Below are 60,948 nucleotides of genomic sequence, written 5' to 3'. Positions count from 1 at the left end.
GACAAAACAAGCCATTATAACTAATGAAAGGTATATGGGAATATATTTATAATAAAGTAATATTTTATTAATTTTAAATTTTCTTAATTCCCGGAGAACCCCTTTAAGAACTTCTAGATTGTTGGCACTGTGGGACCTGAAGTGAGATTTTAACTGTGGTTCTCAGCTGGTCAACACTTATATTTAATACAACAGTGGCCACACAAACTTTTGGACACTTTAGAAACTGAGACAGTTGCAGAAAAAGATTTAAGTTCTGGCAAATTCTCAATATTATACAAACAGCGAGTGCGTCTCCCTGGTATCTAGGATAAAGTGATACAGTAAGTATTCACTGCACTTAATGCTTTCAAATTAGCATTATTTTGATTTTAAGACCACAAATATTACAAGACACCTCTCAGGAACGTATCCGTTCAATGGTCCCCATATACAGTATTGTTTCGGACTATAAGATGCACCTGACCAAAAGATGCCCTCCAGGTTTAGACCACAGGAAATTAGAAAATAAATATTTTCTACTTATTAAAACTTCCCTGCTAGTTTAACAAAGAGAAGCGGTCCATGTCACCAACATTGGGGTCTAGTGTAAAGGGGGGTTTCATAGTTTTGGTCAGCTTCTGTTAATCCTAGGGTGTCATCTTTTGAGCATTAAAACAAATGGCAATGGTGCGTGTGGCCACAGGATAGGAGTATAACCCTCACAAGTTACAGTGTACAGTACAATACAGTATCCACTGTGTAGCCCTGGTCTGACTCCTCCCACTGGTGATATCATCAAAAGGTCGTTTAACTACACTAAGGGCTCATGCACATTAACTGTATGCCCTCCGAGACATACAGTCCGTGAGCGGGCCATATGTCCCGAAGCGGCATACATCGTGCGCACGGGAGCGCACAGCATCATAGGTTACTATGACGCTGTGCGCATCGGGCTGCCAGCGGAACTATTGTCCTGCACTCATATGATATTATTTGTGTGGCCCGATGCACACAGCATCATAGTAACCTATGATGCTGTGCGCTCTCGTGCGCACGATGTATGGCCCGGACCGTATGTCTTGGAGGGCATATGGTCGTGCGCAAGAGCCCTAAGTCAGGGCTTTCCTCTCCTTCTCGACTGCCTGGAGACCTGTTTCTCACAGTCGTCTCCATATTATCTCACCCTTCTCTCCTGCATGCACCGATCCTACATATTGGTGCTCTATTGGATCATTAAGGAAGCAGTCAGGGAGGTCTGGCAATGCTGGAGGACCCTGACTGTTAACTATGTGAGTCTTATAGTCCAAAAAATACTGTAATACTATGTTATCATACATGTGTAGGTGCCAGCAACTTCTCCAGTAGAATGGCATATGTTCCAGCAACCAGCCTTAGTATCATACCGAACTCTCTGGTTATCATTATTAAGTTTCATCATTTTGCTGGCAAGAACAGCAGTGTGTGCTGCAGCTGTGCACAGAGCCTTACAGGACCTGCCGAATGTCCTGACATGTCCGTTTTAGTAAATACTAATATGTGCCATAAAAAACAATTATGTGGAAATATAACAATTGAACTCTGCATTGTGCTGTTCTTCTGTTACTTCTCCGGGAAATCTATGAATAAACTGCCAACTGGGTGTTACTATTTTGCCTGTTTAAAGGCGTCTGTCCCTACAGTCTCATTATGTCAGCACTGATTGGACAGTGTGAGCGTGTTCAGTGACACCCCTCAAACTGGTAACACCTAGTTGTCAATTTGCGGTCCATGGACCCATTACAGTCAATAAGTTCACAAAAAATGCAGATGGCAGACAGAGAATACCCTTACTTTGTAGATCTGCGGTTTGTGGACCACGAAACGATAAGGTTCGTGTGCATGAGGCCTTAACTTTATGATAAATTCTCCATTTGTGTTGCCCTTACTGAAAATGTAATTATTTTAATTATAATAATTCCTATTAGATTACAAAAAAGGTTACCCCACAAAGCTTTTTTTTTTTGCAGCTGTAGAAGACCATTGGTCAACTAATTTCTTATGTCCAGCAATTCATAGCCCTACCAGTAGGGGGAACTAAAGACAAACACGTGAGGATGAGTATATGGCAATGACAAGAGGCATTGTAACAACACGCATTTGATCACAACTTATGAGGCTGAAACATAAAAAAGCTGTAAATAAATGATAACTGTGAAGTGTAATAACCACCCTGTGGTCCTTCAAGGAAGCACATAGTTCGGGTGAAGACAGGGACGCTGACATACTACTGAGAGACTGCAACTCCCAACATGTGCAGTAAATAAAGTCCTTCACAGTCTGGTACCTGAAGTATAGGACTTGTTCAATCAGGACATCCAGTCTAGCACAAGCACAGATATTCTATGGCTTGCAGAGACATCCAGGGCACAAGACATTTAATCATTTTTCCTTCTTAATCTCTTCCTTTCCTTCTTTGCTGCTCCTGGGAGCTCGAGGAGTGGTCATGGCCAGCAGCTTGCCAACAATCAAGAAGAAAACAGCCACCACATGGATGGCAAAATAAATGGAGTGCCAATAGCGGACCGTGTCAGAGAAGGTGAGCAGGACAAAACCCATGCACATGTAGTCATAGGACCTCATTTTAAGGAACCAGTGCACCCAGTCGAACACTAGCTTGCCAGAATCAGACAGGCGACGTCTCAGGCCAACGTCCATGGAGGTCTCTGATGCCAGGCACAAGGGTATGGTCAGGAAACTCAGGTAATACCCAGGATGAATCCCGTGCCAGTAAGCGCTGACTAACATGGTCCAGGCACTCCTGTTAATGGGACAAAAGATAAAATTAGCCTTTGCTAACAGAAGTCATTTGTGTAAAGTCGTTTTTTGGGGTCTTCTATTGATGACATGTGCTCAGGACAGGTCATCAATATCTGATTGTTTGGGGTCTGACACTAACCACCCCCGATGATCAGCTGCCTCCCTGCACCTTACCAAGTGCTGCACCATCCGCTGGATAGCGGCTGTGCTTGGTATTACAGCTCAACTCCATTCACTTGAATGGGACTGAGATGCACCTGGGCCATGTGACAATGCACGTGACATCACTGGACTTAGGAAGCGCCCAAGGTGCTTACTGGAGCGCTGCAGCGTCTTCAAACAGCTGAGCAGTGGGGATGCGGGATGTCCGACCCTGCTGACCAGATATTGATTACCTGTCCTGTTCACCGGGAAAACCTATTTAGTTTATAGAGTTACTTTTCAGTAGATAAAGTGTTCACATCAAAAGAGCGCCGATCACTCAGATGATGGACACGAAGGGTGCCTAACAGACGCCACTGACCATAAAGGAGGCTGTCCGGTTTCCTTCATGCGACCCAGCATTTTACTGGACAAAATATCACAGCATGCTGCTCTTTTTTGTTCCACATTTTTTATGTGTACGCAGCCTTATAACGTACTTATTTCAGTTCGATTTTCGCCAAACAATCCTCCTTAAAATATCAGATAGAAGTATTTCACCAGGACATGGACTTGTTTGTTATATGCCCTTTATCTAGAAAACTGGGATAGGCAGATAACGAAAAGGTAAAGGGAGAAATTCTCACTTTAACTGCTCGTCCCTGGGCTCAATGGACTCATTTAAACATTGTGCATGTGTCAATTATCAGAATGTATGTACATGATGAATCTTCTTGTGAAAAGAGCAAGAAAAGCTGGGCGAGCTGTAATGTACGTGATACTACTTTCTCATATTCAGATATACAGGAGAGAAAGGGCTGAACAGAGATTTTAATGAGGAACTGTCAGCTCTCCTGGCATGTCCATTTCAGCAACTTGAAGCCTCTAGAAGCAGTGAATGTTTGATCGCTTTGACCTGTTACACTGACAGGAAAACCATTAAAGGGGCTGTCCGGGTTCAGAGCTGAACCTGGACATTCTTACATTTTCACCCAGGCAGCCCCCCTGACTTGAGCATCGGAGCAGTTCATGCTCCGATGCTCTCCTTTGCCCTGTGCTAAAATGCGCAAGGGCAAAAGCATTTTTTTTTAGATCCGGTGATGTACCGGGCTCTCCATGGGGCTGCCAGGAAGCCCGGGATTTAGTGCTGCTCTAGCCAGGTAAAACGGCTAGGGCAGCGCTAAAGCTCGCCCATCAGAGCCGATGACATCACCGAACACACTGCCAGGCGGAAGCTTCTGCCCAGCAGTGTGTTATGATAAACAAAAGAGCCTGTGCCCTGTGCGATTTAGCGCAGGGCAAGGGAGCGTATCGGAGCATGAGATGCTCCTATGCTAGCCTCAGGGGGGCTGCCTGGGTGAAAACTAGGGGTATGTCCGGGTTCAGCTCTGAACCCGGACAACTCCTTTAATATGCAGATGCCTCTGGCAGGCCGAGGGGCCCCAAGAGCACCCCATGATAGTGTTGCAGGGTACTGACAGAAGGAGAAGGATCCCTTAGATACCTTGTTCCCTACTGACCATGGCATCTAAGGGTTTAAAGGTGATTTTAGTTAACTTGTTGAAGTAGAATATCAGCTGTATATTACAGCCAGCACCCACTGGTGATGGCATGACACAGCTCCTTGGCATACTGTTAGGTCTTATGGTGGTAAAAACACCACAGTTAGTACTGGTATGCCTATCTGTGGGACAGGGTTAAAAGCCAAGAACTTGTTTTCAATTTAACCAGTTTAGTGTTCTGTACAGTGGAAATCATTTAATAAAAAAAACGTCATCCTAACTGCATGTCAAAACAGTGCCGTGTGCGAGCACCCTAAGGAACGCAGCAAAATAACACAGATATGGTGCCCTAAACTGATGGCTTAGTGATGGCTCCTTTTCCTGCCATAGTTGACAGCAGGACAATCTAGTGCAATGAACTTACCCAAACACAAGGGACTTTAAGGGTGAATTCTTGTATATGTACTGTGCCAGCCACCACTGCACACTCATGTTCCAGCAGCGCATCCCGTCTTTCACCTTCACACAGAAATCTGCTCCATAGCAGTCAATGTTCTTGATGGTCTCATAGTCATACTCGACGTTCACCTTTGTTCCATCAGCGTCTCTATACGGGTAACATATTGTTGTATAGTTAGGGGGTCATTTACTATCCATAAATACGCCTATATTAGGCTCATTTCTGGTGCAGATTGCGGCTCAAAGATTAGTTGCTCCGCAATCTGTGACTTTTTGGGAAAGACCTGTCTCATTCAATCATTTTAGAAAATGGTCTAAATGTAAGCCAGCAAGGAAGTTGGCTTACATTTAGACTGGCGTTTGATACGCCAAAGTTATGTAGAGGCCGGCGCCTCTTCATAAACTTCAGCAGATCCACCGCCAGCTATAGGGTTTTTAAGACCAGCGTCTAAAACGCCTGTCTTAATAAATGACCCCCTTAGTGTTGAACAAGAGTGCCATGAATTGCACTGGAAGCTTACCTCTCTAGTAGCGCATATTCTACGGTTGGTCCCGCACCAGAGCGAGACTTGGCTGCAACAGGGTAGGCACCAAAGGCGGCAGAGATACAACCACACTCTGCAAATATCCAGGCCACATAAAAGCGCATGCGGAACACAAAGAAGATGGGGACCATGTAGAAGAGGCGATACAGGAAGGAGCACTCGTAGAACTCATCTTTCTTCACGTATTCCAGAGGGAAGTAGTGTGAAACCATGAGAAACAGAACACCAAACACAGGGGCCGGCTTCAACCGCATCAACATGGGCTTCCAGGTCGGAATATCTTGAGAACCAATTTGGTGCAGCCAGTCATGGTAGGTCTTAAATCTGTAGAAGGGGCCTAGAGAACAGATAACACAGTCTACTCACAACATGATCACTGCATTGTTAGACTGCAGGTTTCATGGTTCCAATGCAATTCCTTAACAGTTTTATGGGTTTTGTTTTTATGACATTCCCTATGTGGTAAAACTGACCTGTGCCCTTCAATCTTTGGGTCAGTACGATTACAGCAATACTAGATTTATATAGTTTTTCTTGTGTTTTAGTACTGAGGAAAAAAATGTAACTTTGAAAAATAATTTTTTTTCCCGTTTTTTTTTTTTTTACATTCATCATACAGGATAAATACATTGATATTTAATACTTCTGGCATTTTGGGATGCTGAGATAAGTACGATGTTTATGTTTTTTTTATTGTTTATTCTTATTTTAATACTGGGGAAAGGATCCTTTTTTTTTTTTTTTTTTTTTTTTTTAACTTTTTTAAAAATTCTTTCTAACAGACTAGAATATGCAATCTTCAGGTCTCTTATCTTACATTGCAGTGTATTAGTACTGCATTGTAAGCCTAGTGTGCTGTTATCCTGAGTCCTGCCACCTTCAGGCCTCCATAGGAATTACAGGTCTAACACGTGGCTCCCCAGATCGCCGCTTGGGGGAGACGTTCCAGGCCCAGAAGCACAACGCTTCCAAGTTTTCAGCCTTCAGATGCCGTGGTCACATTTGACCAATGGCTTTTGAAGGGTTTTTCTGGCATCTGTGTTATCGCCAATTGCAGACATTAGCCCCGGGCATTTGCTGTTTCAAATCTGGCATCTATAGGACGGCTGCACTCGCAGGCAGGTGCCATATTTGAACAGACTATTTTACCGCACATGTACTGCGTTGGGTCATCTGTGGGTTAAAGGAAAAACTAAAATTTTGCATGAACATATTCAGATCCTTTTCTAGGACTTGAAATGTAGCTCTGGAGGGCCTCCCATTTCTCTCGATCATGTTTGAGTAGTTTCTACATCTTGATTGGAGTCACCTGAGGTAAATTCAGTTTATTGGACAAGATTTGGAAATAAACAGTCCTGTCTATATAAGATCTCACAGCTGATAATGCATATCAGAGTAAAGATTAGGCCATGAGGAGGGAAGAACTGCCTATAGAGTTTAGAAACAAGATTGTGTGAAGGCCAGATCTGAATGTTACCAAGAGCACAGTACCCTCCATAATTCTTACGGTACTTTCACACTTGCGTTAAACTTTTCTGGTATTGAGTTCCGTCAGTAGGGGCTCAATACCGGAAAAAACTGATCAGTTTTATCCTAATGCATTCTGAATGGAGAGCAGTCTGTTCAGGATGTCTTCAGTTCAGGACCGGAACATTTTTTGGACGGAGAAAATACTGCAGCATGTTGCAGTATTTTCCCCGTCCAAAATTCCGGAACACTTGCCGGAATGCCGGATTCCGGCAAAACAGATCCAGTTTTCCGATCTGCGCATGCGCAGACCTTTAAAAATGCGATAAAGATCAATACCAGATCAGTTTTTCCGGATGACAACCGGAGAGACGGATCCGGTATTGCACTGCATTTGTGAGACAGATCCACATCCGGATCAGTCTACAAATGGTATCCATTTGCATACAGACTGCCTGCCGGAATCCAACAACGCAAGTGTGAAAGTACCCTTTAATGGAAAACATACTTAAATGGAACTCTTTCTAGAGCTGGCTGCCCCTCTAAACTAAGTAATCAGGGAGAAAAGGGCCTTGGTAAGAGAGGTGACCAAGAACCCAATGGTCACACGGGCTGAGCTCCAAAGATCCTGTGTGCAGATGGTAGAAATTTCCAGAAGGTCAACCATCACTGCAGCACTCCACCATTCTGGAGTTTATGACAGTGACCAGAAAGAAGCCTCTCCTCAGTAAAAGACACAGGGAAGCCCATCTGGAGTTTACAAAAAAAAGCACCTAAAGTACTCAGACTGTGGGAAACAAGACTTTCTTGTCTGATGAAACGAAGATTGAACTTTCTAGCCTCAATTCTAAGAATCACTCACGTCTGTAAATAACAGTAACAGCTCATCACCTGCCCAATACCATCCCTACAGTGAAGCATGGTGGTGGCAGCATCATGTTGTGGGGTGGGGTGGGTTTTCAGTGGCTGGGACAGGAAGACTGATCAGGGTAGAGGGAAAGCTGCATGGAGCAAAGTATTGAGATACTCTTAATAAAAACCTGGCCCAGAGTACCATTGTTCTCAGACATGGCCCAAGCTTCACCTTCCAACAAGACAATGAGACTAAGCACACAGCCAAGACAACACAGGAGTAGCTTAGGGACAACTCTGTGAAAGTCACTGAGCTGCCAAGCCAGAGCTCTGACTTAAACCCAAACGAACATCTCTGGAGAGACCAGAAAATGGCTGTCCACCGACAGTCCCCATCCAACCTGACAGAGTTTAAGAGGATCTGCAGAGAAGAATGGCCGAAAATTTCCAATCCAGGTGTGCAAACCTTGTGGCATCATACACAAGAAGACTGGAGGCTGTAATCACTGCCAAAGGTGTTTCACCCAAGTACTGAGTAAAGGGTCTGAATACCTATGTCAATGCAATATCCGTTTTTCCTTTTCAATAAATTAGCAAAGATTTTAAACATTCTGTTTCCACTTTCCTATTATGGGGTACTGGGTGCAGAATGATGCTGAAAAACTTTTTTTTTTTAACACAAGGCAGCAACATAAAGTGTTAAAAAAGAGAAAGGCATTGCATGCCACGCTCAGCTATACCCCTTTAACAAGATGTATGCACTACTGTGACCCGCTGCACTGACACTATAACTGTGACTACATCTGATCCCTTCAAGTCTTACCAGTCATGAGTCCGATGTAGCAATAACTGTACAAGAAAACCTCTATCAGACTTGGGATCTTGGGAATCATGTTGACAGATGACTGACTGGAAAAGGATGCCACTTCTTGTTTCTTGACTCTGTTAAATTCTTGCACCTCATTTGCAAAGCTCACAAGCTGGAAAATAAAAAACACAAGCAAAAAGTCAGGTTAACCCCTTCAGGACCCTGACATTTTTCACCTTAAGGACCAGGCAATTTTTTGCAAATCTGACATGTGTCACTTTATGTGGGGATAACTTTAAAAACGCTTTTACTTATCCAAGCCATTCTGAGTTTGTTTTCTTGTCACATATTGTATTTCATGACAGTGGTAGATTTGAGTCAAAATACATTTTTATTAATAAAAAAAAATCCATTTTCAAAATTTCAATTTCTCTGCTTTTAAAACAGATACCTCCTAGTTACCGTATTTTTTGCCCCCATAAGACGCACTCCCCCCCCCCCCCCCAAAAAAAAGTGGGGGGAAAGTGCCCCTGCGTCTTATGCGGCGAATGCGGGCAATTTGCATCACAGACTGCAATGTATTAGTGAGGAGGGACTGTAGTAGGCGGAGAGAGCAGCGGGGCAGTGCAGGCTCCTCAGTATGTACTGTATTATATGTAGTGTTAATCATCATATCTAAACTGAATAATGATGTGCTCCCCCTGCGTACCGTACTTACCGATACATGTCACGCTCCTGTAGTAAGCACTAGCAGCTAGCAGGCAGGCCGGGCGGCCGTAACTCACTGAGGTCACGTGTCCTGCTCCGCCTACTTTATGAATGAAACAGGCGGAGCAGGCATGTAGATATGATTATTAACACTAGATATGATTATTAACACTACGTATAATACAGTACATACTGAGCGGCAGGGCCAGAGTACAGTGCCTGCACTGCCCCGCCGCTCTCGCTGCCTACTACAGCCCCTTCCTAGGAATCTGTGGATGAGATAATGATGGGAGGAGGGGGAGGGGGAGGGTCTGTGGATGGCATTATGATGGGGGATATGTGGCTGGGACTGTTATGGGGGGGGGGGGGGGGAATCTGTGGATGACACATATAGCAGTGTCATCTACAGATCCAACACCCCATAACAGTGCCATCCACAGATCCCCCCCATCAAAATGCCATCCACAGATCCCCCCCACCATCATAATGCCATCCACAGACTCCCCCCATCATAATGCCATCCACAGCTACCCCATAACAGTGCCATCCACAGATCCCCCACATAACAGTGCCATCCACAAATCCCCCATAATAGTGTCATGCACAGTCCGCCATTAGTTCAAACCCACCAAAAGTACACCTTTTAGTCAAAAATATATATTTTTTTCTTATTTTCCTCCTCAAAAACCTAGGTGCGTCTTATGGGCCGGTGCGTCTTATAGGGCGAAAAATACGGTACCGTATTACTTTACATTTTTCCATGTCCACTTCATGTTTAGATCATTTTGTAAATTACATTTTCTTTTTTTGGGACATTAGAAGGCTTAGAAGTTTAGAAGCAAATCTTGAAATTTTTCAGAAAATTTCCAAAATCCAATTTTTAAGGACCAGTTCAGGTCTGAAGTCACTTTGTGGGGATTACATTATAGAAACCACCTATAAATGGCCCCATTTTAGAAACTACACCCTTAAGGTATTAAAAACAGATTTTACAAACTTTAACCCTTTAGGTGTTCCACAAGAATTAAAGGAAAATGTAGATGAAATTTCAGAATTTAACTTTTTGGCAGATGTTCCATTTTAATCCATTTTTTTCCGCTAACAAAAGCAAGGGTTAACAGCCAAACAAAACTCAATATTTATTACCCTGATTCATTAGTTTACAGAAACACCCCATATGTGGTCGTAAACTGCTGCACAGGCACACGGCAGGGCGCAGAAGGAAAGGAATGCCATATGGTTTTTGGAAGGCAGATTTCACTGGGATAATTTTAAGTTGCGATGTCACATTTGAAGACCCTCTGATGCACATCTAGAGTAGAAACTCCAAAAAAAGACCCCATTTTGGAAACTACGGGATAAGGTGGCAGTTTTGTTGGTACTATTTTAGGGTACAAATGATTTTTGGTTGCTCTATATTACACTTTTTGTGAGGCAAGGTAACAAAAAATAGCAGTTTTTGGCACCGTTTTCATTTTTTGTTATTTACAATGTTAATATAACAGTTTAGATCATGTGGTATTTTTATAGAACAGGTTGTTACAGACGCAACAATACAAAATATGACATCATTTTACATAATAAAGCATTTTTTTTTAGGATTTATTTTTTTGGGGCGACTGTCTTATGTAGGTGCTCATTTTTTTCAGTATGAGGTGACGGTTTGATTGGTACTATTTTGGGGTGCATATGACTTTTTGATCGCTTAGTATTACACTTTTTGTGACAAAAAATTGCTTTTGACACACTTTTTTTTACGGTGTTCACCTGAGGGCTTACGTCAAGTGATATTTTTATACAGCAGGTTCTTATGGACATGGCGTTACCTAATATGTATACCGGTACTTTTTATTTTATTTAAGTTTTACACAATAATATTTTTGAAACAAAAAAAATAAAAAATCATGTTTAGTGTCTCCATAGTCTGAGAGCCATATGTTTTTTTATTTTGTATGCGATTGTCTTAGGTAGGGTATAATTTTTGCGGGATGAAATGACTGTTTGATTGGCACTATTTTGAGGTGCATATGACATTTTGATCGCTTTCTATTACACTTTTTGTGATGTAAGGTGACCCAAAAAAATTGCTTTTTTGACACAGTTCTTTTTTTTTACGGTGTTCACCTGAGGGGTTAGGTCATGTCGTATTTTTTTAAAGCAGGTTGTAACGGACGCGGCAATACCCAATAGGTCTATTTTTTTTACATTTAACACAAAAGCATTTTTTAAACCAAAAATAAATAAATCATGTTTTAGTGTCTCCATAGTCTGAGAGCCATAGTTTTTTTTTCATTTTTGGGGCGATTGTCTTAGGTAGGGGTTAATTTTTTGCGGGTGACTTTTTTTTTAGGTGAAGGTTAAATTGGTACTATTTTGGGGGGCATACGCCTTTTTGATCGCTTGGTGTTGCACTTTTAGTGATGTAAGGTGACAAAAAAATAGTTTTTTAAGCATTTTAGTTTTTTTTTACGGTGTTCATCTGAGGGGTTAGGACATGTGATATTTTTATAAAGCCGGTCGATACGGACGCTGCAATACCTAATATGTCTAAAATATTTTTTTTACTTGAAACTTAATTTATTTAACTTCTTTTTTTAACTTTATTTTTTGTCCCACTCTGGGACTTCAACTTTGGGGGTTCTGATCCCCTTTACAATGCATTACAATACTTCTGTATTGTAATACATTGGCTGTAAGTGTATTACACAGTGTAATACACTTACAGCTTCTTGCCTGGACTGGATCTCACAGGCTGTCACGGAAGGCAGCCACGCTGCTGTGACAGGGACCTGATGGCCACCCTGCACCCGGCAGGAACCCGCACATGCCGCGGCAGTGTGAGGGTTAATGCGCCGGCATCTGTGTTTTCACAAAACTTTTGATTTTCCCACAGACTGTGACAGTTTGTGAAGGGCATGAATAATTTTGGACTGGACACTTTTTGCCCAAATGTAAATAAAAGCTGAGAAATGTTCCCCCCCCCCCCCCAATAATGCCTCTTATACATAGTCTTATTATCTTTTGGGAGACACCCATGTCATTTCCTGTCCAAAAATTACTTGCTGGTTGAATAAGAAGTAACTTTAAGTCAAAATTTGCCAGGGGTATGAATAATTATGGGCAGCACTGTAGGTATGACCCATACCCGTCTCATTGAACAACGTCTGTCATTTAAGTGCAATTATATTATAGACTTGTAGGGATTTTTGACAAAGACTAACTTAACTGGAAGGAAAAAGCTCTGGCCTATGCAAGCTTGCACAGACCCGACCACCAGATAGGACGGAGATTTTTCCTTTAGTAGTGTGCAAGAACGACCACCTTTGATGGATTGCAGGGGGGTCATAACCATGGAAACGAGCAGTGTACAATGTGATGGAAAATGAATCCAGTCAGCAAAGGAAGCAATATGGGTAACAATACATTAGTAAGTGCCTTGTATTAACTTCCTCTACATGATAAATAATAAATAGTTGTGCGAAACTCCCTTTAACTTCCTTCCATCTGCAATATCTAAGTCTTTAAGCCATGGTTTTCACAAACCAATCAATTTATTAAACACGTTCCTAATTCTATACACTGTAGATTCCAAGCGTAAGTAATGTAACGTATAGTTCTTCCACATACACACAGATTGGTATATTATGCAAAAGTCCGCTCCTAAGAGCAATACTGTCAAGGAATTCTTGCAAGTATCTAACCTACTTGGGGCAACGCTGCATCAAGTGTATCCAATCACCCCTGCCACCTCACACTTTGGGCACTTAACTGAATCTCTCATATTTATTTTATTAAGTCTAACAGGAGTAAAATAAACCTTATATAGAAGTCTACTTTTACACTCGCTTTCCGTTTGTGAGATCCGTTCAGGGCTCTCACAAGCGGTCCAAAATGGATCAGTTTTGCCCTAATGCATTCTGAATGGAAAAGGATCCGCTCAGAATCCATTAGTTTGCCTCCGATCGGTCACCATTTTGCTCTGGAGGCTGCCTGCAGCGTTTTGCTGTCCGCCTGACGAAGCGGAGCCAAACGGATCCGTCCTGGCACACAATGTAAGTCAATGGGGATGGATCCGTTTTCTCTGACACAATAGAAAACGGATCCGTCCCCTATTGACTTTCAATGGTGTTCATGACGGGTCCGTCATGGCTATAGAAGACATAATACAACCGGATCTGTTCATGACGGATGCATGCGGTTGTATTATTGTAACGGAAGCGTTTTTGCAGATCCAAGACGGATCCGCAAAAAACGCTAGTGTTAAAGTAGCCTAATCTAGAACTGGGTCATTCTATGATCACTCTTATGTAAATATTTAACCAATAAAAAATCTATGCCCAGCATCCTCAGGATAACAAATTCCATCCCTTTCCCATTTCTCATGAACAATGGGGGCATATCGCTAGGATATGCCCCCTATTGTCTTATAGGTGCGGGTCCCACTGCTGGGACCCACACCTATATTGAGAACGGAGCCCTGCAAGGTGGTGGCTGGAGGACTCCAGTCCGGTCACCAGCAAGCCGGCTCCCCATAGAAGTTTTTTCGCCAGCACCATAGAAAATGAATGGAGGGTGGCTGCACATGCGCAGTGCACCCTCCTTCACTTGAGGGCTCCGTTCTCGATATAGGTGCGATATAGGCACTGGGACCCGCACCTATAAGACAATGGGGGCATATCCTAGCGTTATGCCCCCCATTGTCCATGACGAGACAACCCCTTTAAGCTATGTATCAGCAATCTAGGATTGCATAAATGCATAATATAATAGAAAAAAATAAACCTGTGCTTCAGATAACATAAATAACCGTTTTTTTATCCTCAGACGTCACAAATTGACCCTCTTCATTATATAATTGAGAAACTAATGTCAACCCCGTCTTTTTCCAAAAAGCTTTTAATAGAATAGAAGGAATTAGTAAAGAAATTATCCCATAAGGGAGAAAATGAGCCTACAACTCCTACTTTTTCTTACCCATACACTGTGTACCAAACTGAATACAGGGGAAACTCTAAACAATTAGAATATGGTGCAAAAGTCCATTTATTTCAGTTATGCAACTTAAAAGGAATTGCAGTAATGCAGCTTAAAATTGGAATTTTGTGAAAAGGTTCAATATTCTAGGCTCAAAGGGTCACACTCTAGTCAGCTAATTAATCCATACCCCCTGAGCAAAGGGGACCTCAAAATTGAGACTTTAGGGTTTCATGAGCTGTAAGCCAAAATCATCCAAATTATAACAAATAAAGGCTTGACATATCTTGCTTTGCATGTAATGAGTCTCTCATATGTAAGTGTCACCTTTTAAGTTGCATTACTGAAATAACTGGACTTTTGCACGATATTCTAATTTTTCGAGTTTCACCTGTATTCAGTTTGGTACACAGTGTATGGGTGAGAAGAAGTAGGGGTTATAGTCACTAATTTAAAATCAGATTTATCAAATTGTCCCGATTCTAAAAATTGTAGCACATTATTCCCGTTTAATGCGCTATTAGGCTCCATTCACACGTCCGCAATGTGTTTTGCGGATCCACAGAGCCGCAAAACACGGACAGCGGCAATGTGTGTTCCACATTTTGCGGACCGCACATTGCCAGCACTATAGAATATGCCTATTCTTGTCCGCAATTGCGGACAAGAATAGGACGTGTTCTATTTTTTTCAGGAACGGAATTGCAGACTCGGAAGTGCGGGTCCGCAATTCCGTGTCCGGGCAGCACATCGTGCTGCCCCATAGAAATGAATGGGTCCGCAATCTCGTTCCGCGAATTGCGGAACGAAATTGCGGATGTGTGAATGGACCCTTAATCTTTAATACAATATTATTCACAGAAAAATCCTTAAGAAACTTCAATTGAGCCACCATATTAGGAATTCCCAAACTGCCACAATTCTACAGATGTCAGTATCATTACTAGATTGCTTTTCCTGCAGATTTTTCCCAAGCTAGCCAACAAGGCTGTCTCCTAATCCAGTGTCGCAATATGTTTTGGGATTGGGAAAATAGTTGGGAAATATGCACACATGAAAAGATATTGCCGACATTAAATGGGTATTCTGGTTATAACAAATTATCCTCTATCCACAGTTCTCTGATCAGGAGAACGGGGGCCCCTTACGCTGTGGACCCCACTGAAATGGACGGGGTGTAGAAAAGTGTTTTTTCACAAATAAAAAATGATTCTATTAAAAAAAAAAAAAAAAACGCGATGCTCCATTCTTCATTTGTATGGGAGCGAAACCCCCCACTTGGCCAGACCTGTAAAGGAAAGATTACTTACCTGCTTCCCGGTGCTGGCTTCCCGCTCCTTCTCCTCCAGGTATCTGATGCTCCTCTGGGCTCCCTTGCTGTAAACATCTGGTTTGACATCACTGCAGCCAATCACTGGCCGCGGAGGTGACTGCCTCTCCTTCATCATGACAGATGGTCACATGACACAAGTGATTGATTGCAGAGGTGTCAAACCGTATTTGTTGACATTGAGGGAGCCCAGAGCAGCACTGCAGGCCTGGAAGAAAAGGAGCAGGGAGCCAGCGCCAGGAAGCAGATAAGTAATCTCTCCTTTACGGGTCCGGACGAATGGGGGAGGGGGGCACCACCCCTTTAAATCATGAACCCCAACCAATGGGATATATAAGACACACCCCTAACTGGTTACCTCCCATCTGTACCCTTACTGCAGACTGCTTGCAATTCATTCATAACTTCTAGTTGAAATAATAAAGGAACGGTACAACATAGAGGGATAAGAATAGATGTTCCAGAATTATCACATGGGGAATGCGTGAAGCTATTAAAACAGGCATGTCAGGATAGGGGACAGGTCCGCTTTAAGAATAAAGCTAGTGGTCTCCTATGCAGGGGATCTCTTGTTTCAGGCCTGATGAAGACAGGTACCACTCGTGTCACAGGCAACATTCCTGCACAGATATTAGTAGCGAATGATTGCTGTTATCTCCGGTTACCTTGTCCGATAGAAGAGACTTTGACCTGGCTCTCTTCCAGTCAGAGTATAGTTACATGTTCTTACGTATCCCCTTTCCTTCTGGTTGTACGTACAGTAGAGGCAGATAATGTGAAAGCAGCAAATGTTCTGTGATAAGAACCATTTCAGATCTAAAGGTTTCCGCAGGCGATAATATTCACTCCTCTGATCACCATGAAGATGCTTTACTTTATAAACCTGTGCCTTTCATGAGAAGTAGTGATATTCTTAAGCAAAACATAAAGAATATACCCCGTGATATGTGTAACCACCATGTGGTTCCTTTAACCATCAGCCCTTTGGTGCTTTTTCTTTCAATTCCAACATTTCCTCAGAAATGTGTTCTGCAACATGGCTGACAGAATGTTACAGCAGTGGAGCAGATGTATTAACCCTGTCTAATATCCAGAAAGTGGCCACTCACATTGGTCTAAGTTGCTGAAAACAGATTTTAACCAGAACGATGGTTTATTGGGTGAAATTTAACAAAGAATAAATAATTTTTGATGACTTAATATAGACCATCGTCGTCTGAAAAGAAGTTGGCCGTATTTGACATTTTTGACCAATAGTCGGCCTAAAGATAATTAATTCCCAGAAAGATCTTTTGTCCATCACTCAGTTTGAATAAACATGTGTGCAGAGTAGGAACTGTATAGGCCCCGTAGAATTTAGTGCATTGTCGGCTGAACCCACAGAAAATGGCGGCAGACGGCCGACAGTCTAATGTGTGTAGGGAGCTCCCAACCTTCCCCTGAGAGATGTCTGGGGAGAGAAATTTAAGATTACTTACCAGTAATCACTTTTCCATGAGCCCATGACAGCACTCTTGAGAGACCGTCTCCTTCCAGGACAGGAAACTTTTGTGGAGAGCACTTAAGGAGAGATACCTCCCCCATACCACATCCACTAATTTTTTATTTTATTTTTTTACTTCTATTTTGCCTTTTTTTTGGGGGGGGGGGGGTGCTGTCATGGGCTCATGGAAAAGTGATTACCGGTACGTAATCTTAAATACTTTTCTGCCAAAAGAAAAACTGCTCCATAGAGTCTAAATCGTTTCTGTAGTGGCGAAAGAAAGTACACAGAGACTTCCAGGGAGCAGCCCTACAAATTTGCTCTAGAGATGCATCAGCCCTCTCTGCCCAAGTAGTAGAAATGGATCTGGTAGAGCGAGCACCAAATCTGAAAGGAGGGGATTTCCTTGCTGAAGAATAAGCTAAGGAGATGGCCCCTACTATCCATCTAGACAGTGTTCTAGAAGAAACTTTATCAACCCTGTTTTTACCACAAAACTGTATAAAAAGCCTAGAGGATTTTCTCCATTGACTAGTAACCCTCAAATATTCTGATAGGCATCTTTGGACGTCTAGACAGTGGAGCCTCCTCTCTCTCATTATTTGGGTCCTGACACAAAGGAAGAACAATGTTTTGGGTCCTATGAAACAGAGACCACTTTAGGTAAAAAAAAGAGGGATCTGGCTTAATAAGTACCCTGTCTTCCAAGATGTTAGTATAAGGAGGAACGGCAAAGAAGGCCGAAATCTCACCAACACGCCTGGCCGAGGTAATCGCTACCAAAAAGGCAGCTTTGAAAGATAAAATTTTAATAGGTAAGGTCCTGCAAGGGCTTAAAAGGAGGCTTCAATAATCTAGATAAAACTAGATTAAGGTCCCAAGGGGGGGACTGAGGATCTAATCACAGGCTTAATCCTACTAATGGCTCTAAAGAATCTCCTTATCCATGGATGATTGGCAATAGGGGAATCAAAGTAGGCAGAGACCTGCACCTTGAGAGTATTCGGTCTTAAGTTTTTATCCAGACCCTTTTGCAAAAGATCTAAAATTTTCGGCATGGGAGAACTCAAGGGATCAACCCGGATTTTACAGAAGTTTAGGAAAGTCTTCCATATTCTGAGATATTTCTGCATGATATAACTTCTTTAGACAATTCCCTGCATTCTAAGATTTCCCTCTCTAATACCATGCTGCTAGATGAAGACTTCTCACTCCCGAATGGACGATAGGGCCTTGAAACAACAGATCTTGCCTGTCTGGCAGAATCCAGGGATCTGTCAGGGAAAGCTTCCTCAACCAAGTTAACCAGGTCCTCCTTGGCCAAAATGGGGCGATTAGAATAAGCTTCGTCCGTTCCTGCCTCAGCTTCTGTAGTACCTTCGGAAGGAGCCTTAAGAGGAGGAAAGATGTACAGGAGCTGATTCGGCCACGGAAGAGAGAATGCATCTATCCCTGCCGGAGAATCTTCCGAATTTAGAGAAAAGAAAAAGGTTGCATTTCTTGTTCTGTCTGGTCGCAAAAAGGTCTATTTGAGGAGGACCCCAAAGTTGAATTATCTGGCTGAAGACTTCTTGGTTTAAGCACCGCTCTCCTTGATCTAACTGGTTTCTGCTTAAAAAGTCTGCCACCTTGTTCTCTGCTCCCTTTAAATGTACAGCCTTGACAAAGGGAACGTAAAAAAAGAAAAATAATAATGGGAAAAAATGTCTGCGGTTAAGGACAAGGCTTTTTGATTTGGTTCCTCCCTGCCTGTTTAAATAAGAAACGGCATTGTCTGAAAATATTTTTATTCCTTTCCGTTGTATTTTGGGCAGGAATTATCTTAGTGCTATAAGGACTTCTCCGAGTTCCCTCATATTCTGCGACTCCTGACTTTCTATCGAGCTCTATATCCCCTGACGGATCTCCCCGACAATAAGCAGCACCACCCTGATGGAATGGCATCCGTAGTGATGGATATCTGTTCCTGGGGATCCCAATATAGTTCCTGGGATAGATTCACAGGTTCTAGCCACCATGGTAAAGACTGCATCACCCGAAGGGGTAAGTGGAAGTGGGGCATCTAATGGGGATAATGATCCCTGCCATTCTTCCAGAATCTGCCACTGAAGAGACCTGGAATGAAAAAGGGCCCAATTGACTGCAGGTATTGTGGAGGTCATTCTGCCCAATACTGTCATCCCGTGTCTAATGGTTCGATTGTTGAGGTTACATGGGACCACACGTCTTCTCTTATTCGTGATACTTTGTGTTGAGGAAGAATTAAACACAGGTTCACTGAATCCAGGATTAGATCCAGAAACATACATCTTTGGAAAGGTATCAGATTTTATTTCCCCCAGTTTATCTGCCATCCTAGTTTTGTTAAGATTCTTATTACTTCCAGAATATGAGCGGTTAGGAGATCTTCGGATTCTGCCACTAACAGGAGGTCGTCCAAATAAGGGATCACCAGGATGTCTCTTTTATGTGGGCCATAACCTCGGCCATTAATTTTGTAAACAGTCTGGGGGTCTGAAATATACCAAAATGATGTTTTTGGAAAGCTGCATGAATTGGAATGTGATAATAGGCGTATTTTATGTCTAAGGTGGCTATGACGCAGACTTTGTAGAGATGCTTTATTGTGGACTAGACAGACTCCATTCTGAATTTTTTTTATTTCAGGAAATGATTTAGATCCCTTAGATTTATGATCATCCTGCATGACCCGTCCGGTTTGGGTACCAGAAAAAGGGATGAATAAAACTCCCTGCCCCTTTCCGAATCAAAAACAGGACTCTTTATTCTATTAGAGAAAAGATTTATTGTCTTAAAGTCAGGTTTCTTGCAGAATTGAAAGTGAGATTTGTAATCTTTCCAGTGAGTGGGGGGGGGGAACGAGGCAAACTCCAGAAAAAAACTGTCTTTTATGATGCCTAAAATCCGCGGGCATAACAAGATCTCTTTTCATGTTTCATGCCTGAAAAAATAGAGACAGTCTTTCCCCCCACTGGACAGAAACCGTCATTGTTGACTGTCCTTGGGTCTAGGGGCAGACTGTGAGTTAACCCCTTCCCGACCCATGACGTACTACTACGTCATGGGAACCACTGCATTCCCGCAATTTGACGTAATAGTACGTCATGGTGATCGAGCGGGCACCAGAGCGGTGCACGCGATCACTGCAGGGGCCCGGCAGTCCCTGGTAGCCGAGCCCCTGCTGTATACGCCGGCATTGCTGTAAAATGCCGGCGGATTAATCCCTCCTATGTCTTGGTAGTGGCTGACCGCGACATAGAAGGGGTTTGTGTCGGGTTAGTGAGCGCAACGAGTCCCTGCACTGCTGTGGCGGGGACCAGATGCGTGACAAGGCAGCCCGATGCCGTGCAGAGTCTGCCCGATGCCGTGCAGAGTCTGCCCAATGCCTTGCACGGCATTGGGAACTGTCTTCTACGGGTGCCGAGGAGATCCAGCCTCATGCACCCGTCGTACACTAACAGGCAATGCATTACAATACAAGATGTATTGTAATGTATTGCAGAGGGGATCAGACCCCCAAAAGTGATCAGAAGTAAAAAAAATAAAAATAAAATAAAGTGTTTAATAAAATTCATAAATTAAGTAAAAAAAATAAAAATGCCCCTTTCTCCTTATTTTATAATAAAAAACAGAAAAAAAACACACATATTAGGTATCGCCACGTCCATAATAACCAACTCTATAAATATATCACAAGATCCACCCTGTCCGATAAACACCATAAAAAATAAATATAATAAAAAGGTGTAAAAAAATAAAACTAAAATAAACTCCAAGTGAACAAAATGTCCCACAAAATGGTATAAAAAAATAAAAAAATAAATGTCAACTCATCCTGCAAAAAATGAGCCCCTACCTAAGACAATCGCCCAAAAAAATAAAAAAAACTATAGCTCTCAGAACATGGAGACACTAAAACATCATTTTTTTTGTTTCAAAACTGCTAGTATTGTGCTAAAGTGAATTTTTTTTTAAAAAGTATACATATTAGGTATTACCACGTCTGTAACAACCACAAATATCACATGACCTAAAAAACTAAAAATTAAAAAAAAGGAGCCATGTGTCACATTACATCACAAAAATTGCAACAGCGAATGATCAAAAAGGCATATGCCCCCCAAAATAGTACCAAACAGTTATCTCATCCCGCAAAAAATGAGACCCTACCTAAAAGAATCGGTCAAAAAATAAAGAAGCCATGGCTCTGACTATGGATACACTAAACAATGCTATTATTGTGTAAAACTTAAATAAATAAGAAAAAGTAGACCCATTAGGTATTGCCATGTCCGTAACGATCTGCTCTATAAAAAAAAAAAAGTAAAATCACATGACCTAAACGCTGTAAAAATAAATAAATAAAAATTGCGCCAAAACAACCAATTTTTGGGTCACCTTGCCCCATAAAGTGTGATAATGAATGATCAAAAAAAATCAGATGTACCGGTAATTGGTACCAATAAAAACGTCAACTCTTCCTGCAAAAAACGAGCTCCTGCACAAGACTATCGGCAGAAAAATAAAAAAAATAGGGCGTTCAGAAAATAAAGATACAAAAACTTTTTTTTTTCAAAAATGCTTTATTATGAAAAACTGAAACATAATAGAAAGTAGACATATTTGATATCATTGCGTCCGTAACAACCTGCTCTATAAAAATAGCGCATGATGTAACCTGTTAAAAATAAAAACGGTGCCAAAACAGAAATTTTTGGGTTACCTTGCCTCACACAAAAAACGTAATATAGAGCAATTAAAAATCATATGTACCCCAAAATAGTACAAATAAAAAATCCCGTAGTTTCCAAAATATGGTCACTTTTTTTAGTTTCTACTGTAGGGGTGCATCAGGGGGGCTTCAAATGGGACATGTCATCTAAAAACCAGTTCAGCTAAATCTGCCTTCCAAAAACCATATGGCGTTCCTTTCCTACTGCGTCCTGCCGTGTGCCTGTACAGCAGTTTACGCTCACATGTGGGGTGTTTCTGTAAACCGCAGACTCAGGGTAATAAATATTGAGTTTTATTTGGCTGTTAACCCTTGCTACCGGAAAAAATGGATTAAAATGTAAAATCTGACAAAAAAGTTAAATTCAGAAATTTAATCTCCATTTTCCATTAATTCTTGTGGAACACCTAAAGGGTTAACAAAGTTTGTAATATATCAGTTTTGTATACCTTGAGGGGTGTAGTTTCTAAAATAGGGTCATGTTTAGGTGGTTTCTATTGTGTAAGCCTCACAAAGTGACTTCAGACCCGAACTGGTCCTTAAAAAGTGGGTTTTGGAAATTTTCCGAAAAATTTCAAGATTTGCTTCCAAACTTCTAAGCCTTCTCACGTCCCCAAAAAATAAAAGGTCATTTTCAAAATGATCCAAACATGAAGTAGACATATGGGGAATGTAAAGTAATTACTATTTTTGGAGGTATTACTATCTATTATAAAAGTAGAGAAATTAAAATTTGTAAATTTGCTAATTTTTTAAATTTTTTGGTAAATTTGGATTTTTTTTTTTATAAATGAAAATGATTTCTTTTTTTACTAATTTTTACCACTGTCATGAAGTACGATATGCGACGAGAAAATAATCTCAGAATGGCCTGGATAAGTAAAAGCGTTTTAAAGTTATTACCACATAAAGTGACGTCAGATTTGCAAAAAATGGCTTGGGCAGGAAGGTGAAAACAGGCCTGGGGTTGAAGGGGTTAAAGAGGAATCCTTAATTCTATTTTTGTTTTCTTGTTGAAAATTCTGCCTTCTGTCTGTATTGTAAGATTTTTTTGTTCCCGCGAATAAACTGCTGTCTTTTTGGAGGTCTGGAAACTGGGAAACGCTTTTTGTTATTAGAAGCCTTTTCTAAAAGGTCATCCAATACAGGCCCAAAGAGATAATCTCCTTGACATAGGATAGAGCAAAGTCTATTCTTTGAACCTGTGTCACCTGACCATCCTTTAACCACCTCCCGACCGCTGTACGCACCGATGCGTCCGGGAGGTGGTTGTTTAGTTCCTCCTGGACGCATCGGCGCGTCCTCTCGCGAGACTACGTCACAGCCGGCCCGCGCATGCGCATCGCGGGCCGGCATTTCGCAGCAGAGTATTTCGTCAGCAGCCTGCCGGCCACGATCATTGGCTGGCAGGCTGCTGATTTTTAAAAAATCCAATCAGCAGGCATATAACCCCACATATTAGTAAATATGATGGGGTTATATGGCTGCTGTGCTCCTCTGCTCCTTCTTTTGGTCGGTTGGTTCCAGCAGAGGAGCAGAGGAGCACATCTTTACTGTGAGTACCCACCACACCACATTTAGCCCCCAGATCACCCCAATTAACCCTTTGATCACCCCTTTTATCCCCCCCTGTCAATCACTAGTGAAAGGAAAAAAGTGATCAGTGCAAACTGTCACTTTTTTTTTTCACTGGTATTGACCGTTAGGTTTTAGGTATAGTTTAGGTCCCTTGGTTAGGTAGTTAGCGATCAGTTAGCGCCCAGCCCACCGCACCGCAGTCCGTTATTCGCTGATTAGCGTATCGCTAATCAGCATTTGTACTTTTATAGTATCTGAAAGTGATCAAAACTGATCACGGTCAGATCTATAATAGTACTAGTGTCACTTTAGTTCGCCCTCCACCCAAAACGCAGTGTTTGCCCGATCAGGCCTGATCGGTCGCCCACACGTGCGTTCGCCCACACCCGCCCCACCGCAGTGACAAAAAAATTATTTTTTTTTGATCACTGCACATTCACTTTACACGCACTGCGGCGATAAAAAAATCAGTTTTGATATTTTTTATCAACCGCAGCAGCCTCCGGTACTTCGCTAGCCTCCCATTTGTAAGACAGGCTTGCTTTTTTTTTCTTGGGTAGTCTCAGGGAATACCCCTAAATTTAGTTGCCCACATGTCAAACAGGGGGTATTCCTCTGAAGAGGCCTACAGGCTTCTGACCCAGTCGGATGAGGAGTGGGAACCCTCATCTGATGAATCCAGCGGGTCAGAATACGAACCTGTAGAAAGCAGTGGCTCTCTGACCCAAAGTTCGGACGAGGAGGCTGAGGTCCCTGATAGCACCAGGCGTACCCGGCCCCGTGTCGCTAGACCGCAGGTTGCGCAGGATCCGCTTCAAGAGCAGCAGAGTGGGGCTGGTGCTGTCGGATTACGTGGTGAGGCATACACCAGCAGCCCAGCCCTTCCTGGACCTAGTACCAGCACTGCCGTACAACCTGGTGAAGTAGCGAGCACCAGAAGGGCAGTTGAAGCTGGTACGGTGGCACGTGCAGTAGTGACCCCGTCGCAGCCACCGCAAAGACGTGCCCGTAGAGCCCCTAGAATCCCAGAGGTGCTGGCAAACCCTGATTGGCAGTCCCCAACTTCAGCCGCACCCGTAGTTTTCCCTTTCACCGCCCAGTCTGGAGTTCGGGTTGAGACGGCTCAGATCGGTTCGGCCCTGGGATTTTTTGAGCTGTTCTTGACTGCGGAGCTTTTACCCTGGTTTCACACCTAGGCGTTTCTCAAACGCGCGTTTCTATGCACGTTTTTGTCGCGCGATTTTATGCGCGTTTTTTTTAATAGTGAACGCGCGTTTGACGCGCGTTTGGGTGATTGACAGCAGTGTTGTCCAAAGAGTCTATGGCCCAAACGCGCGTCAAACGCGCCAAAAAAAGCTCCTGTACTTGTTTGAGCGTCGGGCGTTTTACAGCGCGATCGTACGCGCTGTAAAACGCCCAGGTGAGAACCATTCCCATAGGGAATCATTGGTTTCTCTGTGTTGAGCGTTTTACAGCGCGTAGGAACGCGCTGTAAAACGCTCAGGTGTGAACCCAGCGTTAGACTTAGTCGTGGCAGAGACAAACCGGTATGCCACACAATTTATCACCGCTAACCCGGAAAGCTTTTATGCCCAGCCTTTCCGGTGGAAACCAGTCCAAGTTTCCGAATTTAAAACTTTTCTGGGCCTCCTCCTCAACATGGGCCTGACAAAAAAACATGAATTGCGGTCATATTGGTCCACGAACCCAATTCATCACATGCCCATGTTCTCTGCTGCTATGTCCAGGACACGATTTGAGGTCATCCTGCGTTTCCTGCACTTTAGCGACAACACCGCCTCCCGTCCCAGGGGCCACCCTGCTTTTGACCGGCTCCACAAAATTCGGCCCCTCATAGACCATTTCAACCAGAAATTTGCAGATTTGTATACCCCTGAGCAAAACATCTGCATAGACGAGTCCCTAATACATTTTACCGGGCGCCTTGGCTTCAAACAATACATCCCAAGCAAGCGCGCCCGGTATGGGGTCAAATTGTATAAGCTCTGTGAAAGGGCCACAGGCTATACCCACAAATTTCGGGTCTATGAGGGAAAAGATCAGACCCTGGAGCCGGTCGGTTGCCCTGACTACCTGGGGAGCAGTGGGAAGACAGTTTGGGACTTGGTGTCACCCTTATTCGGCAAGGGGTACCATCTTTATGTGGACAATTTTTACACAAGTGTGGCCCTCTTTAGGCATTTGTTTCTAGAACGGATTGGCGCCTGTGGTACCGCGCGAACTAGTCGCGCGGGCTTCCCCCAACGGCTCGTTACCACCCGTCTTGCAAGGGGGCAGAGGGCCGCACTGTGTAACGAAGAACTGCTCGCGGTGAAATGGAGAGACAAGCGTGACGTTTACATGCTCTCCTCCATTCACGCAGACACGACAATCCAAATTGAGCGAGCAACCCGTGTCATTGAAAAGCCCCTCTCAGTCCACGACTATAACCTCCACATGGGAGGGGTCGACTTCAATGACCAGATGTTGGCTCCGTATTTAGTTTCCCGACGCACCAGACGCTGGTATAAGAAGGTGTCTGTATATTTAATTCAATTGGCTCTGTACAATAGTTTTGTTCTCTACAGTAAGGCTGGGAGAACTGGATCCTTCCTCAAATTTCAGGAAGAGATCATCGCGAACCTCCTGTATCCAGGAGGTTCCGTGGCCCCATCCACCAGTGTAGTTAGCCGTCTACACGAGCGACACTTCCCCAGTGTCGTTGCTGGTACCTCAAACCGACCGCCACCCCGAAAAAAATGTCGTGTCTGTAGCAGGAGTGGAATAAGGCGTGACACCCGTTATTTCTGTCCTGACTGTCCCGACCACCCTGCCCTATGCTTAGGGGAGTGTTTCCGAAAGTACCACACACAGGTACACCTAGCATAGGGATCACATCTCACCAGGATAGGCACACAGGGCTATTAGGGCCCATTCACTCACAGCTGCTGCAAACGTCTCCTTTCACATGGGACAAAGTGCATAACGCACTTCGCCACATCTTTGGGCGATTTGCGCTTTGCACATTGACCCATGGGGAAGGAGAGGTTTGTTCTATAAAGGTAAAAAAACAAAAAAAAAAAACAGGTAAGCAAACAGGTTAATGTTTAGTTCCAAAAGTTAAAGTTACATGTTCTGTTCCAAAGTTAATAAAATTATTGCGTTGTGGCCTGGTTTTTTCTTTTTTTTGTCTTTTTACCTTCCAGGTGGACCAACCGATCTACTAGCTGCAGCACCGATGTGCATTCTGACAGAAGCATTGCGCTGCTGTCAGATTACACGCAAGTCGGTGTATGCGGCGCTGCAAGACGGGATTTTCTCCTCTGCAGTGACAGATACGTTTGCCAAGGCATACGAGCTGAGGAGGAGGCGGCGTTCCTATGCTTTGGCAAGCATTTTGTATATATATATATATATATATATATATATATATATATAAAAAAAAAAATCACGGCAATGATTTATTCATCCACATCGATTGATGCGAATGGAGAAATCTGGTTTGCCAGGGCATACGAGCTAAGTGGGTATGGATGTAGGGCGGAGCTCCTATGTCCTGGCAGACGCCTTTCCCCTCCATTTTTTTTTTTTGGCAGAGATTTTTTCATCCACATTGATCGATGCGAATGAAGAAATCTGTGCCGTTCATTTTTTTCTTTCAGCCCAGAGGCTGAACGGAAAAAAAAATCTCATTACCTGTATGCTCAATATAAGGAGAATAGCAGAAACTCCTAATGCTGGCCATACATGTAATGATTGCGGAGACCCTCAAATGCCAGGGCAGTACAAACACCCCACAACTGACCCCATTTTGGAAAGAAGACACCCCAAGGTATTTGCTGAGGGGCATATTGAGTCCATGAAAGATTGAAATTTTTGTCCTAAGTTAGCGGAAAGTGAGACTTTGTGAGAAAAAACAAAAAAAAATCAATTTCCGCTAACTTATGCGGAAAAAAAAAAAATTCTATGAACTTGCCAGGCCCCTCATTGGATACCTTGGGGTGTCTTCTTTCCAAAGTGGGGTCACATGTGGGGTATTTATACTGCCCTGGCTTTTTAGGGGCCCTAAAGCGTGAGAAGAAGTCTGGGATCCAAATGTCTAAAAATGCCCTCCTAAAAGGAATTTGGGCCCCTTTGCGCATCTAGGCTGCAAAAAAGTGTGACACATCTGGTATCGCCGTACTCAGGAGAAGTTGGGGAATGTGTTTTGGGGTGTCATTTTACATATACCCATGCTGGGTGAGAAAAATATCTTGGTCAAATGCCAACTTTGTATAAAAAAATGGGAAAAGTTGTCGTTTGCCAAGATATTTCTCTCACCCAGCATGGGTATATGTAAAATGACACCCCAAAACACATTCCCCAACTTCTCCTGAGTACGGCGATACCAGATGTGTCACACTTTTTTGATGCCAAGGTGGGCAAAGGGGCGCATATTCCAAAGTGCACCTTTCGTATTTCACCGGTCATTTTTTACAGATTTTGATTGCAAAGTACTTCTCACACATATGGGCCCCTAAATTGCCAGGGCAGTATAACTACGCCACAAGTGACCCCATTTTGGAAAGAAGACACCCCAAGGTATTCCGTGAGAGGCATGGCGAGTTCCTAGAATTTTTTATTTTTTGTCGCAAGTTAGTGGAATATGAGACTTTGTAAGGAAAAAAGAGAAAAAAAAATAAAATCATCATTTTCCGCTAACTTGTGACAAAAAATAAAAAATTCTAGGAACTCGCCGTGCCCTTCACGGAATACCTTGGGGTGTCTTCTTTCCAAAATGGGGTCACTTGTGGCGTAGTTATACTGCCCTGGCAATTTAGGGGCCCAAATGTGTGAGAAGTACCTTGCAATCAAAATGTGTAAAAAATGCCCTGCGAAATCCGAAAGGTGCACTTTGGAATATGTGCCCCTTTGCCCACCTTGGCAGCAAAAAAGTGTGACACATCTGGTATCGCCGTACTCAGGAGAAGTTGGGGAATGTGTTTTGGGGTGTCATTTTACATATACCCATGCTGGGTGAGAAAAATATCTTGGTCAAATGCCAACTTTGCATAAAAAAATGGGAAAAGTTGTCTTTTGCCAAGATATTTCTCTCACCCAGCATGGGTATATGTAAAATGACACCCCAAAACACATTCCCCAACTTCTCCTGAGTACGGCGATACCACATGTGTGACACTTTTTTGCTGCCAAGGTGGGCAAAGGGGCGCATATTCCAAAGTGCACCTTTCGGATTTCACCGGTCATTTCTTACACATTTTGATTGCAAAGTTCTTCTCACACATTTGGGCCCCTAAATTGCCAGGGCAGTATAACTACGCCCCAAGTGACCCCATTTTGGAAAGAAGACACCCCAAGGTATTCTGTGAGGGGCATGGCGAGTTCCTAGAATTTTTTATTTTTTGTCGCAAGTTAGTGGAATATGAGACTTTGTAAGAAAAAAAAAAAATCATCATCATTTTCCGCTAACTTGTGACAAAAAATAAAAAGTTCTATGAACTCACTATGCCCATCAGCGAATACCTTAGGGTGTCTACTTTCCGAAATGGGGTCATTTGTGGGGTAGTTATACTGTTTGGGCATTGTAGAACCTCAGGAAACATGACAGGTGCTCAGAAAATCAGAGCCGTTTCAAAAAGCGGAAATTCACATTTTTGTACCATAGTTTGTAAATGCTATAACTTTTACCCAAACCATTTTTTTTTTGCCCAAACATTTTTTTTTTATCAAAGACATGTAGAACTATAAATTTAGCGAAAAATTTATATATGGATGTTGTTTTTTTTGCAAAATTTCACAGCTGAAAGTGAAAAATGTCATTTTTTTGCAAAAAAATCGTTATATTTTGATTAATAACAAAAAAAGTAAAAATGTCAGCAGCAATAAAATACCACCAAATGAAAGCTCCATTAGTGAGAAGAAAAGGAGGTAAAATTCATTTGGGTGGTAAGTTGCATGACCGAGCGATAAACGGTGAAAGGAGTGTAGTGCCGAAGTGTAAAAAGTGGCCTGGTCATGAAGGGGGTTTCACCTAGCGGGGCTGAAGTGGTTAAGCCAAACAGCTCTTATCGCCGAATTGGATAGGGCAGCTGACCTGGCACTTAAAGAGGACCTTTCATCGGTCCAAACATTGTGAACTAAGTATCATGACATATACAGCGGCACCCAGGGATCTCACTGCACTTACCATTATCCCTGGGCGCCGCTCCGTTCTCCCGTTATGTCCTCCAATATGTTTGGGGACTTGGTTATAGTAGGCGGAGACTTAGGGGACTTGGTTATAGTAGGCAGAGTCTGCCCTTGTTCTGCTGGGCGTCTCCTCCTCCTAGGCTGTAGCGCTGGCCAGCCCAGGGATAATAGTAAGTGCAGTGAGATCCCTGGGCACCGCTGTATATGTCATGATACTTCGTTCACAATGTTTGGACCAATGAAAGGTCCTCTTTAACTTTAAAGCATCGGAAATGAAGTCCACTGCTTTAATGATGCTAGGAGACACTTCTAGTAATTGTTCCCTAGGGGTTTTAACCCGAATATGGGACTCCAGCTCTTGTAGACATAATTTTAATGGATTTGGCAGTAGAGGTAATAGCAATATTTGGTCTAAATGCTTGGGTTGAGGCTTTCCACGCCTGTTCATAAGATCCTTTAGAGTACCAAGATCCTCAAAAGGTAAGGCCGACTTTTTGGACATTTTGGTAATAGTTTAGGAGGCCTATCCAAACAGGAGGACTCACCCTCAAAGGGGTATTTTCTTTTGACATTCTTAGGAATAAATAATTTCTTGTTAGGCTTATTCCATTCCCTCTGAATTAAGTATTTTATGTTTTAATTTAAAGGAAACACTCTTGATTTTTTGTGCCCCAGGTCACCAAACATTATATCCTAGACAGACTAGGTACATCTACTTTCATAGTAGCTCTTATGGCTTTCAGCAGGGATTCCGTGTCCTCAGGCGAAAATAGAGGTCTATTCGTGCCATCCTTCTTCCAGGATTTCTCCCTGTTCATTCTCATCTGAAGAATCTGAATCAGATATTATACTAGCATAAGCTTGTTTGCCTGAGGCTACATGCACACGACCGTATGCGCTTTGAGGTCCGCAAAAAAAAAAAAAAAAAAAAAAAACGGATGACGTCTGTATGGCATCCTTTTTTTTTGCGGGTCCATTGTAAAAATGCCTATACTTGCCTGCAAACTAGAAGAAAAATAGGACATGCACAATTTTTTTAGCGGAGCTATAAAACGGACATACTGAGGTGGACAGCACACTGTCTGCTGTCCGCATTTTTTGCGGACCCATCGAAATGAATAGGTCCGCATCCTATCCGCAAAAAAAAAAACGGAACGGACACGGAAACAAACAACGTTCGTGTGCATGTAGTCTGAGGCTGAGGAAGGGATACATTTTCATTGAATCAGAAACTTCAGATTTGACAATATCCTCGATACTCTGAAGTAAAGATGGGGATTCCTCTTCTACGACTTTGTTCATGCAATGCTGACAAAGTAACTTAGACCAAGAAGGAGCGAGCTTTTTCTTGCACACAGCACATTCCCTCCCTTTGGATTTAGTAGTAGCTTTCCTGGGGCCCTCTTTGATATTCGGTCTAGGATCATGACTCTCCTGGACTTCAGAGCGCTGGGTACTCTCATCATCCATGATACTGGACCAGGATTGAGAGTTTCACAAGAAGAATCCACTGAGGATCGATGGCTGGATGGGCTTCCTCTGACCGGCGCTGAAGGGTTTAAATACCAAGAGGTCGGGTCCCTGCCAGTGCACCCATGCGGCCTCAGTAGGAGATTCTCTTCTTACTTCCGGAACGCACACCGCGTGCATTCCAAATACCGGAAGTTGTGTGTTACAACTTCTGGTTCGCGCGCAGGGCACGCAAATAACTCAAACCCTGCCCTCCCTGCCTCTGTAAGCTTCGAGACAGGGAAGAAGGCAGAGTAAAGGCACGGGACCTCCTGAACACTGCCAGGAGGATCTGGCGTGTCAGCATCCCCTCTCGGTTATGCTGGGACTGCCCAGGAACACCGGCCTGATGAAAATCCAGGACCCAGAGGGATGAACCCCAGACTTAGCAGGCAGCTCCAGGTAACCCCTGAAACAAAGTGCCTGCGGGGCTCCTGCAGCCAAATTCAGCTCTCCACAAAACGTCCTATCCATAGGACAGGAAACTGGTAGTATGGGGGAGGTATCCCTCCTTAAGTGCTCTCCACGAAAGTTTCCTGTCCTGAAATGAGGCTGTCTCTCAAGGGTCCTGTCATAGGCGTAAGGGCAAGATTGGGTGTAGTGAATATTTTTCCCCCGATCCCAGTGTCCGACAGCGGCTTTTAACCCTCTGTCCTTTAAATACACCATCAGGTTGAACATGGAATGGTAGAAGGGAAGTCGGGAGAGAGCTATAGAATGTGTATGGCAGCCTTTACGGCCAATATGGACTAAAATGTGTATGGCTGCGTCTGTGAAACAATCGTTCACCAGGTAACCATTTGTTCAACCATCAACCAATCTAAAGTGTATGGCCAGCTTCAGGCCACAAAATTTAAAGATGCTTCCAATTTATCACAGTGGCTTATGCTGCATGATATATTTGATGCATGGATAGACACTTTTGTCTAAGTTTTCACCACCTTTTTGTTGGTTTAATTTACTGCAAAAGTTTTAAACACAACCATTTCCTCCGAGCCACACCGTGTTTAGCAACAACAACAAAAAAAATAAAGGGATAAAACACTCATCTGGACACTTCCAAGAGTAGAAATGAATAAGCGGCACTCACCATTCGATGCAAAATTTATTTTACTGGGTGCAGAGAGGGAAGTAACAAACAACAGTGCAATCACAGGAACATGGCCCGCTGCCTCCTTCATGTGATTAAAGTGGTGAAGTGAGGATTCGAAGCCGCAGTGCCACCTCAACCTACGTCTCATTTCAATATAACTCATCTGGACACTGTCGTTTCAACAAACTATATAAGAAACATTGTAATATATCCTAGCAGAGTAAAATGGTTATATCACCCCCAGCTAACATTCTCTGCTAAATGCGTCTTAAGAGACAAGATGGCTGTCAGCTCACTGAAGGATCAGATTACATGCTGCCCGTAGAAGACTGGATAGATGAGGATGAGTGAGCGGTACTGGGAGAGACAGACAAAAAAAAGCTTATTTAAAGGGTGAGAGGCAAACATGCGGCCATAGAGGTCTATGGAGAGAGGAGGAAGAATGAGCTGCTAGATGGAGAACAAAGCATTTGACTCTGCTAAGATATATTATAAAACATTTAATATTCAGTACCTGTACTATTGATTTATGCAAAACAACCATTTATTAAATATATTGGACTGTGTTTTCTTTACAATATCTGCCAGTGTGTCTTTAATAACGGCATCGTCTAACAATGTTATTATACTGCAGGGATTGCGGGAGCAGAGCCAGGGCAGTTCTAAGCATTCATGAGTAGGTGTAATCACCCACAGCTAAACACAGACAGCGTTAGAAATTACACCAGTCACCAGGGACTTTCTGAACACACCCTTATAAGCTACACAGAGAGAACTGTAATAAGAGATCTTTTTCTTAAACAGGCTGCCTGTATTGGACCATGCTTTTTACCAGGAGAAACCCCCAAGGATAAACTAATTACTAAGTAGCTTGCTGCTGGGACTACCATCAATCAGGAAGACTGTGGCAAACAACGCTTAGTTCTCCTGCAGCACCACCACAAGAGAAATGAAGCATCACACAGTTCTCATGAAATATCTGTGTTTTTTGGAGATTTTTTTGATGATGCATGACCCTTTTAATCAAGGGGAGGTGGGAGTGGCCATTGCTGCACAAGCTAAGGTGCTCCAAGGAGTTCCTGCCCATCAGTGTGCCGAAACCCTTAGCTGCATTAACAATAAAAAATGTATTTCTCAACAAGGATGCAGCAGATCTGCATAAAAAGTATGCATTTACTCAGATGGGGACCACATTGCTCCACTCATGTTAGTTCTGCAAGTCCAGAAACAACTAAATCAGCTATACAAAGTGGCAGGCGGTGACGGGGACAAGGCTCCCTCCCTAGCGGATGATGCTAGGGAGGCTCGTCCCCCCCAGCGGTGTGGGGAACAGGAAAGGTGCAGGGAGCGGGGTAAGTATATTCCCTCTGAGGGGCCCAGCACATGGGGGGCTGTTTGTGAAATTGGATAACCCCTTTAAGGGTTAAGGCTTCTTTCACACTTGCGGCAGAGTGATCCGGCAAAACGTATGCCAACTGATGGCATTTGTAAGACTGATTAGGATCCTGATCAGTCAGAAAAATGCATTAAAAAGCCAGATCCATCTTTCCAGTGTCATCCGGAAAAAGGGATCCGGCATTTTTTTATTCTTTTTTAAGGACGGATACGGCATTCCGGTATTTCGAATGCCGGATCCGGCACTAATACATTCCTATGGAAAAAGGCAAGTCTTCAATTTTTTGGGCCGGAGATAAAACCGTAGCATGCTGTGGTTTTATCTTTGTCCTGATCAGTCAAAAAGACTGAACTGAAGACATCCTGAGCGATGCATGAGGATAAAACTGATCAGTTCTTTTCCGGTACAGAGCCCCTAGGACGGAACTCTATGCCGGAAAAGAAAAAAGGCAAGTGTGAAAGTACCCTAACCCGCCACCACCCACAACAGTCACATTAAAATTGAAAAAAAAAAAATTCCCTTTTTATTGTAGACTTTGAAATGATGTCTGAAGTAAATATAGTTGGCGCACAACTAAAGTGACTTAAGGGGTTGTGTCGCTTCAGCAAGTGGCATTTATCATGTAGATAAAGTTACGGTAATACAAGACACTTACTAATATATTGTTATTATCCATATTGCCTCCTTTGCTGTCTGGATTCATTTTCCCCATCACATTATACACTGCTCGTTTCCATGGTTACGACCACCCTGCAATCTATCAGTGGTGGTTGTGCTTGCACACTATAGGAAAAGGCGCTGGCCGGGACAGTGGGAGCATGCATAGGACAGTGCTTTTTTCTATAGTGTGCAAGCAACATAAAAATGTGATTTAAACAATAGGTCATTTTCTGATCACACATTCCATTTAAGGGTCAGTAATATTCTTCCCCCTTTGTTTTCCAGCTGTCAAAACTTTTTCATTATTTTTTTTCCCTTCAATTTAGCTATACGAGACCTTGAATTTTGTTGAACAAGTATTTTTTTAAGCCATTTTCGGGTCCATATATTTAAAAAAAACATTATTTTAGTTAGATCATTAAAGTATTTCACTACTCCCATAAAACTACAATAAATATCGTGCACATGGATGCCCACCTCATCTGCTGATGGATTGCCAGACAGCGGTCAGGAGACCAATAGATGGGATCCCCGAGATGCCCCATTAGTACGTACCAGCACCCTGTTGTCCCTTTACATGCCACTCTAACATGGACAATGCACATGAGCAGCCACGGACAAGCACAGACTGCAAAAACATGTTTTAGGGCTGCACAGAATGGCGTAGGGGGCTGCACGTAAGCCCCTGGGTCACAGGTAGTGCACCCGTTATGCTTTGTTACAGAACTGATTGTTGTGCACAGTCGGAGGGGCGGTGTGAACTCACCTTCAGTGTTAAAAGTAACTGCACGGCATTAGTGAACGGGGTGGGTGCTGGAAGGTCAAAATAAGTCGCTGTTCGGAAGAAGAGCAGGTAGCTGAAGGTCCAGCCCAGTGCGAGGAAGTGACAGGATCTGACAGTGAGTAAGAGTCACAGATGAAAAGCTTCATCATTTGATACAATATATCAGGTTAGGTTATAAAAACAAACAAACAAAAAAAAAACAAAAAAAAAAACACTTTAGCTCAGTTTTCATCTTTAGCCTGAACTACAATCAACTTACATTAGGGGTACGTCTGCCTGACGGATCCGTCAAAATGTATGCAAACTGATGGCATTTGTTAGACGGATCAGCATTGAAATGACGGATCCGTCTCTCTGGTGTCATACGGTAAAAACAGATCCGGCATTTATTCTTTTCACATTTTTTGAGCGTGTGCAGACCGCAAAAACGGATCTGTTTTGCCGGAACACTCGGCAATAATGCACGTCAATGGGAAAAAAATGCTGATTCGAGCATTCCGGCAAGTATTCCGGAATTTTGGACGGAGATAAAACCGCAGCATGCGGTATTATCTCTGTCCTGAAAAGGCAAAAAGACTGAACTGATGCATCCTGAACGGATTGCTCACACTAGTGTGAAAGTACCCTAACAGACGAGCTATTAAAGAACTAAGTGCTACTGATGCTTCATTTTCTACTTTCTCTACTTCCATCTAGAACTAACTTCCCATATTCCAGTAAAAAGGTATGTCCCTACTGATTAACTTCTTCCCATATGTTGTATCAGGGCACCATTGAGAGCCCTCTCTATGAGCCTGAGAAGAGACCCACCGCTCTGGCGGACTCACCGTGACCATACAGGTCCTTCTCAAAAAATTAGCATATTGTGATAAAGTTCATTATTTTCTGTAATGTACTGATAAACATTAGACTTTCATATATTTTAGATTCATTGCACACCAACTGAAGTAGTTCAAGCCTTTTATTGTTTTAATATTGATGATTTTGGCATACAGCTCATGAAAACCCAAATTTCCTATCTCAAAAAATTAGCATATTTCATCCGACCAATAAAAGAAAAGTGTTTTTAATACAAAAAAAGTCAACCTTCAAATAATTATGTTCAGCTATGCACTCAATACTTGGTCGGGAATCCTTTTGCAGAAATGACTGCTTCAATGCGGCGTGGCATGGAGGCAATCAGCCTGTGGCACTGCTGAGGTGTTATGGAGGCCCAGGATGCTTCGATAGCGGCCTTAAGCTCATCCAGAGTGTTGGGTCTTGCGTCTCTCAACTTCCTCTTCCCAATATCCTACAGATTCTCTATGGGGTTCAGGTCAGGAGAGTTGGCAGGCCAATTGAGCACAGTAATACCATGGTCAGTAAACCATTTACCAGTGGTTTTGGCACTGTGAGCAGGTGCCAGGTCGTGCTGAAAAATGAAATCTTCATCTCCATAAAGCTTTTCAGCAGATGGAAGCATGAAGTGCTCCAAAATCTCCTGATAGCTAGCTGCATTGACCCTGCCCTTGATAAAACACAGTGGACCAACACCAGCAGCTGACATGGCACCCCAGACCATCGCTGACTGTGGGTACTTGACACTGGACTTCAGGCATTTTGGCATTTCCCCAGTCTTCCTCCAGACTCTGGCACCTTGATTTCCGAATGACATGCAACAGTCCAGTGCTGCTTCTCTGTAGCCCAGGTCAGGCGCTTCTGCCGCTGTTTCTGGTTCAAAAGTGGCTTGACCTGGGGAATGCGGCACCTGTAGCCCATTTCCTGCACACGCCTGTACACGGTGGCTCTGGATGTTTCTACTCCAGACTCAGTCCACTGCTTCCGCAGGTCCCCCAAGGTCTGGAATCGGTCCTTCTCCACAATCTTCCTCAGGGTCCGGTCACCTCTTCTCGTTGTGCAGCGTTTTCTGCCACACTTTTTCCTTCCCACAGACTTCCCACTGAGGTGCCTTGATACAGCACTCTGGGAACAGCCTATTCGTTCAGAAATTTCTTTCTGTGTCTTACCCTCCTGCTTGAGGGTGTCAATGATGGCATTCTGGACAGCAGTCAGGTCGGCAGTCTTACCCATGATTGCGGTTTTGAGTAATGAACCAGGCTGGGAGTTTTTAAAAGCCTCAGGAATCTTTTGCAGGTGTTTAGAGTTAATTAGTTGATTCAGATGATTAGGTTAATAGCTCGTTTAGAGAACCTTTTCATGATATGCTAATTTTTTGAGATAGGAATTTTGGGTTTTCATGAGCTGTATGCCAAAATCATCAATATTAAAACAATAAAAGGCTTGAACTACTTTAGTTGGTGTGTAATGAATCTAAAATATATGAAAGTCTAATGTTTATCAGTACATTACAGAAAATAATGAACTTTATCACAATATGCTAATTTTTTGAGAAGGACCTGTATATTCCATGGCTGCCCATCCACCTGAAGAGTAAGAGCTATGTCATACTAAGCACAGCTTTCCCAGCGATGACAACTGATCCCCGGGGAGTAGGAAAGCAGGAGCTTCAAACTAGAAAGGGGTCATTCACCTCAGGGTTAATAAAAAACCTTTAGGACAGTTCTGAATTTAATATGGGCATCATCGACTGGCCCCATCCCCCACACACTTTGGTCTGTGTATGTTGTCCACATTGTTCTTAGTGTGTCTTATCTCAGGCAGCAGGCCTGCCATTAAAGGGGTAACCCAGAATCAGAAAAACAGGTCTGCTTTTAGTCCAAGAACAGCGCCACACCTGTCCGAGGGTTGTGTGTGGTATTGCAGCTCAGTCCATGGACAGTAGTAGCATTGTTTCTAGTAGCCATGTTTTTCTAATCATGGACAACCCCCTTGAATCCTCTGCCTACATAATATTCAATTTTACTGTAAAATAAGATGCTTTTTTGGAACGTTCTGCTGTGTGGCCTCTCTCACCACCAGATATCTGCAGCAAGATCAAGATTAAACGCTGCCAAACCATCAAAGGTATGTCACTTTTTGATTAAACTGTCCCTTTATCTTCTCTTACAATAATAATAACAAGTTAAAGGGGTTTTCTGAGACCTAAAGGGTCCGACACCTGGGACCCCCGCTGATCAGCTGTTTGAAAAGGCAGCGGAGCTCCAGGAGTGCCGCGGCCTTCTCACTGTTTACCGCAGGCCCAGTGACGTCACGACTAGTATCAACTGGCCTGGGCGCGGCTAAGCTTTGTTCACTTGAATGGAGCTTAGCGCCGCCCAGGCCAGTTGATACTAGTCGTGACGTCACTGGGCCTGCAGTAAACAGTGAGAAGGCCGAGGCGCTCTTGAAGCACCGCTGCCTTTTCAAACAGCTGATCAGCGGGGATCCCGCCGATCAGATGCTGATGATCTATCCAGAGGATAGATCATCGGTTTAAACAAACTGCAGAACCCCTTTAAATACCGATGACCTATCCTCTGGGGATCAGTATCTGACTGGCGGGGGTCAGCTGTTTGAGAAGGCACTGGTGCTTGCAGTAGTGCTGCAGCTGTCTCCCAGCTTTCCCTCGGCCAGTGACGATTCATGTGTCACGTGGCCTAGGTGCAGCTGAGTCCCAGTCAAGTAAATCGGCTGAGCGCGAAACCAAGCACAGCCGCTATACAACGTACAGTGTATAACCTACGTTTTTTCCTCGTACCGGTGTTGGGTTGCCAGCCCTGATCCCGAGCACTGTCTCTGCATGGAGGTGAGCCAATCTACATTTTTTCTCTTTTGTAACTCACAATATTACAGGAAAATGAGAGCAAACTGCCGGCAATATAGTCGCCGTACCTGGGTGATATCTTTGTGATAAGCCATGTCCCAAGGATGGTGATAATGGAATGCAGGATGTGGATGTTACAAGTCCCCAGCGTCACCAGCAATCCCACCGCTGCTCCACCCCACTGCTTCACATGTGGACCTGAAAATGTAAAAAGCCAAAAATGTAGAAAGCCACCCCAACATTTCTGCTAGTCCTGAAGCCTCCTTGCATCAAACATATTTCCCAATGTAATATGTACAAGGCGATCTTGCAGTGAAGGTACCACCCGACTGTAAATAGGAGTATTTTAAGGACTTGGTTGTATAAGTTATTCCACTCGCTGTAGATGCTTTAGGCTACTTTCACACTTGCGTTAGGAGCGGATCCGTCTGGTGTCTGCACAGACGGATCCGCTCCTATACTGCAAACGCTTGCATCCGTTCAGAACGGATCCGTTTGCATAACTGTTTATTTCAGATCTGATTTTTCACTTCGGAAAACTCAGATCCGACAGTATATTCTAAACACAGAAGCGTTCCCATGGTGATGGGGACGCTTCATGTTAGAATATACTGAGAACTGTGTACACGACTGCCCCCTGCTGCCTGGCAGATGCTGCCAGGCAGCAGGGGGCAGACCCCCCCCCCCTCCTGTATTTAACTTATTGGTGGCCAGTGCGGCCCCCCCCTCCCTCCCCAGTATTAAATATGACCAGTGCGGCCTCCCCCTCCCTCCCTCCCCAGTATTAAATATGACCAGTGCGGCCCCCTCCCTCTATATTTATTGGTGGCCGGGCCAGTGCGGATTCCAAGTATTGTGAGCAGTGCGGCCTCCCCTCTCCCCCCCTAATTAAAATCACCCCCCCCCCATCATTGGTGGCAGCGGAGAGTACCGATCGGAGTCCCAGTTTAAATCGCTGGGGCTCCGATCGGTTACCATGGCAACCAAAACGCTATCTTGGCTGCCATGGTTACTTGGCAATAAATACAAGCATTATACTTACCTGAAGAGCTGCGATGTCTGACCGGCCGGGAGCTCCTCCTACTGGTAAGTGAAAGGTCTGTGCGGCGCATTGCCTATAGCACAGACCTGTCACTTACCAGTAGGAGGAGCGCCCGGACGGTCAGACATCGCAGCTCTTCAGGTAAGTATAATGCTTGTATTTATTGCTAAGTAACCATGGCAGCCAAGACTGCAATAGCGTCTTGGTTGCCATGGTAACCGATCGGAGCCCCAGCGATTTAAACTGGGACTCCGATCGGTACTCTCCGCTGCCACCAATGATGGGGGGGGGGTGATTTTAATTAGGGGGGGGAGAGGGGAGGCCGCACTGCTCACAATACTTGGAATCCGCACTGGCCCGGCCACCAATAAATATAGAGGGAGGGGGCCGCACTGGTCATATTTAATACTGGGGAGGGAGGGAGGGAGGGGGAGGCCGCCGCACTGGTAATATTTAATACGGGGGAGGGAGGGGGAGGCCGCACTGGTCATATTTAATACTGGGGAGGGAGGGAGGGAGGGGGAGGCCGCCGCACTGGTAATATTTAATACTGGGGAGGGAGGGGGAGGCCGCACTGGTCATATTTAATACTGGGGAGGGAGGGAGGGGGAGGCCGCAGCACTGGTAATATTTAATACTGGGGAGGGAGGGGGGCCCGCACTGGCCACCAATAAGTTAATTACAGGAGGAGGGGGGGGGGGGGGTCTGCCCCCTGCTGCCTGGCAGCATCTGCCAGGCAGCAGGGGGCAGTCATGTACACAGTTCTCAGTATATTCTAACATGAAGCGTCCCCATCACCATGGGAACGCCTCTGTGTTAGAATATACTGTCGGATCTGAGGTTTACGATGTAACTCAAATCCGATGGTATATTCTAACATAGAGGCGTTCCCATGGTGATGGGGACGCTTCAAGTTAAAATATACCATCGGATCGGAGAAAACTCCGATCTGATGGGGACTCCTGACTTTGCATTGAAAGTCAATGGGGGACGGATCCGTTTGAAATTGCACCATATTGTGTCAACGTCAAACGGATCCGTCCCCATTGACTTGCATTGTAAGTCTGGACGGATCCGTTTGGCTCCGCACGGCCAGGCGGACACGAAAACGCTGCAAGCAGCGTTCAGGTGTCCGCCTGCTGAGCGGAGCGGAGGACAGACGGAGCCATACTGATGCATTCTGAGCGGATCCGCATCCACTCAGAATGCATTGGGGCTGTACGGATCCGTTCGGGGCCGCTTGTGAGAGCCTTCAAACGGAACTCACAAGCGGAGCCCCGAACGCTAGTGTGAAAGTAGCCTTACTCTGCCACTGAGGATTATACGGGAAGAGAAGGCTCCTCTAGATTACATGGCAGATTATCTCCGGAGATAGTTTTCCCGTATAAGACAGGGATTTGTATTTCAGTATCTCAGCGTCAGTATCTTATACTCCAGGAAATTCGTCTCCGTAATACAAAGCTCACTCCTAGGGAGACATTAGCAAAGCGGTTTTCTACAGATCCGTTCCCTTTTCGTATGCAATAAATTTGACGTCCTGTTAAGTGTAGATCTTTGTGTTAGCGGAGAATTACACGTGAACTTACTTGCATGCTTGAAGGGAAATCCTATTATTACAGAAAACAGCAGCACGGCAAGGTAGGTGATCTCGTCAGGGGACATGGTCACCCTCCTGCAAAGGAAGCGCAAATGAGAAGTCAAGGACATTGCAACAAAAACATCACGCCATACCAGACTTGTCCTGGCGCACAGGATGGTAAGGTAAGGCCTCATGCACACCACCGTATGTTTGGGCCGCACCGATCCGCATTTTTTTAATGGATGCAAACAGCACACAGTGTGAACGCGGCTGGGTTCAGAGCTTTGCGGACTGCAAAACGTATATGGTCCTTTGCATGAGGCCGAAAGGATGGCACATTCTAACTGATTGCACTTAAAGGCTTTCTGCAGATTTTTCTTACCGATGGTCTATTTATTGAAGTGAATGGGGCTGAGCTGCGCCCAGGCCAGCGATACTAGTCGTGATGTCACTGGTCCTGTGGGAAACAACGAGAAGGCCGCGGTGCTACTACCGGCGCCGCTGCCTTCTCAAACAGCTGATCGGTGGGGGGTCCTGGGTGTCGGACCCCTGACGATCAGATGCTGATGATCTGTTCAGAGGATAAGCAGCAGAACCCCTGTAATGGAAGCTTTACTGAAAGAATATAAATCAGTATGTTAGTCACCAGGCAACAATGATGCTCCTTGCCTGGTCAGAAGGAAAATGTTTCCTTCAAGCAGTAAGGGTATGCTCACATGTTGAGGAAACGCTGCCAATTTCATGGCAGAAGTACTGATTTCATGTAGATTCCTCTTTGCATTTGCAATGGGGGAAATCTGCGCTAAAATCCTACAGGACATATTGACAGGCCATAGATTTAAAATCTGTACCACAGGTCAATTCCTGCTGCAGCGTGTGGATGAGAATTGCTAAAAACCCCTTCACTTTGCTGGTACTGCGCTGCAGATTTTCTGCATGCAATTCTGCGACACAAAATCTGCATCTTCAGCAACCTGTGAATGTACCCTACGGACCATCCTGATGCTCAATAAGACGTCCCAAATCACTGACTGATTATAGCCTGTGTGTGCCGCTGTGTATACGGGGAGCCAGAAAGACAGTACAGTATAGCGATGGATGGAGCTACACTATACCGCTGTGCTATACGCACAGTGCTGCTACACATACATATGGGTATATACAATACACACATACACCCACAGTTCAGTGTAACCGCTGCCAATGGTCGGCCAATACACAGTCCAGTGTAGGCGCTGCCACCGGTCAGCGTGCAGTCCTGTGTAGGCGCTGCCACCGGTCAGCGCGCAGTCCTGTGTAGGCGCTGCCACCGGTCAGCGCGCAGTCCTGTGTAGGCGCTGCCACCGGTCAGCGCGCAGTCAGACACAATCAAACTGATCACAATTCATCAAACACTTTTCATTCGGGGATTTAAAGATTGATTTCAGTACACAGATGGAAAAGGGAAGCCGGGGGTCAGCGGCGGAGCAGACCCAGGTAACCATGTCTGATTTTCACATTAGATAATAATGGCTTTGATTTTTAATTTAAATATTTTACCTACTTTTACTTAGACCTTTTTTTACCTTTCTATTACCATAATCTAGCGTATTTTTATAAGACTCCTTGGAAGATGCATTTATTTTGACAGCCTGCCTGATTCATCAGTTGGTATGGTAACATAAACGCAAATTTCCAGCAACGCCAACACAGCAATCACATATTATAGAGAAGCATATTGGTTGCTATGAGCAACTCTACCTTCTCTTCTTTCAGTAAATTTAAAGGGACAGTGCTGTCAAAGAGTTTTTCAACCCCAATAATAATAGAAAACAAAGTTGTGGTTTTTTAGAATATTTGTCTATACCACTGAAAATGAAAGAGCATTTGTCATCATGATCAACCCTATTAAACCCGGGATACTGCCTGGTAGGGTTGATCATTGTGACTAAAATAAGCCCTTTTTGCATTGGTATTACTAATGCAGAGAAATTCTCACCTTTAGGCCTCATGCAAACGACCGTTGTTTTATTCCGTGTCCGTTGCACCGTTTTTAGTGATTTTCTGATGACCCATTGATTTTCTAATGCACCTTTTGCCATCCGCGTCCGTGGTTCCAGTCCGTCCAAAAAATATAACCTGTCCTATTATTTCCGCGGAAAACGGTTTGTGTACCCATTCAAGTCAATGGGACCGCTAAAAAACGCGGAGGCACACAAGATTGTCATCCGCGTCCGTTTTATTCCTATCATTTGCATGGCAAACCTGTCAGACTTATCTTTTTTATTTACATTCCTTTATGTCTGGTGGTCCTCCAAAAATAAAGGAAGACACATGGAAACGGATCATGGAACAACGGAACCGCTAAAAAATACTGTCGTGTGCATGTGGCCTTAATTACATGAAGATGAGGTGCTTGGAGCACTGAGGGGCTGGCCTAGCTCCTTGGAGAACCGCTTTACCTCTTTTCCTGACAGATTGACAGACACTGCTCCCATGCCAGGCCCTGCAGACGACTGCTCTGATATCTAAACTGTGCCGATTTCAGGACCAGGCATCGCAGCTTCTCTGTGCACCGAGCACACAGCGGTGTTTGTCCAGCCAAATCCCAGCTTTTTTGCCAGGTAGAGGCTAAATCTCCCCCATACCCCATTATAGTCAATAGGGCCGGCGGACATCTACCAATGCTGGATCCGGAGAGATCTCTGCCAGAACAGCCTTCCAAAACCACTAACAGCAGTTTTTTTTTCCAAGCGAAACAGGCACCGGAAGCTCATGGCTGGAGTACGGATTCTCCTGCGGCCGTACAGGTAGGAGCTCCATAGCACATTGCTCCTCTGCCTGTACCAGCACTGCTCTGCTAAGGCTCCATTCACACGTCCGTAATAATTGCGGAACAGGTGCGGACCCATTCATTCTCTACGGGGACGGAATGGATGTGGAGAGCAGACTATGTGCTCTCCGCATCTGCATGTCCAGGCCGCCCTGCCGATCTTCTGGTCCGCGGCTCCGGAAAAAAATAGAACATGTCCTATTCTTTCCGCAATTGCGTTCAAGAATAGGCAGTTCTATGGGGGTGCCGGCCGGGTGTATTGCGGATCCGCAATGCACTACGGACATCTGAATGGAGCCTTAGTCAGGCTTTAGCAGAGTGGGCACAGGCAGAGGCGCAATGTCTTATGCAAGCTCCTGCCATGCACTCGCTCTGCGAATAGCCGGCAGTGTCATGCTCCACCCCCTTGGGCCCCGCATATCACACTATCAGATGTTCCCGGATCGTTCCGTTATAAGCGTTGTCTCATGATAAACACTTATAGGGGAAGTAATCGGTGGGGCCCCTGCTAATAATGAGAATGGGAGCCCGTGCTCCCATTTAGTTCTATGGGACTGTTGGGGATGGCCGATCCCAACCGCCTCATGAAGATGGAGGCACACTGGAGAGGTGGGCGGTGTGCGGCTCTGCCCGCTTTATGCCAGAAACACAGAGCAAGCGTTCTACTTCCACCCCTCCATCAATTCTCGGCCTTGATGTGACAGCGACCACCTCATCAGATGGAATAGTGGTCAGAGTTAGTTCTCGACAAAGGAGCAGGTCCCATAAATATCTGCAGCGGAATATCCCTTTGGGCTGGGGCTAAGCAGTGATCTTGGCCACGGCACCCGTCACATGACCAAAGTGTAGCATCGCCGCCACCAAACTGTATGGGGTCTCATCAGGACTCCCAGGATTTAAAAAAAAATCCAACACTGCTGCCCATTACATTCTATGGCTGCACAACCGTCTTTAGTCGTGTGCCAGGTGTCACAGGCAGTACCGTCGTGTAGCCCCCTCTATAATTACGTCATGCAGAACAAATGACATCACATGTACATATGCGATCCCATAGGCTGACACGCAGTATATCGCTTGTTTTCAGCCTCGCACGAAGTCATATAATGTCATGTTCTCACATGCGTATAACTGCAAGCATTTTACTATGATCTGGAAAAGTGGCACGCCCCCGCGATACTGGCCTTGCGATAAAGTGGACTAAATGGCGTGTCTGTGGCACAAGCAGGTCACCGCCTGGCGCCCCCAGTAAACCTGCCCCATACATAAAGGACACTTTATAAAGAGTTAATAACTACACATCATACATATAATTAAACTTTTTAATGATGATAATAAATTGATTGAAATATTCTAATGAGGGGGACGGTGGTCTCCAGCAGGGCTGCCCTGTCCCCCTATGGCCAGCGGCAGAGCCCATTACAGCTCGCTGTAGCATGCCTTCACCTGTGACACTACACAACTGTGTCCGGTGCCGCGCTCGCCTTACCTTCTAACGGATGCTTAGAAAGCGTAGGGCTGTGGGCTCGGATTGTTTAACGAGGAACCATTCATTACACGGCGGAGGGAACAACAAGGAAACGACACACTGTCACCGCCAACCACCCCGTCTCTGCATGGGATGTGCCGCTTCCTGGTGACCTCATCAGCCCCACCTCACATCCTCAGCGGCGATTGGAAGATGCTTGGCGACGCCGTGTGGTGATTGGCTGACCGTCCATCACTCAAGTTCTAAGGGGCGGGGGACATGGGTTGTGCGTTACGCAGGCCGTGTGTCTCTTAACTCTTTCAGCACCGCAGCCGATTTTACGCTAGTGACTACAGACTAGTGGGAAGAGCGAAGTACATGTGGCTGGGACTCGTACGGCTCCCTGACTGTCACCGCAGGACGTTGCCGTGTACAGCGTATAGATGGACAGGGATGTTCTGTTGCTGAACTCCTTTAATCCGGCATCAAATATCCAACCATTGGAATAGGCTGGCAGAGAATTATTAGACCCCACTATATATTCTGTTAGCGTTCGATTTGGGCTTCCTTTGTGGAGTTTCTCTACCCTCAGGGATGGAAACCCTGTCTCTGAGGCCCCAAGCAAAGCAATGTCTGTGGGCCCCCTTTGCACCACTAAGGCCCCTTTCACACGGGCGAGTTTTCCGCACGGGTCAATGCGGGAGGTGAACGCATTGCTCCCGCACTGAATCCGGACCCATTCATTTCTATGGGGCTGTGCAGATGAGCGGTGATTTTCACGCATCACTTGTGCGTTGCGTGAAAATCACAGCAAGCTCTATTTTGTGCGTTTTTCACCAATGCAGGCCCGATAGAAAAGAAAGGGGCTGCGTGAAAATCGCATAGCATCCGTAAGCAAGTGCGGATGCGGTGCGATTTTCACGCACGGTTGCTAGGTGACGATCAGGATGGGGACCCGATCTTTATTATTTTCCCTTATAACGTGGTTATAAGGGAAAATAATACATTCTGAATACAGAATGCATAGTACAATAGCGCTGGAGGGGGTTAAAAAAAAAAGAAAAAATAATGTAACTCACCTTAATCCACTTGCTCGCGCAGCCGGCATCTCTTCTTTGCTGTGTACAGGAAAAGGACCTGTGGTGATGTCACTCCGGTGATCACATGGGCCATCACCATGGTAAAAGATCATGTGACGGACCATGTGATGACCGGAGTGACGTCACCACAGGTCCTTTTCCTGTACACAGCAAAGAAGAGATGCCGGCTGCGCGAGCAAGTGGATTAATGTGAATTAAATTATTATTATTTTTAACCCCTCCAGCCCTATTGTACTATGCATTCTGTATTCAGAATGCTATTATTTTCCCTTATAATCATGTTATAAGGGAAAATAATACAATCTACAGAACACCGATCCCAAGTCCGAACTTCTGTGAAGAAGTTCGGGTACCAAACATGCCGATTTTTCTCAATGTTTGTTCACGCAACGCACCCGCACCTTTTCCTGCAACGCCCATGTGAAAGAGGCCTAACTCTTCCTCTTCTCAGTAGTGCAGCCTGGGCAGGTTGTATTTCGGGTTTATGCTGCCCTAGGCACCTTTAGTGCTCACCCCCTATTAGCTTGGCTATTGACTTCAGGGTACATAGTAATTCCCTAAAATGATTGTGACCACGTGGTTAAAAAATGCACTTGGTTTTACTGTAAGGCCTCTTGCACACAAACGTATTTTCATTCAGTTTCCCTTTTTTTTTTTTTGCGAACTGTATACAGAACCATTCATTTCAATGGGTCCGCAAAAAAAATGGAAGCTACTCCGTGTGCATTCTGTTTCCGTATTTCCGTTCCGCACAGAAATAGAACATGTCCTATCATTGTCCGCATTACGGACAAGGATAGTACTGTTCTATTAGGCGCCAGGTGTTCCATTACGCAAAATACGGAATGCACACAGATGTCATCCATATTTTTTGTGGATCCATTTTTGCAGATACATACGGTCGTGTGCAAGATGCCTAAGGCCTCAGCCACACTAACGTATTATCTTTTCGTGTACGTTCCGCTTTTTTTGCGGAAGTTACTCCGTGTGCATTCCGTTTCCGTATGTCCGTATTTCCGTCCTGCAAAAAAATGTCCTATTATTGTCCGCATTACAGATGAGAATATTACTGTTCTATCAGGGGCCAGCTGTTCCGTTCCGAAAATACGGAATGCACACGGACGTCATCCGTATTTTTTGTGGATCCGTTCTTTGCGGACCGCAAAATACATACAGTCGTGTGCATGAGGCTGAACTCGTTCACATGACCGTGGTGTTTTTTGCGGTCCGCAAATTACGGAACCGCAAAAAACGGATGCCGCCCGTGTGCCTTCCGCAATTTGCGGAACGGAACTGAAGGTCCATTATAGAAATGCCTATTCTTGTCCCCAAAACGGACAAGAATAGGACAGGACTCATAATTTTTGCTGGGCCACGGAACGGAACAACTTTTGCGGACCCATTGAAATGAATGGTTCCGTATACAGAGCATATGCGGAACGCAGAAAATGGCCCGTATACGGAACGCAAAATACGTTTGTGTGAATGAGCCCTAAGGCTGAGTTCACATTTCAGTTCTTTGATCAGTTATTTCCATCAGTTAGGGCTCATTCAGATGGCCATATGCTGTATGCAAAAATGTGGATACGTTTTTTTGCAGATTAGATGCAGACATATTCACTTCTGTGGGGCCCTTTTCTTCTGTTCTACGGCTCCACAAACTTGTCAGTGAAGATCAGGATGTGGCCCCATTGAAGTCTATGGGTTCACAAAAATGCAGAATGCAATCCGTTTTTTTGTGGACATGCTTAACTGTCCACAAAAAAACGGATTTGCGTTTTTGCGGACAGCATAAGGCTGTCTGAATGAGCCCTTATTGTGAGCCAAAACCCATAGTGAAGCCTACACAGAGATAAGATATAAGGGCTCATGCACACAACCGTTGTTGTTTTGCGGTCCGTTTTCCACGGATCCGTTGTTCCGTATCTGAGGTTTCTTTTCTTCTCTGATTTAAAGGGGTTGTCCCGGTTCAGAGCTGAACCTGGACATCCCTCCATTTTCACCCAGGCAGCCCCCTGACTTGAGCATCGGAGCAGTTCATGCTCCGATGCTCTCCTTTGCCCGGCGCTAAATCGCGCAGGGCAATGGCATTTTTTGGAGATCTGGTGAACTACCGGGCTCTCCATGGGGCTGCCAGGAAGCCCGGTGATGTCACCGGCACTGATGGGCTGGATTTAGCGCTGCCCTAGCCAGTAAAACGGCTAAAGCACGCCCATAAGAGCCGGTGACGTCAATGAACACACTGCCGGGGCAGAAGTTTCTGCCCGGCAGTGTGTTATGATAAACAAAAGAGCCATTGCCCTGCGCGATCTAGCGCATCGGAGCATGAAATGGAACGTTACGCATTCTGGTGCACTCCGTTCCCTTCAGTTCTGTCTCCATTGACAATGAATAGGGACAAAACCTATCGGATCTCAACAGCGGAAAGGGAAAGCGCAGATGTGAAAGTAGCCTTACAAATACTGACCAAATATTGACTATGTAAAACAGGCCTTAGAGCTCATGCACACGACCGTGTGCTGGCCGGACCCGTGCTGCGGACCGCAAATTGCGGTCCGCAATGCACAGTCACCGACAGTGAGGCCACCGCATGTGGATCGCGGACCAATTCATTTAATTAGGCTCTCGATCCGCATCTGACGGTCCACACCATGCATGCACTACTTCATTGCTGTGCGGAGGCACGGAAAACCAATGGAAGCACTCCGTAGTGCTTCCGATCCGTGCCTCCATTCCGTACCACATCTCCCGGATTGTGGACCCATTCAAGTGAATGGGTACACATCTGTGATGCGTGGTGCACGTGGCAGGTGGGCATGAGCCCTTAGGCAAGTTCTACACTAGCGTTACTAGTTCTGGCAGAGAACAGTTTCCCGGAGACTTCTGGATTCGGTATTGTCAGATGTTACCGCAATACTAGCTGGCCCTATTGCCGGGAACTGTAGGAGATCTGGCCACTAACTAACCGGCACATATGCTGGGATTTGGTTGGGCTCATGCACACAGATCCCGACTGAGTGCATGCCGCCATTTATTTACAGACAGGAATAGGACTTTTTTTTTCTTTTTCTTGCGGTTACCACAGAACAGACCTGCGGATGCAGACGGTACACAGTGTGCTGTCTGCATCTTTTGCGGCTCCATTGGAGTGAATGGGTCTGCATCTGATCCACAAAAAAGGCGCATCAGATGCAGGCTGGAAATATGGCCTTGTGCATGAGCCCTGCACGCTCACGTGAGGACTAGGGCTCCACAGGGTGCAATATCACCTCTAATGTTAGTTTATGGGGTTCCATGAGACCACATCTACATGCAATGAATTCACAATCAGTGCTGGATTTATGATTTCCCTACCCATGGCCCTTCCTTTAGAGGGGTATTTTGGTTGTAGCTCCTTATCCCCTATCCACAGGACCTCACCGATCATCTCCAAAACTCTCATAGAGGATATAAAATAAAATGCAGGTCTGAAATATAGCGCTTTGTAGTCCTTTCTTATCTTCTGGGTCATGATGCAGGAAAGACCCAGGTGCAGAGGTAGCAGAACAGTTATCCAGGAGCAGCCTGAGCTTCTGCGTTCACTTCCCCATAAAGCCACATTTAGAAGTCGTCAACATCATTAAACATTCACAGGATCAATGACTTCCTCCATCTGCTGCTGCAGTTCAGAGAGGTAGGGATGGTCAGAAAATTATATTATTTTCAGTGATTAGTATTTTAATTATTTTTTTCTTTGTGTTTTTTGTTGTTGTCTCCTATCATGTAAAAAATATCCTAAGATACAAGGCCATGGTATGTACTGAAAAGCCTCAGCAATTTACTGTAAACTGCAAGCGATTGGTTGGTGTCAGATCTCTGGGACTCCCATAAATCTTGCAATTTAAAGGCTATGTACACCTTTGGAGGCATTTTTTGTTTATGACTGCATTTTACTCATTTTTGGCTAAAAATCATATTTTCAATTTGCCTTTATTAAAAAATATTGAGCCGTTCTGTCACAAAGGGTCAACAGTTTTTTTCTGTATGACTGGTACTTTCAATTTGTGACCATCATCTAATAACCCTCATCTCTAAACTACTGAGAGGTCATAAACACTTATTTAACCACCTCAGCCCCCCTAGCTGAAACCCCCTTCATGACCAGGCCACTTTTTACACTTCGGCACTACACTACTTTCACCGTTTATCGCTCGGTCATGCAACTTACCACCCAAATGAATTTTACCTCCTTTTCTTCTCACTAATAGAGCTTTCATTTGGTGGTATTTTATTGCTGCTGACATTTTAACTTTTTTTGTTATTAATCAAAATTTAAAGATTTTTTGCAAAAAAATGACATTTTTCACTTTCAGCTGTAAATTTTTGCAAAAAAAACGACATCCATATATAAATTTTTCACCAAATTTATTGTTCTACATGTCTTTGATTAAAAAAAAATGTTTGGGCAAAAAAAAAAAAATGGTTTGGGTAAAAGTTATAGCGTTTACACACTATGGTACAAAAATGTGAATTTCCGCTTTTTGAAACAGCTCTGACTTTCTGAGCACCTGTCATGTTTCCTGAGGTTCTACAATGCCCAAACAGTAGAAAAACCCCACAAATGACCCGATTTCGGAAAGTAGACACCCTAAGGTATTCGCTGATGGGCATAGTGAGTTCATAGAACTTTTTATTTTTTGTCACAAGTTAGCGGAAAATGATGATTATTTTTTTATTTTATTTTTTTCTTACAAAGTCTCATATTCCACTATCTTGCGACAAAAAATAACAAATTCTAGGAACTCACCATGCCCCTCACAGAATACCTTGGGGTGTCTTCTTTCCAAAATGGGGTCACTTGTGGCGTAGTTATACTGCCCTGGCAATTTAGGGGCTCATATGTGTGAGAAGAACTTTGCAATCAAAATGTGTAAAAAATGGCCTGCGAAATCCGAAAGGTGCACTTTGGAATATGTGCCCCTTTGCCCACCTTGGCAGCAAAAAAGTGTCACACATCTGGTATCGCCGTACTCAGGAGAAGTTGGGCAATGTGTTTTGGGGTGTCATTTTACATATACCCATGCTGGGTGAGAGAAATATCTTGGCAAAAGACAACTTTTCCCATTTTTTTATACAAAGTTGGCATTTGACCAAGATATTTTTCTCACCCAGCATGGGTATATGTAAAATGACACCCCAAAACACATTCCCCAACCTCTCCTGAGTACGGTGATACCAGATGTGTCCACTTTTTTGCTGCCAAGGCGGGCAAAGGGGCACATATTCCAAAGTGCACCTTTCGGATTTCGCAGGCCATTTTTTACACATTTTGATTGCAAAGTACTTCTCACACATATGGGCCCCTAAATTGCCAGGGCAGTATAACTACGCCACAAGTGACCCCATTTTGGAAAGAAGACACCCCAAGGTATTCCGTGAGGGGCACGGCGAGTTCCTCGAATTTTTTTTTTTGTCACAAGTTAGCGGAAAATGATGATTTTTTTTCTCTCTCTTTTTTTCTTACAAAGTCTCATATTCCACTACCTTGCGACAAAAAATAAAAAATTCTAGGAACTCGCCATGCCCCTCACAGAATACCTTGGGGTGTCTTCTTTCCAAAATGGGGTCACTTGTGGCGTAGTTATACTGCCCTGGCAATTTAGGGGCCGATATGTGTGAGAAGTACTTTACAATCAAAATCTGTAAAAAATGACCGGTGAAATCCGAAAGGTGCACTTTGGAATATGTGCCCCTTTGCCCACCTTGGCAGCAAAAAAGTGTCACACATCTGGTATCGCCGTACTCAGGAGAAGTACCTGAGTACGCACCCCAAAACACATTCCCCAACTTCTCCTGAGTACGGCGATACCAGATGTGTGACACTTTTTTGCAGCCTAGATGCGCAAAGGTGCCCAAATTCCTTTTAGGAGGGCATTTTTAGACATTTGGATCCCAGACTTCTTCTCACGCTTTAGGGCCCCTAAAAAGCCAGGGCAGTATAAATACCCCACATGTGACCCCATTTTGGAAAGAAGACACCCCAAGGTATCCAATGAGGGGCCTGGCAAATTCATAGAATTTTTTATTTTTCGCATAAGTTAGCGGAAATTGATTTTTTTTTGTTTTTTCTCACAAAGTCTCACTTTCCGCTAACTTAGGATAAAAATTTAAATCTTTCATGGACTCAATATGCCCCTCAGCGAATACCTTGGGGTGTCTTCTTTCCAAAATGGGGTCAGTTGTGGGGTGTTTGTACTGCCCTGGCATTTGAGGGTCTCCGCAATCATTACATGTATGGCCAGCATTAGGAGTTTCTGCTATTCTCCTTATATTGAGCATACAGGTAATGAGATTTTTTTTTCCGTTCAGCCTCTGGGCTGAAAGAAAAAAATTAACGGCACAGATTTCTTCATTCGCATCGATCAATGTGGATGAAAAAATCTCTGCCAAAAAAAAAGGAGGGGAAAGGCGTCTGTCAGGACATAGGAGCTCCGCCCAACATCCATACCCACTTAGCTCGTATGCCCTGGCAAACCAGATTTCTCCATTCACATCAATCGATGTGGATGAATAAATCATTGCCGGGATTTTTTTTTTTTTTATATGTACAAAGTGTTTGCCAAAGCATAGGAATGCCGCCTCCTCCTCAGCTCGTATGCCTTGGCAAACGTATCTGTTACTGCAGAGAAGAAATCCCGTCTTGCAGCGCCGCATACACCGACTTGCGTGTAATCTGACAGCAGCGCAATGCTTCTGTCAGAATGCACATCAGTGCTGCAGCTAGTCGATCGGTTGGTCCACCTGGAAGGTAAAAAAAAAAAAAAAAAGAAAAAACCAGGCCGCAACGCAATAATTTTATTAACTTTGGAACAGAATTATATAAACTTTAACTTTTTTAACTGAACATTAACCTTTTTGCTTACTGGTGTTTTTGTTTTTTTTTACCTTTATAGAACAAACCTCTCCTTCCCCATGGGTCAATGTGCAAAGCGCAAATCGCCCAAAGATGTGGCGAAGTGCGTTATGCACTTTGTCCCAGGTGAAAGGAGACGTTTGCAGCAGCTGTGTGAGTGAATGGGCCCTAATAGCCCTGTGTGCCTGTCCTGGTGAGATGATCCCTATGCTAATAGTGTACCTGTGAATGGTACTTCCGGAAACACTCTCCAAAGCATAGGGCAGGGTGGTCAGGACAGAAATAGCGGGTGTCACGCCTTATTCCACTCCTGCTACAGACACGACATCTTTTTCGGGGTGACGGTTGGGTTGAGGTACCAGGAACGACATTGGGGAAATGTCGCTAGTGTAGACGGCTAACTACACTGGTGGATGGGGCCACGGAACCTCCTGGGTACAGGAGGTTCGCGATGATCTCTTCCTGAAATTTGAGGAAGGATCCAGTTCTCCCAGCCTTACTGTAGATAACAAAACTATTATACAGAGCCAATTGAATTAAATATACAGACACCTTCTTATACCAGCGTCTGGTTCTGCGGGAAACTAAATACGGAGACAACATCTGGTCATTGAAGTCCACCCCTCCCATGTGAAGGTTATAGTTGTGGACTGAGAGGGGCTTTTCAATGACACGGGTTGCTCGCTCAATTTGTATTGTCGTGTCTGCGTGAATGGAGGAGAGCATGTAAACGTCACGCTTGTCTCTCCATTTCACCGCGAGCAGTTCTTCGTTACACAATGTGGCCCTCTGCCCCCTTGCAAGACGGGTGGTAACGAGCCGTTAGGGGAAGCCCGCGCGACTAGTTCGCGGGGTGCCACAGGCGCCAATCCGTTCTAGAAACAAATGCCTAAAGAGGGCCACACTTGTGTAAAAATTGTCCACATAAAGATGGTACCCCTTGCCGAATAAGGGTGACACCAAGTCCCAAACTGTCTTCCCACTGCTCCCCAGGTAGTCAGGGCAACCGACCGGCTCCAGGGTCTGATCTTTTCCCTCATAGATCCGAAATTTGTGGGTATAGCCTGTGGCCCTTTCACAGAGCTTATACAATTTGACCCCATACCGGGCGCGCTTGCTTGGGATGTATTGTTTGAAGCCAAGGCGCCCGGTAAAATGTATCAGGGACTCGTCTACGCAGATGTTTTGCTCAGGGGTATACAAATCTGCAAATTTCAGGTTGAAATGGTCTATGAGGGGCCGAATTTTGTGGAGCCGGTCAAAAGCAGAGTGGCCTCTGGGACGGGAGGCGGTGTTGTCGCTAAAGTGCAGGAAACGCAGGATGGCCTCAAAACGTGCCCTGGACATAGCAGCAGAGAACATGGGCATGTGATGAATTGGGTTCGTGGACCAATATGACCGCAATTCATGCTTTTTAGTTAGACCCATGTTGAGGAGGAGGCCCAGAAAAGTTTTAATTTCGGAAACTTGGACTGGTTTCCACCGGAAAGGCTGGGCATAAAAGCTTCCCGGGTTAGCGGTTATAAATTGTGTGGCATACCTGCTTGTTTCGGCCACAACTATGTCTAAGAGCTCCGCAGTCAAGAACAGCTCAAAAAATCCCAGGGCCGAACCGATCTGAGCTGTCTCAACCCGAACTCCAGACTGGGCAGTGAAAGGGAAAACTACAGGTGCGGCTGAAGTTGGGGACTGCCAATCAGGGTTTGCCAGCACCTCTGGGATTCTAGGGGCTCTACGGGCACGTCTTTGCGGTGGCTGCGACGGGGTCACTACTGCACGTGCCACCGTACCAGCTTCAACTGCCCTTCTGGTGCTCGCTACTTCACCATGTTCTACGGCAGTGCTGGTACTAGGTCCAGGGAGGGCTGGGCTGCTGGTGTATGCCTCACCACGTAATCCGACAGCACCAGCCCCACTCTGCTGCTCTTGAAGCGGATCCTGCGCAACCTGTGGTCTAGCGACACGGGGCCGGGTACGCCTGGTGCTATCAGGGACCTCAGCCTCCTTGTCCGAACTTTGGGTCAGAGAGCCACTGCTTTCTACAGGTTCATATTCTGACCCGCTGGATTCATCAGATGAGGGTTCCCATTCCTCATCCGACTGGGTCAGAAGCCTGTAGGCCTCTTCAGAAGAATACCCCCTGTTTGACATTTTGGGCAACTAAATTTAGGGGTATTCCCTGAGACTACCCAAGAAAAAAAAAGCAAGCCTGTCTTACAAAGGGGAGGCTAGCGAAGTACCGGAGGCCGCTGCGGTTGATAAAAAAATATCAAAACTGATTTTTTTTATCGCCGCAGTGCGTGTAAAGTGATTGTGCAGTGATCAAAAAATATATATTTTTTTGTCACTGCGGTGGGGCGGGCGTGGGTGAACGCACGTGTGGGCGACCGATCAGGCCTGATCGGGCAAACACTGCGTTTTGGGTGGAGGGCGAACTAAAGTGACACTAATACAATTAGTTTTGATCACTTCCAGATACTATAAAAGTACAAATGCTGATTAGCGATATGCTAATCAGCGAATCAGTGACTGCGGTGCGGTGGGCTGGGCGCTAACTGATCCCTAAACTACCTAACCAAGGGGCCTAAACTATACCTAAAACCTAACGGTCAATAACAGTGGGAAAAAAAAGTGACAGTTTACACTGATCACTTTTTTCCTTTCACTAGTGATTGACAAAGGGGTGATCAAAGGGTTAATTGGGGTTCAGGGGGGTGATCTGGGGCTAGTATGTAGTGTTGGTGTACTCACTGTGTAGCCTGCTCCTCTGCTGGATCCAACCGACGAAAAGAACCAGCAGAGGAGCAGGCCAGCCATATAACAGATCATATTTACTAATATGATCTGTTATCTGGCACTCTGATTGGATTTTTTAAAAATCATCAGCTTGCCAGCCGCGATCATTGGCTGGCAAGCTGATGACGATTTACTCCTTGACGAAATGCCGGCCCGAACTGCGCATGCGCGGGCCGGCATAGCACGTCATCTCGCGTCTCACGAGATGACGCGTATATGCGTGACTGTACGCAGCGCTGCCGCCTCCGGACCGCAGATCTGCGTTAGGCGGTCCGGAGGCGGTTAAAGGGACACTGACAGGCCCGATAAACATATTTAATTATTCCTATGCAGTCATAGGTCTATTGAAGTGTATTCCAATGATATAAGAGTACCCCCTGTCCGCATTGTAAACCATGTAAAAACAACTTTATATTCATCTGTCAATGACCTTCCTTTATGCCCAAGGGGCGGTTTTTCTCCTACCTTTGTGCCCAGCCGTGCCCCAACTGTCGTTTCCTAGCGCCACCCAGCTCATTATTATTCACTGCGCTGGGCGGATTTTACAGTCCCGATCCTGCCGAGCCGGCAGATGCCCAATAGAAACGTATGTTCATCGGCCTCACTTGTATCTTCTGCGCGTGCGCTGGATAACTTACCCGGCACCCTCACTCGCCGGAATCGCAGTGCGCCTGCGTCCCTTATTCAATGCGGCGGCATCGGCGTCTCCTACTGCGCCTGCACCGGCTCGACAGGATCGAGGACTGTAAAAGCCGCCCAGCGCAGTGAATAATAATGAGCAGTTGGGGCGCGGCTGGGCACAAAGGTAGGAGAAAAACCGCCCCTTGGGCATAAAGGAAGGTGACTGACAGATGAATATAAAGTTGTTTTTACATGGTTTAAAATGCGGACAGGGGGAACTCTTATATCATTGGGATACACTTTAATAGACCTATGACTGCATAGGAATATCTAAATATGTTTATCGGGCCTGTCAGTGTCCCTTTAACCTCCCTGGCGGTATGATTATGTCAGGAATTTTGTACCAAAAGTGGTACAATTTTTTGCATGAAATTTGGCGTTATGTATTGTAGGCTTGCAATTCTTAGTAATTACTTACTTAAACCTGACCAAACAAGACTTTAGTAGACATCCCAGATTTGATAAAGTTTCAAACACAAAATCATGAATTATAATCTAATAAATAATATAATTTTATTTAATAATGTAATAAAAATAATGAAATTTGTTTTATGGGCACAAATTACAGTAAAATTGCAGGCAAGGGGCACTGTACAGTAATAAAATGTCAGCTCTGAGGTTATACAGTGTAATCCTCTCAGATTACACTGTATAACCTATTTTATGTGTGTGTGTCACTGTTTGTGTTTATATTTTTTTTGAATCTCCCGCCCAGTTCCGCCCCCATGCGCAGCTGCTGCGCAGGGAACGGAACCAGGAAGTGATATGCCGGCCGTCGCTCGCAGCACAGGACATCGCCGGATCGCCGGCAGAAGGTGAGGGGGGACTGCAATGTTACCCCGAGCGTGACTCGGGGTTACCGCTCCTGGCAGCGAAAATTAACCCCGAGTCATGCTCGGGAATACCGGCAAGGAGGTTAAGCCACATGCTTATCAGTAAGATAACTGAGCTATAATGAGTGTTTATAATTTCAGAGAGCAGAGATAAGGAATCTGTCTGCTCCTGATCTGACGGAAAAGCGGAAAATTCACAGGCTGCTACTTACAGCATCCCAGCTATGCACACAAAAAAGGATTCCATATTGTCAATAAAGACCAAATGAAAAAAAATATTTTTAGCTCAAAATGAGTACAATGCAATAACAAAAACATTGCTCCCAAAGGTGTACATAGGCTTTGAGGGGATCGCAGGTAGCGCTGCATCCGCTTCATTGTTTTTCCCTGCACAGCGGTACCCCTGCCACCCCCTGTGCGGGAAACTGCAGCATGGCTCTATTTATGTAAATGTGAATGACTGTAGTCCCTTGTGCAGGTGACCGGATTGGTGAGGGTCTCAGAGATCAGATCTCCATTGATCATAAAGTGATACCATATTCTAGCAGTCTGTCATTACTTTATAAGATGGGAACACCTCATTAACCGCCTCCGGATCGCCTAACGCAGGATCGCGTTCCAGAGGCGGCTGTCCCAGGCACAGTCTCGCATCTATGCGTCATATCGCGAGACTTCCTGTGAACGCGCGCAGGCTGTAGATGCGATTTTTTTAACCCCTAACAGGTATATTAGATGCTGTTTTGATAACAGTGTCTAATATACCTGCTACCTGGTCCTCTGGTGGTCCCTTTTGCTTGGATCGACCACCAGAGGACACAGGTAGCTCTGTGAAGTAGCACCAAACACCAAACTACACTACACCCCCCCTGTCACTTATTAACGCCTTATGAACCCCTGATCACCCCATACAGACTCCCTGATCACCCCCCTGTCATTGATCACCCCCCTGTAAGGCTCCATTCAGACGCCCGTATGTGTTTTACGGATCCACACATCCATGGATCGGATCCGCAAAACACATACGGAAGTCTGAATGGAGCCTTACAGGGGGGGTGATCAGTGACAGGGGGGTGATCAGCCCATATAGACTCCCTGATCACTTCCCTGTCATTGATCACCCCCCTGTAAGGCTCCATTCAGACGTCCGTATGTGTTTTGCGGATCCGATCCGTGGATCCGCAAGACACATACGGACCTCTGAATGGAGCCTTACAGGGGGGTGATCAATGACAGGGTGGTGATCACCCCATATACACTCCCTGATCACCCCCCTGTCATTGATCACCCCCCTGTCATTGATCACCCCCCTGTAAGGCTCCATTCAGACATTTTTTTGGCCCAAGTTAGCGGAAATTGTTTTTTTTTTTTTTTTTTCTTACAAAGTCTCATATTCCACTAACTTGTGTCAAAAAATTAAATCTCACATGAATTCACCATACCCCTCACGGAATCCAAATGCGTAAAATTTTTTAGACATTTATATTCCAGACTTCTTCTCACGCTTTAGAGCCCCTAAAATGCCAGGGCAGTATAAATTTCCCACATGTGACCCCATTTCGGAAAGAAGACACCCCAAGGTATTCCGTGAGGGGCATATTGAGTCCATGAAAGATTGAAATTTTTGGCACAAGTTAGCGGAAAGGGAGACTTTGTGAGAAAAAACTAAAATAAATCAATTTCCGCTAACTTGTGCCAAAAGAAAAAAAATTATATGAACTCGCCATGCCCCTCATTGAATACCTTGGGGTGTCTTCTTTCCAAAATGGGGTCACATGTGGGGTATTTATACTGCCCTGGCATTTTAGGGGCCCGAAAGCGTGAGAAGAAGTCTGGGATCCAAATGTCTAAAAATGCCCTCCTAAAAGGAATTTGGGCCCCTTTGCGCATCTAGGCTGCAAAAAAGTGTCACACATGTGGTATCGCCGTACTCAGGAGAAGTTGGGCAATGTGTTATGGGGTGTCATTTTACATATACCCATGCTGGGTGAGATAAATATCTTGGTCAAATGCTAACTTTGTATAAAAAAATGGGAAAAGTTGTCTTTTGCCGAGATATTTCCAAAGAGCACCTTTCGGATTTCACAGGGCATTTTTTACAGATTTTGATTTCAAACTACTTCTCACACATATGGGCCCCTAAAATGCCAGGGCAGTATAACTACCCACAAGTGACCCCATTTTGGAAAGAAGACACGCCAAGGTATTCCGTGAGGGGCATGGCGAGTTCCTAGAATTTTTTATTTTTTGTCACAAGTTAGCGGAAAATGATGATTTTATTATTTTATTTTTTTCTTACAAAGTCTCATATTCTACTAACCTGTGACAAAAAATAAAAACTTCCATGAACTCACTATGCCCATCACAAAATACCTTGGGGTGTCTGCTTTCCAAAATGGGGTCCCTTGTGGGGTAGTTATACTGCCCTGGTATTTTAGGGGCCCAAATGGGTGCAAAGTAGTTTGAAATCAAAATCTGTAAAAAATGGCCTGTGAAATCCGAAAGGTGCTCTTTGGAATGTGGGCCCCTTTGCCCACCTAGGCTGCAAAAAAGTGTCACCAATGTGGTATCGCCGTACTCAGGAGAAGTTGGGGAATGTGTTTTGGGGTGTTATTTTACATATACCCATGCTGGGTGAGATAAATATCTTGGTCAAATGCCAATTTTGTATAAAAAAATGGGAAAAGTTGTCTTTTGCCGAGATATTTCTCTCACCCAACTACATTGTATGCCATATTAAATGGTGGCATTGGAAAGTACAACTTGTCCCTCAAAAAATAAGCCCTCATACAGCTAATGTGAACGGAAAAATCAAAAAAGTTATGGCTCAAGGAAGATAGGGAAGAAAAATGAAAACGAAAAAACCTCCAGTATCCTAGGAGTTAATTGTACATGCACGGATTGTTGTATGGTTTTAACTGCGTTTCTGCACCAAAATCCGCATGTGTTACTTGCAGATTTTGATACGGATCTGCTCGAAATAATTTGCACAAATAATTGACATGCCGTGAATTCCAAAATTTGCACTACTGGTCAGGT

The 60,948-nt window shown here is 44.6% G+C and overlaps 1 protein-coding gene across 1 annotated transcript; it reads right to left on the bottom strand.

Annotated features, from left to right (window-relative positions):
* Positions 1-962: 962 nt before the first annotated feature.
* MBOAT7 (membrane bound O-acyltransferase domain containing 7) lies at positions 963-45,764 on the bottom strand. The gene is made up of 8 exons (XM_044278200.1): positions 45,632-45,764; positions 41,341-41,426; positions 38,781-38,910; positions 34,992-35,118; positions 8,568-8,724; positions 5,402-5,762; positions 4,846-5,028; positions 963-2,779 (listed from the first exon to the last, which is right to left on the bottom strand). Exons 2-8 carry the CDS (start codon positions 41,414-41,416, stop codon positions 2,401-2,403), a joined length of 1,413 nt encoding a protein of 470 aa, XP_044134135.1. The 5' UTR covers positions 41,417-41,426; positions 45,632-45,764; the 3' UTR covers positions 963-2,400.
* Between the last annotated feature and the right edge of the window lie 15,184 nt (positions 45,765-60,948).

This window comes from Bufo gargarizans, chromosome 2, assembly GCF_014858855.1.
Source record: "Bufo gargarizans isolate SCDJY-AF-19 chromosome 2, ASM1485885v1, whole genome shotgun sequence".
Lineage (NCBI taxonomy): Eukaryota > Metazoa > Chordata > Amphibia > Anura > Bufonidae > Bufo > Bufo gargarizans.
The sequence above is the reverse complement of the archived record's forward strand: the minus strand, read 5'-3'. Positions and strand labels throughout refer to the sequence as shown.

Coding starts and splice junctions, on each gene's coding strand:
- MBOAT7 (XM_044278200.1), bottom strand. CDS start 41,416: ATGTCCCCTGACGAGATCACCTACCTTGCCGTGCTGCTGTTTTCTGTA. Junction 35,119..38,780: donor ATCACAAAGATATCACCCAG/GTACGGCGACTA, acceptor ACTCACTGTCAG/ATCCTGTCACTTCCTCGCAC. Junction 5,029..5,401: donor GAATATGCGCTACTAGAGAG/GTAAGCTTCCAG, acceptor TTACCCGTATAG/AGACGCTGATGGAACAAAGG.